The 72,089-nt window shown below is 43.0% G+C and overlaps 3 protein-coding genes across 3 annotated transcripts; 2 read left to right on the top strand and 1 right to left on the bottom strand.

Moving 5' to 3' along the window:
* Positions 1–21,848: 21,848 nt before the first annotated feature.
* Positions 21,849–30,082, bottom strand: ccdc157 (coiled-coil domain containing 157; the record flags this gene model as incomplete). The annotated part of the gene is made up of 8 exons (XM_080738529.1): positions 21,849–21,987; positions 22,485–22,629; positions 23,808–23,976; positions 26,508–26,684; positions 27,413–27,582; positions 28,561–29,119; positions 29,390–29,537; positions 29,835–30,082. The coding sequence occupies 8 exons, from the start codon at positions 30,080–30,082 to the stop codon at positions 21,849–21,851; spliced, it is 1,755 nt and encodes a 584-aa protein (XP_080594655.1).
* A 196-nt stretch (positions 30,083–30,278) lies between these two features.
* Positions 30,279–38,684, top strand: sf3a1 (splicing factor 3a, subunit 1). Its single transcript, XM_080739193.1, has 16 exons — positions 30,279–30,333; positions 30,449–30,529; positions 31,087–31,196; positions 32,335–32,542; positions 33,062–33,319; positions 33,418–33,492; positions 33,601–33,751; positions 33,871–34,073; positions 34,192–34,309; positions 34,835–35,142; positions 35,697–35,942; positions 36,548–36,755; positions 37,345–37,496; positions 37,900–38,001; positions 38,101–38,172; positions 38,264–38,684. The coding sequence occupies exons 2-16, from the start codon at positions 30,482–30,484 to the stop codon at positions 38,363–38,365; spliced, it is 2,361 nt and encodes a 786-aa protein (XP_080595319.1). The 5' UTR covers positions 30,279–30,333; positions 30,449–30,481; the 3' UTR covers positions 38,366–38,684.
* Positions 38,685–39,880: 1,196 nt separating this feature from the next.
* LOC308296143 (TBC1 domain family member 10A-like) lies at positions 39,881–57,847 on the top strand. The gene is made up of 9 exons (XM_080739297.1): positions 39,881–40,596; positions 43,629–43,728; positions 47,191–47,298; positions 48,198–48,304; positions 48,404–48,518; positions 49,830–49,895; positions 51,838–52,027; positions 52,973–53,127; positions 54,440–57,847. The coding sequence occupies exons 1-9, from the start codon at positions 40,412–40,414 to the stop codon at positions 55,688–55,690; spliced, it is 2,277 nt and encodes a 758-aa protein (XP_080595423.1). The 5' UTR covers positions 39,881–40,411; the 3' UTR covers positions 55,691–57,847.
* The last annotated feature ends 14,242 nt before the right edge of the window (positions 57,848–72,089 follow it).

Below are 72,089 nucleotides of genomic sequence, written 5' to 3'. Positions count from 1 at the left end.
AGAGACATAGCTGCTGACATCAGTATGACATCACACTGCTGACATCAGTATGACATCACACCGTACACAAATGACCCTTATATAAGACCGGCATTATCTACCGACAGATTAGATGCAAGCAGGGTCCGAGGCAGGTCATCATTGCCAGCATGACTCACACCATCTTTCCTAGACGATTTTGACATATTGTTACTAATCTGTCGGTTGATCAGGCCGGTCTTATATAAGGGTCATTTGTGTACGGTGTGATGTCATACTGATGTCAGCAGTGTGATGTCATACTGATGCGGAGATATGAGCAGGGCAAAGGTGTGACGTGTGACTGACCGACGGACGGCCGGTGGAGGTTTTGATACTAAACTGCGACCTGACGGTCGCAATAACCAATTCAAGTTAAATGCTGCACTTTGTCAAAAATGACATGACGTGTTGAATTTTTGTGGGACCCATAAAATATCCCTGGGACTCATCCGAAAGACCCTTCTTGGTTCCCGGGACTCATTACATTAAAAACCTACCAGTAAGACTCCCTAATCGGGAGATAAGCGACCAACGGTCGCTTATCTCCTGTCACACTGCTGACATCAGTATGACATCACACCGTACACAAATGACCCTTATATAAGACCGGCATTATCTACCGACAGATTAGTAACAAGATGTGAAAATCGTTGAAGGTTGAATCTCCAGATATGGAGATAACCAACACATCCCTCCATATATGGAGATAACCGACGAATCTCACTAAGTCTGACCTCACAAGCCCCATATTTGGACACGAACAACATATAACTCCATATATAGAGACATAGCTGCTGACATCAGTATGACATCACACTGCTGACATCAGTATGACATCACACCGTACACAAATGACCCTTATATAAGACCGGCATTATCTACCGACAGAGTAGATGCAAGCAGGATCTCGACTCTGACACAACTCATCGGCTCATAAGCTGGTTCTCCCTCCATATATGGAGATAACCGACGAATCTCACTAAGTCTGACCTCACAAGCCCCATATTTGGACACGAACAACATATAACTCCATATATAGAGACATAGCTGCTGACATCAGTATGACATCACACTGCTGACATCAGTATGACATCACACCGTACACAAATGACCCTGACGGCACACACCAAGCAGTGTGATGTCATACTGATGCGGAGATATGAGCAGGGCACAACCAACTGTTTACCATAGCAACCATTTTTTACCCTAGCAACCAACTGTTTACCATAGCAACCATGTTTTTTTTACCTTAGCAACCAACTGTGTACCATAGCAACCATGTTTTTTACCCTAGCAACCAACTGTTTACCCTAGCAACCAGCTGTTTACCATAGCAACCATGTTTTCTACCCTAGCAACCAACTGTTTAAACATATGGAGTTATATGTTGTTCGTGTCCAAATATGGGGCTTGTGAGGTCAGACTTAGTGAGATGTCATACTGATGTCAGCAGTGTGATGTCATACTGATGCGGAGATATGAGCAGGGCAAAGGTGTGACGTGTGACCGACCGACCGAGGTCATACTGATGTCAGCAGTGTGATGTCATACTGATGCGGAGATATGAGCAGGGCAAAGGTGTGACGTGTGACCGACCGAACGACGGACGGCCGTGGAGGTTTTGATACTAAACTGCGACCTACGGTCGCAATTAACATCACTGATGTTATGTTTACTGCCTCGGCAAGGGGATGTTTGTGATTGGTTGGCTTCAGCTGTCTGTTTGTGGTTGGATGTCCTTAGCTCATGTTTTCATTGGCTGAGCGGTACATGCTGTGGAAATTTTACATTGTCAACAGTCTTTTTCTTTTTTGGGGAGACTCCTTGCGTACCACCAGAGGGGGGTGGTACGCGTACCACAGTTTGAGAACCACTGATATAGAGGACCAAATGTAGGTCTGATCAGCCCACAGTGCATTCTGCATTGTGTGTTATTCATTGAAGAACGATATGGAAAATATAATAAACCACTACTCGTGAAGCTACGGTATAGTGTAACTTCTACTACTACAAGACACTACACTCATTAATCTTTACGTTTTGCAGTTGTGAAGCTGGATTAATAATTAGTTTTAAAAGCATGGCTTTCTTATGGGAATCACTATTGATATGACCGCTGATGTTTCTTTATGAGCTGCCTGCAATAGTAGGCTACACGTTAATTTTATCACAGACTCTTGTCCCTCCCTGTGAGCCGGCACTGCTGTGTGTCTTTACATGGAAACTGGTGACCCATCATGTGCGGTGACTCCAGGGGGTCGCTTTCCGAACCCGATGATCATTGTTCTGACACAAATAATGGCACAAATAAAAGTCACATTTCATGGATTGTCAGAAAGAAAGTTTAAAGTATAAAGATGTCAGCTAATGCGGGGCAATCGCTGTCTCCCACTGTCCCACATGTCAAGTGCCATGGTGAACCTCAAAACGAACACAGCTATGTAAGGTCACCATCTTAGGTGCTTCCATCTGCACGAGCACAACACAGAAATGTCAAACTAACTTGGCTTTTCTTTCGAGGCATTATGATTTTCTCTCTCTTCGCTCTCTCGTTGTTCCACTGAGGAGTCTGAGGACAGGCGTGCATGAGTCAAACACTTCACATTGTTGTTTGGTCGGCAGTGTGCGGTGCGCAAAAATAACTGATTTACAAGCTTACAACACTGTCCGATAGCATAGTATATAGGGGTTGACACTAAGGTCTCAGAGGCACTTGCCCGGTGGGCAAGTACAGGTCATGTTGTTCTTGCTCAAAGTTCAGGCCCACTTGCCCGAATTCGTCCATTATAAGATGATACAGTAGGTCAAATTTGAATTGCTGTTCAATTTAACACATCTTTTTTTTTTTTTACTTTCTGGGGGGTTGCGATAAAGAATAGGTATGGGTTCACACTTGTTGTTATTATATATTTTTAAGTGTAGCAACAGCACAAACAGCACAATTTAGTTAAACAGTGCTCTTATTTTACATTCCACAGAGAAGACAGCTCTGTCCACCTTCAGGCTTTTAGACGGATATCTTGTGTTCATAGACTGTTGTTGTCTTCCCTCTCAAATGAGCATTTGCCCAGTCGGGCAACCTGAAAGCAAACTCCACCTGCCTTAAGGCCACTTTTAACCAAACAGATTCGTGGCCGAATCGGCGGCGGAAAGCGTCTGTTGCCGAACGGGAGCTCATCGGTAGGTTTTCGGCAGCGGGTTGGGAACGCTATCGACGGAAAACTGGAAGACTGGACTTGCTCAGTTTTGTTGAGTCGCCCCTTGACGTCGGTGAATTGTAGCGAGTTGTAAATGGACCATTAGTTTGCTACTGCTGCAGCAAAACCAAGCCTAAATAAGCCAGAGACAATTTCCCGTTGCACATTTTAACTAAATCGCATATTCACAATCTCAACACTCAATTTCCTATACTAATCAACTCCAAGGCAACGCTAGTAATAGTGATGTGTGTTGTTTTGGTGTGAGGAGAAGAAAACACTGGACAGGAAGCATCTCCGCTTCTGCTCCCCGGTTGCCAGATTCTGTGAGTTAAACAAGCGACCAGGTCTATGAAAACAAAGCCTAAAGAAGCGTCCAGTTTCACCTATTGAGCTCTATTACATTAGCTATTTTCGAAAAGAATGTTGAAAGCAAGGCCAAATAAGCAACTACAATTCAGAAACATGCCCAAACAAAAGTAAGGGTCGATTCACACCGTTATAAGGAGCCTAAATAATTTCGGTTCGGCAGTGTCCAGACCCAAATATGGGTTTCCCCTCCCGGTTCGGGGGGGCGTCAACCGACTTTAGTCGGCTCCACGGTGCTGCCAAAATGTTGTGACCTCCCGACTTAATTTCGGTACTTAGCGGTGTCTTCTCATTCATTCAGCCCGGCTTCAAGTGCATATTCTCGGCTGTGAATCCAAGGAAACAGCGGTCGTTTGGGAGGGAGACACGCCGACTTCCAAATGATTGTGGACGCCGTGTATTGAGTGTTTCATAGCGAATACAGACAGCAGCTGGGTCTCGCTCTAAGTGATGGCAGGCAGGCGCGCGACACACACACACACACACACACACACACACACACACACACTCACACACACAGAGCTTTGGTCGCTACTCGCCGACCGTTTTAAAGAGAAAAGAAAAGCATAGACACAACTTTGCTAATGTTCCGTGTTGATAGGTTTTCCACGACGAGTTGTATCTGCGTGATGATATGCATGCAGCAAATGAGGCGGCCGCGGCACGTCTATATCTATGTGAGCTTGTAGATTAAATGTTGAGCGTTTTTGAGAGAGAGAGAAGAGACCTATGGAAGAGACCCCGTGTCCCCGTCACTGGTGCTGGCGTGCTGCTGCCTGCTGGAGCTGCCTGCTACTCAATGGACTTCCAGTCATTCAGCGTGCAGCGCGAGGGTCAGTCAGATATGTATCTGCCCTGCAACGCTCATGTATCGGCCACAAACGTCGTCATGCCATGGACCTCCAATATTTACAAGCGACTAGGCACTAGCCGTTAAGAAAGTATGGATGAACTCCCCCCGAACCTAAATAATTTCGGGTCGGGGAGCCCTCCCGAACCGAAATTAGTTAGGTTCCTTATTAGTGTGAAACGACCCTTACCCACAACTAGAAACATGATCAAAGTCGTTTGTAACGAGCCGATATGGCAACACAGTGCGCATGCGCAAAACTGTACAGTAATTACAGTCGGCTGGAAAATTCAATGTGCTTAGTTTTTTGCAGTTCTTTGCAGTCTGTGAACAGTTTGAACAAGTCTCCTGTAGTATTTTCAGTGTGGAGGCACCTTAACAGTTTTATTTACCTGCTTGGGGCAGGTGGGCAAGCCTCGGTGTCAATGCCTGGATTCCTTAACACGGATTCCTTAACACGGCCGTCATGTTTCAGGGCTATACATTTCCTGCCATTTTGAATATGCCGTCTTTCAGGTTATCCTGCCAGAAGTCTCCATAGACTTCCATGTAATTTATAGTGCACGGATAATGCACGCCCATGCACAAATCATGCACCATGTGTGTGCAGGATGTTCACAGCTTTCAAACAAAAAAATCAGATGGGAAATCCGTTCAGTCATTCATGAGAAACCAGCCATTATGTTTTACATGTTATGTAAACAAAGATGGCTACCCTGTTTGAAAGATGGGGTTGTATGGGGGTGAAACATGCAAAATCTCGATTGAAATAGTTTTTACTAGATTTAATGGGGTCCAAAAATAAATTTTCAAACTCGTCATAATAGTCTACTTGCCAGCCCATAGAGCCCCATTGTGAACCCGGACATATTGAGTACACCAATGTTTTATGTTACAAATTATGTGTATGGGTCCCCAGCATGTAGAAACTGCCGGATGCTAACTTGCATATGTTGAGAAATTTTCATAATTTCCATAATTCGATTTATTTAGCATAATCCCCATAATAATGGATAATATGTCAAAAACTGATTGGCCGATATGTCAAAAACTGATTGGCCGATTTGAACAATATTAGAGTGGTTTTGGGGGTTATTGAGGATGCTGAATCCATTTCCTAAATTCAAAATGGCCGTTTTAAACCGGAAATGGCCTTATACCAACTTAAAGTGGGGTGATTTTGATACTTTTTTGTTGATTTTCCAGTTGGTATATGGCCATTTCCGGTTTAAAACGTCCATTTTGAATTTAGAAAATGTCAGAAATGGATTCAGCATCCTCAATAACCCCCAAAACCACTCCAATATTGTTCAAATCGGCCAATCAGTTTTTGACATATTATCCATTATTATGGGGGATTATGCTAAATAAATCGAATTATGCAGGGGGGGAGTGTGTGTGTGTGCAGGCGGGCAGGCGGGTTCTGGCCCTGTTACAGATGTTGTCCAAAATCATGCAGATCGGTACACAGTATCTCTGTAGCCGTTAAATGGAACGGGTATTTACATTGATGCTCCTACATATTAGCATGCAAGCACCAGTTAAAGTTACTTTCCATCCCTCATATATTGTGTGCACAGTGCACATCCCATAATCCACACACTGCACATCATTTCGGAGCTCATATCTTTGAACGGGTAAGAGCTAGTAAATATGACTTGTCAAACTAGTCATATGCAGTAGATGAGTTAAAAGAACAGATCTGCCAAGCTAGCATCCTGTTAGATCTGTTCTGTTTAAGCATGCGCTGACGCATACTGTTATGCTACATTCAACTTTTGGGAGTAGGCTATGCATTATTTTATTGTTTTTATTTAGGTTATTTATTAATTTAGCTTCACATTTCCAACCTGATAAGGACATCCTTATGGACCCAAGGCCACAGAGAAATGGGGAGAGGGGAAAAACAAAAATGGAACTAAAAACTGAATTGATGCGTGTTCTCTCCAAGTTTGATGATAAATAAACAATGCTACGCAGATGCTTAAGATAACTCTCTCGACTTCTCTATGTGTTAATAAATAAAAATGTAATTAATGAATTAATGTTATAAATGTAATTACCTTAATTTTGATTCATTCTTATCTTTGCCCTCAACATAGGAGGAGAAGTTGCTTTAACACACGAACATGCCCCTGATTATGGAAAACATAACTACATGCTATCATCATTCACATTTATTCAACATTTAATAAATACATGTTTTTACAGGACAGTGTAACTTGAGGTTAATCAGGTTAATCAACCAGCACTTGTGCCATATAAATAGAAGCTTACAGCACAGAAAAAAACTAAGTAGATTTACTTATGTACTGTAATTATACTGTACTGTGTGTGTGTGTGTGTGTGTGTGTGTGTGTGTGTGTGTGTGTGTGTGTGTGTGTGTGTGTGTGTGTGTGTGTGTGTGTGTGTGTGTGTGTGTGTGTGTGTGTGTGTGTGTGTGTGTGTGTGTGTGTGTGTGTGTTGCAAAGACGTTCCTTGATTTTCATTCGCTGAGAAATCACAGGACACAGGGGTTCCTTGTTGTGCGTGCGGGCGCATGCGTGCATCTGCACTGCACTGTCCTGTCCCCTTTTGCAAATGAACATGATTGCCAACATGGCCCCCACCACTGTAACCCAGGATAATGTCACATATCGTTCCTGATAAAAAAAACGAATTTCATTCAATAACATGTAGGCCTACTACTCATAACACCAGCTTTAGCCTGTTTAACTGGTGAGGGCCCCAGCCCAGATTGACAGCTGTCTGCCTTCCCAGAATCTCTTAATTTGGGGTTAATTAGCCTAGGATCAAGACTATCAAGCTGTATTTTATAGATGAAATGTAAATGAAATATACCTATAATATTATTGATCCAAGGCGAGGGGTTTATGCTGGCATTATTGCATCATATTTATAAACTGTATATATTCCTGCTCCAGCTAGTAAGTTATACAGAAGACAGGACATCAATTATAGAAATATTAGGCCTTAATTGTGGAATATTCAATCGTGTTCTAAACATGTATGCCTATTTGTTACATTACTTAAGACAATTTCCTAAATATTTGACATTTTAACATTTAGGAAAATAATTGCCAATTTTACATCAAAGTGCCCAGTTGTCTGTCCCTCATCCATCCATCTCTCGAGACTGAGACACTACTCCATTCTCATCTTCTCATTTGATATAGATATTCTCAATGTAGGCTACTGTACACATTGATTCTGAATATTTACAACAATTAAAATAAACTAATTTGCTGAATGCGTTCCGCACGCGCGCACACACACACAAACACACAAGGACCGCCCCTCTCTCGTACACACACAGCGCCTTCTCTCCTTTCTCTCAGTAGGTCAGTACCAGTAATGAACCTTTTCTCAACTTTAAGAACATAACTTGTCTACTGTAGGCCTACTTTCTGATTCTGACATGCGGTGACATTGGACATACTGAACAGCGGAGCATCAGCGCTTCGCTCCGTTGTCAACAGTCTAGAAGCTAACGCTGTTAGCAGCATCAACAGCTAATCTGAAGGTTTCTGTAATTAACTGTTCTGCTGCTGTTGACGATCCTCACCGTCATTAAAACCGGTTACTACACGACGCCATTGACAGCGCTCACCGTCAATCTTACTGTATTTACAGTAAATGTATTAATACTTACTTAATGTCGCTCCGGTCGCGGCCGCATCGGTAATGTCCGCGATTTGTTTGAAATGCACGTTGGGCGTGCACGCGAAGTGAAGCTCCTCCATGTTAAGTCAATGGAGAGGCCCATAAAGAGACTTCATTTAATCCAAAAAAGACTTTTACAAGCAAAACAAAGCTCCAAAGACTGTGGCAACAGTGTGCCTGGCGGCCGCCATGACACACTGTCACATGACACATGTCATGTGACTAGATGACGTAATCGTTGATGTCATTCAACAGTCCGTGCGTGTACATGCATTCCAGGCAGGCCTTTCACAATAAGAGCGGGTGCTAATGGGCAGATCTGCGTGGCGTCAAAGAAAAGTTAACCCTTCATACCCTGCAGCACTAATTGTGTTAAAGTTTGTATAGGCTGCCAAATTCATCTCCAACGCAGGTAAATCGTCATCCTTGACGGCCGTACTTCATGTTATCAGCAGACCTTCCAACCTGTACACATTTTGCGTATTAAGCATGCATTTTAGGTCTCTGTATGCAAACTCCTCTAATGGCTACGCATTTTCGGGGGATGGTAACCGCAGAATGTGTTGTCTCAAAGTGGCCAACATTTTTGCTCCGTGCCGTGTAGTTCTCCCAGGCACCACATAAATTGTGTGTGAATGGGGTGCATGGCGCTGCGAAGCACTAGAACGGAAGCGATGCTCGTTTTGTTGGTAGAAGAAGAATTTAACCGAATGTCCGCGGACGGAGTTTGTTTTGTTTTGGTAATTGTTTTGGTAAGAAGAAGGTTTTGGTTTAGTTTCAGCATGCACGCATCTCACAGCGACGCGTTATCGCTCGGATTTCACATAGCGGCGATATTAATTTGATTAATTTATAAAGAAGATACTACGGAGAATGGCCGTGGTGCCAACGAGTCTAACAGGTAGGCTAATAATACACTTTTAACTCTTTGAGCGCCAGCGCCCTCTAGGGGCCAAAGAATGCCAGCGCATCTCTCATAGGCGAGCGCTTTAGCTTCCAGGACTTCAGCTTCCAGGACCTGACGTGCTCACGTTCATGCACGGCATGGAAATGTCCCGGATGAAGATGCTAACAGAATGGCTATTCCCATTTTGTCATCTAAAAGATCATTCTTGGGCGATTTCGCCGTAAATAAACCTCGCGCCGCTTTCCTAAAACACAAAAAAGAGATATAAGCCTTTAAAGATGCGGTCTTTCATTGGATTAGGCGGAGATTGGCGATTGCGTTCGCAAATTACGGCCGGCCGGGACGTTGTTAGCTTTCGGCTAGTAGCTACAAAAATCAAGCCAGGCTTCAGAAGGCCTCTTATCATTTTATTCATATAATTAAATAAAGCCGAACTACTCCGGGATCGGCACACTCGTGTACTCATCGGAAGCGGCGCCGAACATCGGGTGAACATTGGGGAGCTCAAAAATGTATTTTAAACCATTTTTAATGGAATATATCGTCGGACAGAGTAGAACGGCTAGCTGGCTAGCGGCTAGCGAGCCAGGACCACCCACGACTCTACAAGCAGCTCGGGGTAAGTGAATTAATAAAAAAAAGATTGTATTGGATTGAAATAAAGCTGAACTAGTTCGGGATCGGCATCAGATGAGTTAAAACGCTCCTCTGGTGTGAATTCACATGTCATAGCAGCCACGATGGTGAGAATTGGTGAAATCATTATCAATTGTGAATTACAATGTATGTTTCTGTTACAGGAGGAAAAATATAAACTCCTTTTTGAACTACTGAGGGAAAGCCAGGTAAGATTCTGACTTTCAGTTTTGAAGCCCTGCAGGTGCCCTGCAGATGTGACCTCTGTGCGTACCAGTAATCACTTTTCAATCAAATCATCTCTCTAGTCCTAGATCCACTGTTTAGAAGTGTGTGTGGGTATGCTGCCTTTTTGCATGAGGCCACGCACTCGCAAGTCCAAAAAGATGACTTTCAAAAATCGATCAATATTAAAAAAATAATAATAATAATAATAAAAGCTCAAGCTCGGAACACTTGTGCCACGTTTCGAGCTTGAGGATCTGCTACTTTTTTTTACTTTTGTGTGATCGATTGATTATTTTATTAGACAAAAAGTGGAGAACAGTACAAGTATAGTCAATACAATAGAACAGTTCCTTTTAGGCAGGGTGTACAGTTAAACACCCTGCCTAAAAGATACAAACCAAATAAGTCCTTTTATCGTCTTTTTTATGCTGGAAGTCGTTGGTATTCAATTCATGGACATAACAAATAGCAAGCAAAGAAAACATTAAATAATATTGCAGTTATAAAAAACACTATGTACAGGATAAGAGAAACTTGCCTGTCTATGGGAGAAGTGATAACCGTCTCTGGCCTCCTGAAAGGTAGTTTTGAAGGATCACACCTGGGTGGCAGTGTTGTAGAAGGAGAATTTACCCATATTTGTCTTATAGGTTTGTGTTATCAAATCATTGTATGCGCTCCCTCTGGTGTTGTGGGTGTCGCTAACCTTTTGGAGATGTTTGGTCAGATATGCGGGTACTGAGGGGATGGAGGGCAGATTTGCATTGACTATTTTGAAAGTCAATTCGGGGAAACATGGATCATGGGCCCCAGGTCGAGAAGTAGCCGAATCAGTTTGTTTTGGGAGGTTTGGAGCTTAGTCTTTATTGGCTTTTTGATGTTGGAGTACCATGAGGTGCAAGTGTAATCAAAGTGGGACTGAATGAGGGCCCCAGCAAGAGTCCTGAGGGCACTTTGACGAAAGTGGAAATTCTGCCCAGGAATTTGTTCTTTGATTAACTTTTTTGATCACCATTGTTGCCATGCTATCCCCAGACAGGTATTTGTCAAGAATACAGCCCAAATAGGTAATCTCTTCCTTGCTAGAGATTACTGTCATCAACTTTTGACCTCTATATCACTCAGAAAATGTCTGGTCCCAAAAAGAATGGATTCTGTTTTACCAAGTTGTAGAGCGTTTGTTATCAGTAAGCCAAGTATGAATTTTGGTGACTTCTGAGCTGAGAGCTTCCTCAACCTGCAATTTGTCCTCTCCTGAGATCAGGAGTGCTGAGTCATCAGCAAACAGGAACCTTTGGCAGTTACAGGCAGCATTCATGTCGTTAATGTGAAGGAGGAACAAGCGGACGAAATGGGTTTCCTCAGACGGGTGGCTGGTGTCTCCCTTAGGCCATGGTTACACAGAGCTGGATTTTTCATATATCCTGGTTTTTCAGATATCCACATAGAAAAATATCTAGGTCCACACGGAGCTGGATATTTCATATCCCGGTTTTTCAGATATCCACATAGAAAAATATCTAGGTCCACACGACAAAGATATCTAGGTCTAACAAGCACACACACCGTAAAGTCTTCAGAGATATCCGGGTATCATGACTACACGGATCCAGTGAAGCGGATATTTTTCAGTGTCTCCACTTATTTATCCGGATTGAAAAATATCCAGATTCACTGCCAAAATATCCAGCTTCGTGTGGCCAACAAGCCCCAACAGCACCAAAAAATGTCTAGATTCACAAATATCCAGCTCCGTGTAGCCTTAGCCTTAGAGATAGGGTGAGAAGTTCAGTCACCCGAGAGTGACTTGGAGTAGAACCGCTGCTCCTACACTTGGAAAGGAGTCAGCTTAGGTGGTTCGGGCATCTAGTACGGATGCCCCCCGAGCGCCTTCCTAGGAACGTCCTCGATGCGCGTCCCACTGGGAGGAGACCCCGTGGCAGACCAAAGACCAGATTTTACGAAAAACAAATAAAGTTAGAATATGTCGAAGTGTTGCCCAACAGCAACGATGTATCAAATATACTAACGTTACACTTTCCTCTCTTTCAGAAACGTGAGCTGTGGAGGGCTAACTGGGAGTTATCCTGGGACATGAAAAGATCAGAATTTCCAGGTCCAATAAAAATGGCTGAAATACCAGTGCAGTCCAAATTGGATGTAGTGGACATTAAAGATCGCACTGCAACGATCAACGGTTACCCATATGGCTCAGCGGAAGAGGTGGCCAATTTCAACTGGAGGAGTACCATTAAGCTGCCTGGTGGTGACAAAAGGATCTTGGATGATGCTCGAGCCATTGTCCAGGAACTAAAGGATCTTGGCGCTTTCGACATCTTGTCGGAAAAGAAAAAGAAATGACTGTAAACTGTAAATCCATTGCTCATATTTTACGTCAAAATTGTTTTTTGTGTTTTAAGATAAAAATGTTTTAAGTCAAAATTCACTGCTGTTTTTGTATATATAATTATTATTATTTACCCACTTGAACCCTAGCACCACTATTCTGGGGGTAACATTCACTTGCAATAGCCAGTCTACAAGCTTAACAAGTTGAGACGTTTGTATATCGGTTATTTCCGGCAAAGAAACTAGAGGGTTGGAGGGAGGGGAGCGGTGGACCAAGTAAGGATTCAGAGCCATCCCTGGTCAAGTTTACTTAGAGTAGTATAGACAAGAGGGTTAGGTGGTTAAAAACTGAAATCTCTTGCACATACACCTACAGAGACATGATTTTTATTTTTTTCATAAATGAATGCCCTACTCGATAATACTACAGTGGCACACAAAAGTATAAAAAGTTGCAGATCTGCAAGTTGAAAACGCAGCGAGAAGCGACAATTTTATTTTTAGTTTGTGGATCTGCTAAGTTTGCTAATATTAGGCTATAATATATCACTGTCAGGAAATGTCTGAGATGTTTTACAGTTTGATTTGGTTCTCTTATCAGTTGTCTTTCAGATAAACGGTTTATGTTCAGAATTGTTTCATTGTCTCCACCAGCCGAAGGCTGAGGGGAGAGTATGTTTTCCCCTCCGTCCGTCCGTCCGTCCGTGCGTCCGTCCGTCCGTCCGTGCGTCCTCGCAGTTTGTGAACACCTAATCTCAGTCGCCGTTGGCCCGGACGCTGCCAAAGTGAGCACACACACTCCCTGGATGCCAATCTAGAACCTCTGCCTTAAATATTTCAAATGGGCTTTTTCTAGCGCCACCTAGTGGCCGATGTTCGCAAGACACATTTCTGTGCACTACTCTTACAGATTTTGCCCAAAAATCCTACAAATCGGTAGGCAGTATCTCGACAGTCATGTGATCGACACGGATTTGTCCGATTTTTCATATTCCATCCTGATTGGCTAAGATTGGCTTCCAAAGTTTGTAGGATTGAGCCATTTGGAACAAAATGCCTCAAATCCCAAACGCAAAGTGCAATTATCATGAAATCGCGCACACACATTCCCACTAGGTCGAAGAAGAAATGCCACTTCAAATTTTTTAAATCAGCCTCATGGTGGCGCTATAACAGGCCGATTTGTGGTTTTACCTATAACTCCATCGATCAGTTTCAAACTTTGTAAGCGCATTCCCTAGAGGCCAAGGAAAAACCCTTTCCCTGCATTTTTCACATCAGCCTTTTATAGCGCCACCAGGAGGCCGACTTATGTAAAACACAATTTTTCCTATTATTCCTTGAGATTTTATCCGAAAATCATGCAAATCGGTACACAGTATCTCTATAGTCATGTGATCAAGTCCGATCCGTCTGATATTTCATATTCCATCCTAATTGGATAATATTGGCTTCCAAAGTTTGCAGGATTGCTCCATTTTTGAACAAAATGCCTCAAATCATCAACGCAGCTTGCAATTACCGTGAAATTTGCCACACATATTCCCACTATGTCAAGGAAAAAATGCTACCATTTTCACATTAGACTGTTATAGCGCCACCAGCAGGTAGACTTTAGCAAAATACATTTTTGGAACACAATGCTTCAAATCATGCATGCAGCATCCGATTGCCATGAAAGGTCTAAGGTGAAGAACATATGCCACCCTTTTTACATTGGCCTATTATACAGTAGCACCACCAGGACGCAAGGCCTGGTGGAGACCTGTGCTCGGAAGAGCACTGCTTCTAGTTATATTTGTTTCAACTCGAGGAGCATTTTGTACTGTTCATACAAAGATATGTTTGTGCAGACGGCAGAGGCATATTCACAAGCATTCAGCCATATTCTAAAATATGCAAGCACACATGTATTTAACTCATATTATGCCAGACTTTACATTATTTAATGGGCCTTGATGCCAGCCATTTTGTTTAATTTGGCTAAAGGGCCAACGTGCACGAGCGTGCACGGCCGGGCTATAAACATAGAATGGTTGGGTCGGCGATTTCTTTCTGTCTACATAGCAAAAAAAAAGTAAGACAATCCGATAAACGGTTATGGAGATATAGGCCAAAACGTTTATAATGTAATCTGGTGTAAAAGGAAAATAGAGGAAATATGTCATATTTTAAATACGTGCAAAATTGATATATCATATTCTATCAATACAAGTTTTCGCTCATTTCCTGTATATATACACCTATATAAGTGGGGAAAAAAAAGGTTATTTTTTTTTCATATTAAAAAAATACGTTTTAGACGTTTATGGCACTGGGGACCCTTATTAAAAAAGACGTTTTTGGCACTCAGAGAGTTAAGCTACATACAGCATCCTTGTATGTTTGACGTAAGCATAACTGTCGTTGTGTCACTCATGGGTCCTCCTAGGCTAGCCTGGTTAATAAACCAGACTGCACAACACCACCCCCTGTTGGTAGTGGTGGTGTTAGGAATTAGTATGAGCAACACCAGGCTACTCCTAGGCCACTGCGGCTGGCGTCGTCATGGCAAACGGACCAAAACAGGAAGTCTCTGGTGAGTGTGGTGCTGCGTCGAGACTTTTATTGGTGGAAAAGTACCTGGGATATTCCCAGTGATGATTCCATCAGTCAATGACAGGGGTGTCGCACCAAATTCTGGGCCCTGGGTGGGTACAAGGATTCACTATGGGCCCCCGCACAATTATTTTGTGCTTTAACTATTGAAAAATAGCAGATATACAAGCTCCAAGTGACGGGCTGCAAGCTTGTAGATCTGCTATTTTTTTTAATCAAGAACATTTGTGCATATTACAAATCCTAAGGTTTTTTGAAAAACCTGTTCTATGTCAGTGGTGCTCAAACCTTTTCATGTGAAGGACCCCCACAATTACTGTATATGTATTTGGCCACGGACCCCCATCTCAAAATATTTTGTTCTGGAGTGTGTTCGCTATAAAAATACATATATTCAAAGATTTGCATACATTTTCACGACTTTTCTAAAAATAGCAGATTTACAAGTTTGCAGCTCCGCCTTTGTGACGCCCCTGGACTGGTCAATGATGCCACACTGGCCAATGACCACATTGTCTTTGGACCTCGCTGTTGACAGTACTATGCACGCGTGCACACGTGCAAACATGCACATACCATCCATACATGAGAGACTGCTAAATTAACCAGATGTGGCAGTTCAATTTATTATGTCTTTTTTAAATAAGTGATCGTATGTGTGTTTTTTAATGAGTGTGTGTCTACAAATGTGTTTTAACCTAGGTCTTGACTACTGTTAACCATATCATACAGAAAACTGGCCTGTTGAATCAGGTCCATGTGCATGTGTGTTTGTACCGTGTGTAGTACAACTCGAATCTATAACTTTCCCACTATGCTTTCTGTTGCACCTCAGTGGCTCCTCCAGTGCCCACATGGGTGATAATGGCAACGCCAGATAGCCTAGTCTTTTTCAGTTGCGCTTCTCTGCCACTGCCATGCCACACAATTCTAACTTAATTACTTATAACTTCACTAGTTAGGGTTAGGGTTAGGGTAATTAAAATGTAAAGAAAAATATTTATGAACAATTCTGTCACATCTGTCACTTGAATTAAGGTGACTGATTGATTGACTGGCTTCTAAAGTAAGCAAACCACCCAATGCAATGTTTTGTTTTCAAGAGTCAGTAGCATTACAAATAACCCCAAAACATACCACTTCCATACAGAACGGGATGACCTTTTTCCCCACTATTTCCCATTTCAAGTACCATTTCAAGTACATATGCAACGCCAGTGCCGCTATTCCAAAGCCACCTCAGGTACATCTTTATTGGGGTGGGTAGATCATGTCAAGCTGGTCATTTTAAAAGTAGCCCTCACTTCAAAAAAGTGTGGGCACCCCTGATCTAGATCTATACATTCTATGTTCTAGATCTATACTTTCTATGTGCTTCAGTTCTATGTTTTTATGAATTCTGAATGAATGAATGATTTTATCTGGAGGGCCAAATTGTCATGTGAAGCTTGACCAATCCTCAATCCTGGAGGCACGGGACACACAAAGCCACTCCTTGGAAGCGGCTTTCACCGCTTCAAAAACCCTAGTAGGTGTGTGTGTCTCTATTATATGCATGTGTGTATGTGTATAATTACCGTCAGTACCGTCATATTCATTGCCTCTCTCTCCACAGTCATCGTCCTCACCACACGACTGCTAAGGACATCACGCCAGCATGATGAGGCGATAGAAAACAAGGACTCCAAAAGCTGAACCAAAGGAGTTCCTTAAACGTTTAAATTTTCAAGGACCCCCAGTTTGGTTTTCATTAGGCCCCGGATCCCCATAACTCTGAGCAGATGACTGCATGTTGCAGCGCCCAAATCAAGAAAATGTTTGGATATTCCCTGGCAGGCATGTGCACACATAGACATCAAAGGGGGCTTGAGCCCCTGCCCTTTTAACCGTTTGTTAAGTGCCCTCTCCAGACCATGAATGCAGTTTTTACTATGGTGAAAGAAGTGCAAATGCCCTCTCTCCATGCCATATCTAGAATTGCCCTCTCTATGTAGAAAACCATGCTAAGTTCAGTGTGGTTTCAAGCACCGAGCTCACAAGCTTGGAGGTCTGCTATTTTCGGTATTTTCACCAAAAGTGCCCTTCTAGAAATCTCTGCCCCTGCCTCTGTAACATTCTCTGCACGTCCCTGTTCCCAGTGCAACGAAAGTGATGGGTTCCATCAGACTTCTATGCACGATGACTGACACTGTAGAGACGACACTGCAGAGAACACTTCATACTGATAGGGTGGAGTTTTCTTGTTGCAGAACCCTGATTCGGATGTTATTGGCCTGCAGTTGCTGCTCCATATCTAAGAGCAAATGTCCTGTACCTGGTGAAGATACATATCATGATGTTAGTAAAGCTTATTTTACATTATATAGCAATTTAATATATGGTAACATGGAATTAGAGATGAACTTGAACTGTAGTAAGACAGTAAATGCACATTCAATTGAAGTGCACCGTTTAGAGAATAACATGTTAAAAAACAAAACAACAAAGAGGCACAGAACCCATGCACTATATGCTCTGAATACAACTTTCATATCGTCACTGGACAAAACCTCCTAACTCCATTTTTGTGGTCTTTGTGTTTTTGTGTGTTGGTTAAAATAATATAGAACCAATGTAAAGTAGTAAAAAGTGCTTTGGTTAAAACCTCCTAACTCCACTTGAGCTCATTTTCCCGAAAATGAACCTTTTGGACAGCAGAGATAATGCATCATAATTTCCTGATACTTTACGTGTGGATCTTAATAGCCAAGAAGTCTTCAAACGGGTCTGTGACTATGTGCTTTAGTTTGTCTCTCCATGGGCTAAGCGTGCAAACTGCTGGACCGATCAAATTGTGTGTTAGTAGATTGGCTATTTTCGATCAATTGTCAAAGAATGAAATATTCCTCAAGTGTTTCCTCATTTTCTTGGTACCCTCCTGGAACAGCCTCAAGGACCCCTGAGGTCCCCAGAACCAACTTTGAATACAACTGAGTTAAACAACACAAGTATCAATATCAAATGCTGAGAAAGCTGAACATTCTGTTCCATTCAAAGTAATTGCTCATAAACTTATGTCAGCCTCTTGCTTCATATTTACCAAAGGTGGCAATCCCTACAGTACTGTAGTTAAGGTAAAGAATAACAAGCTTTATGTACACAGACACAGGTAATACCAGTAGATTTAACATACTTTTAGCATCTCATATGGTCACGTGTACTGTACTGTCTGTACAATGAAGCTTAAACAAATCCATACTCTGTGGTTGTGTCTGGGGCAGTCTGTGGATGGAGCTCTGGGAAGGCCACCAGTAGTCTCTGCCTCTGGGTTAAATCCTGCATTTCTAGCTTTAGCTGGGACACAGTGTTCTGTAGTTCACGTTCACAACTCTCCAGTTTTAGCTTCTCCGCCTTGAACTCTGAGCACAGTTCCTAGGTAGTAAATGGCTGTCATTGAGAAAGAAAAATGTTTTTTATAGAAATATTACAAGCAATGGCATACTGTAACTGAAAGGGGGCAGCCATAGCTGAGCTGAATGGGGAAAGAGGCTGTCTGGGAATCATAAGGTCTCTGGTTTACCCACTGGTTCGCCTAGTCTATATGTTGAGGTACAGGTGCTGTATCAATAGCTAGGATGGCTAAATACAGAAGACAGATTTTACATACGGTACAGTATGTGTAAAATGGCTGTGGCAAAAAATATCCCGAAGGAGTGGAGACTAAATTATTATTATTTAGTACCCAAGAAGCATTTTGTATTTTGATTGTGGTCATGAGGCTGATGTTATGATGTAATGATGAAATGCAACAGGGTAGCATTGGCAGGATTAACATATTCTTATGCTAAATCTATAGTCAATGTACAAAGCTCACAACATGTCTCGATGCTACACCATTTTTGATTGAATAATTTAGTTTGCAAATAGTACAGTCTCTCTACGATTATAAGGGCTTGTTTCCATTGTTGTCCTGTGACCATCTATGACCAAGTAGAAATTGGCTTTCTCTGGTCCACATGGCTCAATGCTTTATCACAGCTTTTACAGTATATACATTTTTTTAAGAAACCAATGAAACATGGTTAGCTGTGATCTGTTTAACTTTAAATTATTATAATAGGTTTTATGCACGTATGCATGTATATCAGCAGCACGTGTGCTGCTGATTTACATGCATGTATATCGGACTCTCAGCACAGAGATTCCATAATAGAATAGGCTGTTTATCAGTCAATTTCCCAAAAAACTTGGACAAAGTGAACCTGGGTGTAAAACAAACTTTGAGCGCTTTCATTGTGCCAAAATGTAGGCCATTTGTGGGCCACGCTGTGGGACCCGTAATCCGGAACAAAGCAACATGTTGGAGCTTAGCTCCTTCCAGAAGCACCGCTCAAAAATCACTTGTTTGTGTAACAATAACCAGTAAGACGCCTGTTTAAGCCCATATATGGAGATCCCTGCTCTTGAGTATCTGACATCACTGTGATATCACCTGTCATGTCACAGTGATGTGTCAGGTGTTACCCGGACGGACGGACGTCTACGGACAAGCTGTGACAGTTCTGATAGTAAACTGTGACCTACGGTCATAATTACTTATTTTGATGACGTCACCACACAATGACATCATGAAATCATCATCACAAACATTAACTGTCCTTTAAAATTACTTGTCCTAAGTACAAATGGTATTTACCGAGATATCAACTTACAACATCCTCTTGTTAAATTCTTATTAGTACTTATTTGCGTTGGTGAGTTAAATGTTTCATTGGGTAGTACATCCGAATGGAAGACCAAATGAATTCTTCTTTGGTGCTGTGGCAGTTGGACATGAGGTCTACTGCTTTGGAGGGAACCGGGACAACAAGAAGTATGAACAGACTGAAGTGCACATCTTCAATACAGTGTCTCTGCACTGGACAATGTTGCCTCCAGTGCCAGATGGAAGAGGGGAAGAGGGTCTCCATAAGATTCCCGCCATGTGCTGGTGCCGCTCACCCATGCTGATTGAACATTCCATCTACATTTATGGGGAAGAGAAATATAAAGGAAACTACAGCAAGCTTGAACATTCCATCTACATTTATGGGGAAGAGAAATATAAAGGAAACTACGGCAAGCTTTATGCATTTGATGTTGACACCCACAGATGGTTTGAGCCGAGGGTTTCTGGGAATGTTCCAGGACTTAGGTACTACCACGATCACTCAACCTGTGTCTTGGGAAAGGACATATATATCCATGGAGGATATTGGAACAAATTGAGTTTAGAATACAATAATGACATCCACAAGCTGGACACAACCACAATGGTCTGGACTTTAATCAACACCAGAGGAACGCCACCTCCTCCTTCCTCAGGTCACTCTGCCACCATCATCGGGACAAAGATGTTTGTATTTGGGGGCAGCAACCTCCTAAAGAAAAGGTTCTACAACAACATTAGTGTGTTTGACACAGAGACCAACAGCTGGCTGAGTACTCCCTCTGCACAGCTTGCAGACGGACGCAGGAATCGCAGGAATCATTCAGCCTTTGCCTACAATGGAGAGCTGTACATATGTAGTGGCCAATCCTGGGTCAACTTCAATGATCTGTGGAAATTCAATCCAAGTACCTTCTCCTGGAAGGAGGTGAAAACAAAAGGAAACGGCCTGTGTGGGCATAGTATATGCTGTTGCATGGTGGGAGATAATATCTTCCTCTTTGGAGGATACAAAATATTCCACCTCTACCGTAAAGTGCCCGACGACAACATTGAGCAACGTGTATTCACTGATAAACTGCTGAAATTAGATTTGAGACCAAGTCTGAAGACATTATGCAAGCTAGCAGTTATTCAGTACAATCTGGAACAATCAGAACTCCCACACAACACCAGGTGGGAACTGGCAAAACTGAAAGTGTCTGCAGGAGAACAACAGACAGGTGTGGGGGGGGTTTCAGAAGGATCACAGGGTGGGAAAATCCTGTTTTGGCGACGTAGGTCACGTAGCGATAAGGCGAAGTGTACTAACAGGGGCAAATGTACTGACGGGGTCTCCTACCGTACTGATAGGGCGACATGCAAATTTCCATTCATGCTTTTCTGCCGTGCCGTTAAGGCGACATGCAATTTCCATTCAGGCTTGGGACGGCAGTAAGATGTCCATAGTAATCGTGTGCAGTGCGCAAAAATAACTAATCCTGTTAGATCTGTTCTTGTTAAGCATGCGCCACCGCATTTAAAGTTATGGCTCACACGCATATGCCTATGCTAGATTCAACATTTGGGACTTGGGAGTAGGCCTATGCATTATTCTATTGTTTTTATTTAGGTTATTTATTAATTTAGCTTCACATTTCCAACCTGATAAGGATAGGAAATATATTTATGGGCCCGTTGCTTGTAAAGAAAGAAAGAGACAGAGAGAGATTATTTGATGTGGAAACGGTGACGCATTAGGCTATGTTTTTATTTGGCCCCACGTTCTTGGACTATTTATTGTTAAATGAATCAAGTAGGCTTAATAGCCTATATATATTTTATTTGTGAGAGAGAGAGAGAGAGAGAGAGAGTCGTCCATTGCTAATTGCTGCCTGAAGGCTGTTAGTACACTTGTATTTCTCCTTATCGCTACGTCACCTTATCGCTACGTCGCCTTAACGCTACGTCGCCTTAACGCTACGTCGCCTTAACGCTACGTCGCCAAAACGGGACATGCCCCACAGGGTACGGCTCTGCTAAATCTGCTGTGTCAGGCACAGGGGAGCTGGCAAACGAGATTTCAGTTGGAAACCCATTTTGGGTAAATATCCCTTTATATTTTGTTAACTACATTTAGTTTGGCTGAATAAACAATATACTCTGTAGTAAAAATGTCGTAAAAATGTATTTCTATATAAATCATAATACAAAAGCAGTAGGCCTATACATTTGTGCACGTTCAAGCCACTCAGGATTCTACTCTGTATACTGCTGCCAATTCTATTCAAATGTATACTTCATAGTATGAAATACCGTTGTGCAATAGAGAATAATTACTAGCTAATAAATAGCCTTTTATGTTCATTTCTTCTTCTGGCTGATGCCTCTGGAGCGGTTCAGGGATGCCTGTCGTGCTTTGGCGTAGGTTTGAACAGCACTAGTCCCCAGGTTGAGATGGAGGGTTTGATGGTGCATCATCGCGGACGGGGAAGAGGCCGTACTGCATAGAGAGGAGTTAGCGGTGGACACTCGATGCCATGGCCCAATAGATTCAGGATCACTTTGTCTTCTTCCGGCTCCCCTTCTTGTTACACCATACTTCAGCTTTACTGCACTACTGCTCTGCCTGTGGTACAGAGAAAACAAGGTGAAATATAGTAGGCATACAGTGTATTTATTTTATCATCAGGTTGACACGTTTTTAGATGTGATCTTTCATCAAAAAGTCACCAAATGAATGTCCGTTGACGTACAATTGACTGCATTGTGTTTGTGAGGTGTGATCCTGCTGTTCCTCTGTCAGGGAATGGTTCCATTTCTGCTCATGTGAAATCTCCTGTGTATGAAATGTGTATATGAAATAAATCATGTTATTGTTCTCACTTATGTTTCACCGTCTACCATGTTCAAAACTCAAACTGTTTTGTATGTGGTTCCAATAGACCCTTATCACAACATCAGACATTTTAACGGGTAAAGTAGTTGATTATCATCTACCATACCTTGGTGATATCATGTTGGCCTTGTTCTCTTAGTTTCACAAGGCTATTGTGCAGGGTGGAGTTTTCTTGTTGCAGAACCCTGATTCGAATGTTATTGGCCTGCAGTTGCTGCTCCATATCTAAGAGCAAATGGCCTGTACCTGGTGAAGATACATATCATGATGTTAGTAAAGCTTATTTTACATTATATAGCAATTTAATATATGGTAACATGGAATTAGAGATGAACTTGAACAGTAGTAAGACAGTATATGCACATTCAATTGAAGTGCACCGTTTAGAGAATAACATGTTAAAAAACAAAACAAAGAAGAGGCATTGAACTCATGCTCTAAATACAACTTTCATATACTGTATGTATATACTTTTTGAACGGTGGTAAACCGCTCCATAGAGTGGCTGTGTGTGTGTCTGTTAGCCATAGCAATGTGTTTTCCTCAGCGTTTTGCCACAGCAATATGTGTGTGTGTGTGTGTGTGTGTAGCCATATTACATCACATTACATCACCAGTTACATCCTAGACCTATCTGTAGCCACTTTTCCTCAGCGTTTTGCCATAGCAATGTGTTTTCCTCAGCGTTTTGCCATAGCAATATGTGTGTGTGTAGCCATATTACATCACCAATTACATCCTAGACCTATATCCTAGTCTTTTTCCTCAGCGTTTTGCCATAGCAATGTGTGTGTGTGTAGCCTGTATTACATCACCAATTACCAATTGAAGACGTTATGCAAGCACGACCACCGCTCACTTCACATTGGGTGTGATTTTTAAAATACAGTATATCAGTTCTCCATGTGACATGGATGAATTACGGTGTGGATCTTAATAGCCAAGAGGTCTTCAAACAGGTCTGTAAAGACTGTATGTGCTTTAGTTTGTCTGTCCAGGGCTAAACTTTCAAACTGCTGGACCGATCACACATATTGTAGATCAGCTATTTTCGATCAATAGACAAAGAATAAAATATTCCTCAAGTGTTTCCTCATTTTCCTGGTACCCTCCTGGAACAGCCTCAAGGACCCCTGAGGTCCCCAGAACCAACTTTGAATACAACTGAGTTAAACAACACAAGTATCAATATCAAATGCTGAGAAAGCTGAACATTCTGTTCCATTCAAAGTAATTGCTCATAAACTCATGTCAGCCTCTTGCTTCATATTTACCAAAGGTGGCAATCCCTACAGTACTGTAGTTAAGGTAAAGAATAACAAGCTTTATGTACACAGACACAGGTAATACCAGTAGATTTAACATAATTTTAGCATCTCATATGGTCATGTGTACTGTACAATGAAGCTTAAACAAATCCATACTCTGTGGTTGTGTCTGGGGCAGTGGATGGAGCTCTGGGAAGGCCACCAGTAGTCTCTGCCTCTGGGTTAAATCCTGCATTTCTAGCTTTAGCTGGGACACAGTGTTCTGTAGTTCACGTTCACAACTCTCCAGTTTTAGCTTCTCCGCCTTGAACTCTGAGCACAGTTCCTAGGGGCAAAAGTAGTAAATGGCTGTCATTGAGAAAGAATAATGTTTTTTTATAGAAACATTACAAGCAATGGCATACTGTAACTGAATGGGGGCAGCCATAGCTGAGCTGAATGGGGAAAGAGGCTGTCTGGGAATCATAAGGTCTCTGGTTTACCCACTGGTTCGCCTATCTATATGTTGAGGTACAGGTGCTGTATCAATAGCTAGGATGGCTAAATACAGAAGACAGATTTTACATACGGTACAGTATGTGTAAAATGGCCGTGGCAAAAAATATCCCAAAGGAGTGGAGACTAAATTATTATTATTTAGTACCCAAGAAGCATTTTGTATTTTGATTGTGGTCCTGAGGCTGATGTTATGATGTAATGATGAAATGCAACAGGGTAGCATTGGCAGGATTAACATATTCTTATGCTAAATCTCTAGTCAATGTATACACAAGCTCACAACATGTCTCGATGCTACACCATTTTTTGAATTTATTAACAGTTTGCAAATAGTACAGTCTCTCTACGATTATAAGGGCTTGTTTCCATTGTTGTCCTGTGATCATCATATGACCAAGTAGAAATTGGCTTTCTTTAGTCCACATGGCTCAATGCTTTATCACAGTGAAGAACATCCTTAAGGTTATAGTGGCTTTTACAGTAGGCCTATATACATTTACTAATCCATAACCATAAATAACAACTTTGTGCAAAATACATTTGTTTTCCACATGGCTATACAGGAAGAATGTACCGTAAATCAGGGGGCGGGGGCGGGGTGGGGGGGGGGGGGGATACTTTTTTAAGAAACCAATAAAACATGGTTAGCTGTGATCTTTGACCAGTCTGTCTATTTGTTTGAAAATAAAAGTGTTTAACTTTAAATTATTATAATAATAGGTTTTGTGCACGTATGCATTTCATGCTGCTGATTCTATATATTTTCACAATTGTATCCTATGCATAGTTAGGCTATTCTTTGATAATTTTACAATGACCTACTTTTCTTCTGTGCACTTTAACTTAAGCCGATTATATTGTACTAGAAGCTGGGCCGCCCTTCGGGCGGCCCAGCGTCTAGTCGGCGACCTGGCCAACTCGGAACAATGTAAATAGGGAATGAATGCCCCGCCCTTTAATGCAAACCCCATTATACCTGTTTTCATAGGACCCGTTTTGACCATTTGTCTGCCTGTGTCCATTTTTGCCCATATATGGAGATATCTGTATCTGTCTGTCGGTGTCCATTTTATGTCCATATATGGAGATCACTGCAGTTATAGTTCTGGGTCCATTTTATGCCCATATATGCCCATATATGGAGATATCTGTCTATCTGCATCCATTTTATGCCCATATATGGAGATCTCTGTATCTGTCTGTCTGTGTCCCTTTTATGCCCGTATATGGAGATCTTTGTGATTCTGCATCCATTGTATGCCCATATATGCCATATATGGAGATATCTGTTTATCTGCGTCCATTTTATGCCCATATATGAGATTTCTGTCGCTTTTTCAAACAATCGTGGGTCGGGTCGGGTTGAGGCCGAGCACTGCACTACCTGCTGCGGTGGGGAACGCACGTGCCGAATTTGAAATAGGGAATGAATGCCCCACCCTTTAATGCAAACCCCATGAATGCCCCACCCTTTAATGCAAACCCCAATATACCTGTTGTCATAGGACCCGTTTTGACCATCTGTTTGTCTTTGTCCACTTATGCCCATATATGAAGATCTCTGCACACACAGTACCGGTTGCGGAAAACTCTGATGTCAGACTTTATGCCCATATCTGGAGAACGCGCGTGCCGGTGGGAAGAAGGGTTCTCGAGATACGCGGATTACATACATACATACACATTCACAGAGATTTTGTTGACTCATGTGGCGTACGTGATGTCAGAGCCTTTTATGAAGTGATGTCACAATGACTCAGCGCTTGCGCCGATTTCCTCCGGAACAGCCTGATGTCAACAATCAGCTCCGCATAAGGAGATTCCGAACGTTTCGCGCCGGTTTCGGAAAACCGCGAGTCGGGTCGGGTCGAGGCCCGGCACTGCACTCCGCGCGGCGGCGGGGAACGCGCGTGCCGAATCTGAAGCCGGTGGGACGAACGGTTCTCGAGATACGCGGATTACAAACAAACAAACAGACAGACAGACAGACAGACAGAGATTTGTCGCATTTATAGATAGATTAAAGGAGCTATAGTCAACTTTTTCTGGAAAAACATGCTAAAATAAAAATGTTTCGAAAATATTTTATAAAAACAATAAGCTTCATGTACTGTATATATGTGTGTTTCCTATTCAAAAATGACCACAAAAAGCGTAAAATAATGATAAAATAATTATTTTGGCCATTGTCAGACCCGACACTTTGTTTACATTCTAGTCTATAGACTAGGATGTAAACAAAGTGTCGGCCCTACAATGAAAAAGTTGACTATAGCTCCTTTAATGTATGTAATAAATAAAGTTATAAATAAAGTAATAAATAAAGTTTTGTTTAATTGAAGTAGTCATATACTGTACCTGTTGTCGGTTCAACTGTGCCTGAAGATTCTCCTTCTGCTCAGAGATAGCCTTCAGATTAACCTGTAGGTTGGTCTGCATTTCCTCGCTCTCTGCCAACTCCCTCTGCAAATCTTCACACTCTTGGTCAAGAGCATCCACTCTCTCTAACATAGACTTCTGTTTGGCCTGCATGGACTGGACACAGATGGAATGTAATTGCTGTATTATTATTTTTGTATCTGCATATCACCTTGTCTTTAACCACTTTCAACCTAGTGTCCTAAGTTCACAATGTGAGCTTGTAGATGTTACATCATTGTACAACAAAGTATAAAATAGGGCAGGGGTTTTCAAAGTGGGTGACGGGGCACCCTGGGGTGCCGTGACGGCAGTCCAGGGGTGCCGCGAGATCATTTGATAATATTTGGAATTTATTTGGACACTTGAACAGATATTTTGTATCATTTTACTTGAAGTACAAAGTTATTTTCAGTCAGTTCTAACCAAAATGGCTATTATCTCAACGTTTTCCTTGCAACATAATCACTAAAATATCGTCACTGTCGGGCAGAAACCTCGTATCTCCAAGTTTCAAATGTGTACTGTCGCACAAAACTAGTGAAAACAGCCGATCTACAAGCACACAACGCCATCGCGAGGCGTTGTGTGCTTGTAGATCTGCTGTTTTCACTAGTTTAGTACATTTTATAGATGATAAATACAAAACAAACTGTTTTGGACATACACCCGTTTCCACCCGATATGCTATAAATATAAGGTGCTGGGAGTGAAAATTATAACGTAAGGGTGCCTCGGATTAAACAAATATTTATGGGGTGCCCTGAGACAAAAAAGTTTGGGAACCCCTGAAATAGGGCATGAATTGTTATGGCACTATTTTTTAAGAGACTTAATTGACTGACCTCTAGTTGACGACAAACGCTTTTGTACTTGGCACTTTCTTTGTCAAGAAGGAGTTGAATTTCAGAGAGTTGTGTCTTCAACATCTCTGTCCTTTCCTCTAGTTTGCGGCGGGCCTCTTCTTCTATCCGTAAGGTCTCCACTTTCTTCTGCAGATCTATATTCTCATTCTCTACCATGAAGTACACAATTCCAGGTTAATGCTGTGTCTATGTTTATGAAGTATCAGGCTATATACAATAGAGTATTATTATTGGGATTTAAGTATTACAGTACAACTCCTCAACAGGGGAAGAGCATGGTTAGTCCTTACCAAGTGCATGTAATGTTTCATGTTGTAAAGCTAGCTCCTTTTCCAGTCTGGAGTTGCTTTCCTCCAAAGACAATGTTCCTGTGACATCAAAAATATATAGCCTAATATTATAATAGTTAGTAATTGTAATAGTAAAATAAATAACAATAAATACCAGTGTTAGTTTAGCTCTGAAAGTGTACAAATGAACCCTCACGGTTCAAAGTACACTTTCAGAGTTAAGATTGAAGAAACGTCTATTGTTACGTCTCATATCTCTTACACACAGATTACAATTATTTGGTTTCAGCTCCTCATCATTGTGTAAATATATGTTTATATTGTGTTCAAAATCTTCAAATATAATGTGTCAAATATGATGTGTCAGGTAACAGGTTAGGTGCCTGCGTGTGGGGTGTGTTTAAGTAATATACTGTAGTTGGTGTGGGCACTATTATGTCCTGCCTTAATAAATGGTATGTTTACGTGAGGTTGTATGAACATTTTCCTCTATTTGTGTGTGTGTGTGTGTGTGTGTGTGTGTGTGTGTGTGTGTGTGTGTGTGTGTGTGTGTGTGTGTGTGTGTGTGTGTGTGTGTGTGTGTGTGTGTGTGTGTGTGTGTGTGTGTGCGCGTGCTTGCGTGCGTGTGTGTGTGTAGGAATCAGACAGGCAACATGCCTTTGGTGTCTATTGTTCTAAACCTAGTTGCCTGGTGGAAAATAGCCTAGCTGTCCTGCTGGTCCTCGCCTTGAGGCTACAGTCCAGCTTACCAGGTAGAAAAAACTGTCCTTGATCGAGGGGACTGGGATCCTCCATAACTCTTGATTAACACTGACTGTACACATGATGAAACATCACCTTGTTTCAACTGCTCCCGTTCCTCTTGAAACCTCCTCTCTGTTTCTTTCAAGGCTCTGTGTGCCTCCTGCAGTGTGTTCTCCAGCTGGTGCATGCTTGCGCTGCGCTTTGCCGTCTCCTGCTTCAATTCCTTCTCTGCTCTCTCCAGCCGAGACTTGAACCCTTCTCGCTGTCTCTCAGCTGCCGCTAGTCCATCTCTTAAAGGCGTCACTGTCCCCCTCACCTCTTGTAGATGCTTTCCCAGGCGGCCCATGTCTCTGCGCTGCTCTTTGGCCCACTGTGCCATATCGCCTGCCGTCAGGTGGCCCAGTTCCAACGTGTCCTCCACAGCCATTAAGAGAGGCTGCAGGGACGAGGGGAGACCTTCGCTCCGACACAGGTCCACCAAAGCATCCCCAGTCTGCCTCAGAACAGACTGCACCCGATCACAGGCGTCACAGGGGACAAGGGAGGATTCCACCGTTTGGCAGCTCACACTACGGGTATCACTGGAGATGATGAGAGAGGGGCTGCATGGGACTGTGGAACTTGGACAGGGGGACGTAAAAGCGACACGATGCTGTGGCACAAATGACAAGGAACTTGTTGAAGACAATAAGGACGGGCAAGGTGTGTCAATATCAATCCTTGAGCTCATAGCTGAAGGTGCGGTTGTTCTTTCTTCACAAACAATTCTCTTTGTTTTGATGTTGTTTCGATTATCCGTGCAGGTCCCCTGATAGAGAAAATAAAATACCACAATTGAGAATGTTCATAAGACTTTGGGCTGACATTTCAAATTCAACTATATTTTTTTATAATCTCTACTTGAGGAAATTGGTAGGACTACCTTTAGGTCAACGAGCTGAACTAAATTGCTCCAATATTGTCTGACAACAAGACCAACTGAGACGCATCCTTTTTGCTGGGTGAGCTCTCTCCTCTGTCCCCTGAGCTGCTCGGCATAAACACTGAAACTTTGCAGAAGAAGCAATAGCCTTGTTCAAAGCAAATGAAAGGGAAAGGAAAGTTTTAGTCATTAAACATGGTTTAAAGTATGCCCTAAAACAGTGGTTCTCAACTTTTCAGGCTGCGGCCCCCAAAATAATCATATTTTAACTGGGGGAAAAACAATGTTGCACGTTAAATTAATCATCTGCCCCCCCCCCCCCCCCCCCTACTCACAGACACACACAATAATTTGGGGACCCCCCTGGGAGTCCCGACCCACAGGTTGAGAACCACTGCCCTAAAATATAAGGATTTGGTTCCACACATAAACATACTGTAATTACCTGTCAATAACCAGCTCCAACAAGACACTGTGGGAATGCTGGTTGAATTCATCCTCCCCGTCAGCAAAGTCATACTGTTCTAGCAGAGACACCAGGTCGAGATTACAGGAGAGTTTGTCTGGGAACTTCCAGGAGGGACAGCGGACGGGTCCAGTCCTGGAGAACACGTCGAGAACAGCGCCTTGGAGGTCAATGAGATCTCTTCTCAGACTTTCAACACAATCCTGACGCCCTAAAAACTGACTCATTTTTTGTTTTAGTTTGTTTGTTGTCTGACGGTCTGACCTTCAGATCAGATGCACCGCGTGCTAATCTGATGATGTGTTGTTATGATGAACAGAACACATAACACAGGGAAGCCAGCTGTTGATACTGCGTCTCCAAAGCAACCATCCAGGAAGAACTCCAACTACCATGATCCTTAGCGGCCAGCAGCACCCGGAAGTACTATACCTCCATTGTAAGGAGGAATCGAGGTTGACGAAACCTCGACGAATAAGTAAGTTCTATAAATGAGCAGGTTTAGACATTTGGCTGTCACGAAATAGTTTATACACCAACAGTAGGAATCAACTTGTAGTTCGTATTCATTTACTACTCTGCATTTTTCATAGACGATCCCAAGATTTCCGAAAAGCTCAGCCATCATGCCGCCTGGGCCCGTCCAGATTGTTCAGCCGGAGCCAAACAGCAAGGTAATAATGTTAACTAACCTAACCTTAACCTACAAGGAAAGTACACTAATGGTCAGCTTCCAGCATTGGGGTCAGTAACGGGACATATATTAGCAGTGACAGTGTCAGTGACCATGTACATAACCTGCAGAATGAAAGAACAAGAAGAAAAAAGAAAAACATAGCCATTTAGCGATTAGCTCATTCCTTCCACTAATGTGAAAGCACTTAGCAGTGGTGGAAAAAGTACTACGTTGTTTTACTTTGTTAAAAGTGTCAATACTGCTATGTAGAAATAATCTGGAATGCAAGCCTGGAATGCAACATTTACTGGCTTGACCAAAAGTAAAAGTACTCATTGTGCAGAATGTCCCATTTCACGTTCAAAATGTATTAAAAAAAATATATATGTCTCTTTAAGGTTAAAGATTTGTTTTCGCTACAATTTGTGGTGCGGTAAACTCTAGGACGAGGAGCTTCAATACAACGTTGCTCCGATCACGCTATTCTTGGAGAATTCAGTTCACTGCTTTAAATGTTTCAAATGCATCTTTTAATGAACGTATTAATGTCAACAGGCCGATGAACCAGCCGAGGAAACACCAGCTACCAAACCCATTGTTGGTATCATTTATCCACCTCCTGAGGTCCGAAATATTGTTGACAAGACTGCCAGCTTCGTTGCCAGGTTCGTTTCTGTATATTAATTGTTTAAAATCTTCGTGGTTTTCTTTGGCAGTTGACATCCTTATTAGTTGCACAGGGTTCCCACGGTCATGAAATTCCTGGAAATATTTTGAAATTAGAAAAATATTTATCCAGTACTGGAAAAGTTTTGGAATTGATCAAGGGTCCTGGAAGGTCCTGGAAAAATAGCTATGCATTGTCTTTGGTTATTGATTTTGTTAATACCTCTGAAATGACCAATTAAACATTGGCCAAATTGTCAAATATTAGAGGCAGAAAAAAAAATAGCAGATCTACGCCTCGCGAGGCGTTGTGAGCATGTAGATCTGCTATTTTCACAATAAAACAATGTTCTACAAAATGTGTCAACTCTTACGCCATGGCTACACGGAGCTGGATTTTTCAGATATCCTGGTTTTTCAGATATCCACATAAAAAAATATCTAGGTCCACACGGAGCTGGATATTTCATATATCCCGTTTTTCCAGATATCCACATCAAATATCTAGGTCCACACGACAAAGATATCTACGTCTATCAAGCACACACACAGTAAAGTCTTCAGAGATATCCGGGTTCCCTGTCTACACGGATCCAGTGAATCGGATATTTTTTCAATCTCTCCACTTATTTATCCGGTTTAAAAAATATCCAGCTTAGCGGCCGAAATATCCAGCTTCGTGTGGCTGCAAGCCCCAACAGCACCAAAAAATGTCTAGATTCAGAAATATCCAGCTTCGTGTAGCCTGCACCTTAGTGCTCTCCAGGGTGCCGGGGTCCCCAGTTCAAATGTGATTTTGGGGGTCACGGCCTGAAAAGGTTGAGAACCACTGGCATACACTACCTGTCTTAGGGCACTGCGCATAGGAGTACGTGACTCGTTATTGAGCTGAATCATTGTTATATAGTCCTGGAAATTGGGTTAAATATTCTGGAAAAGTTTTGGAAAGGTTTTGGAAATAAATTGGTAAAATGTGTGGGAACCCTGGTTGCATTACCCTCCTTTTGTTTATCTCAGCTCCTACTTACAATCTATCCCACAAACCAGTTTCTCGATGATCTTTCAAGCAAGCAACACGTCAACAAGGAACAATATCTGACGACGTTTAAAGGATTAACACCTTTTCCTTTTTTATAGGAATGGCCCTGAGTTTGAGGCTAGGATTCGTCAGAATGAAATCAACAATCCGAAATTTAACTTCCTCAACCCCAACGACCCGTACCATGCCTACTACCGTCACAAGGTCAACGAGTTTAAAGAGGGAAAGGGACAGGAGCCGTCTCATGCTGTGCCCAAGGTCATGCAGCAACAGGCCCTGCAGCAATCCCAACAGCTCCCTCAAAAGGTATAACATCAGAAAATAGTACTGTCTGTCATTAGGGCTGTCACAATTATTACATAATCGTCTAATCGTGATTATTTGACATAATCGTGATTATTTTTCATAATCGTCATAATCGTTTCCATGTTGAAAAACGTTCATATATTTAAAAAAAGATTCAAAAATAGTGGAAATAGCAGCTCTACAAGCTCACAACGCGTTGCATTGCGACGCGTTGTGAGCTTGTAGATCGGCTATTTCCACTATCAAAGTTCTTTTTTAATTATAAAGTTGTCAAATATGTCAGTAATTTCTTTGTATATTTAGTGTCATATCTACCATGTGCAACGTCAAAGCCTAAAAGCCAAACAGAAATGTCAACGACAAAAACACAATTAAATCGTTAATCGCGGTTATTTGAGTGACAACTAATCGTCATGTAAAATGTCATAATCGTGACAGCCCCAGTCTGTCATTGTGGTAGTTGGTTGTTGTGTGATGTCATCTGCAGTTCACAAAAGCGATTTCTCTCGTTGCCTATAGGTGCAGTCTCAGGTGATCCATGAGACTGTGATCCCCAAAGAGCCACCGCCGGAGTTTGAGTTCATCGCTGATCCTCCATCTATCTCGGCATTTGACCTCGATGTCGTCAAACTCACTGCCCAGTTTGTTGCTCGCAACGGCCGGCAGTTTCTAACTCAGCTCATGCAGAAGGAACAGAGGAACTACCAGTTTGACTTCCTGCGGCCCCAGCACAGCCTCTTCAACTACTTCACCAAGCTGGTGGAGCAGTACACCAAGGTGGCCATCCCAATATCTATTACATTCTGTAGGTAGATGGGTTGTGAACTTTAATAATTATGGTCTCACTCATTTGGATTTTACCTGCTACATTGTAGATCCTGATCCCTCCCAAAGGCCTGCTGATGAAGCTGAAGAGAGAATCTGAAAATCCAAGGGAGGTGATGGACCAGGTAATCGTCGTCTTTTCATAAAGAATGTGTTCAGTGAGTTTGTGTGGGTTAATGTTAATTGACTTTTTAATTGCCCATGTTAATTGTACACGTTAACGGTGCTACCAGGTGAGGTACCGTGTCGAGTGGGCCAAGTTTCAGGAGCGTGAAAGGAAGAAGGAGGAAGAGGAGAGGGAGAAGGAACGTGTGGCATACGCCCAAATTGATTGGCATGACTTTGTAGTGGTGGAGACGGTGGACTTCCAACCCAATGAGCAAGGTAGGTGCATTTATGTGAAATGGACACAGAAAGCTAAACCGTACCATCTCTCTTTCCACAGCGATACGTAATAAAATACATATACATATGATAATCGTTGTTGGTTGGTGTTTCTACAGGTCACTTCCCGCCGCCAACCACACCAGAGGAGCTTGGTGCCCGCATCCTAATCCAAGAGCGCTATGAGAAGTTTGGAGAGAGCGAGGAGGTGGAAATGGAGGTTGAAAGTGAGGATGAGGATGATGAGCGGGAAGAGACCAGGACTGAAGGCCAACCCCCTCAGCCCTCGGACCAGGACACACAGGTGCAAGACATGGATGAGGTGAGTAGACGATGGATTTCTTCAAGTTTGCCTAACATCCAGATTTAGCAATAGCAACATTATTATCGGTTGCTCTTTTAATATAACAAGACGACTCAATCATGATTGCTTTGCCCAGGGATCGGATGAAGAGGATGAGGGCATAAAGGCTCCTTTGCCACCAGACAACCCCATGCCACCCCCATTGCCCCCAACTCCAGACCAGGTTATCATTCGTAAAGACTACGATCCCAAAGGTAACCACCAGGAAGGAACCCTAATGGCATCTCCAGAGTAACAAACGTGTGCTAGTAGGGCTGTCACAATAATTACATAATCGTGTAATCGCCGTTATTTGACATAATCGCAATTATTTTGTCATAATCGTCATAATCGTTTACATGTGGAAAATTTAGACGTGTTCAAAAATAGTAGAAATAGCAGATCTACAAGCTCACAACGCGTCATGATGCGGCGCGTTGTGAGCTTGTAGATCGGCTATTTCCACTATCAAGGTTCTTTTTCAAGTATAAAGTTGTCAAATATGTAAGTAATGTCTTTGTATATTTAGGTTATGTGTCATATCTGCCATGTGCAACTTCAAAGCCTACAAGCCAAACAGGAATGTAATTGTCAATGACAGAAACACAATTAAATCGTTAATCGCAATTATTTGAGTGACAATTAATCGTCATGTAAAATGTCATAATCGTGACAGCCCTATGAACTAGTTGTAGAGTGTATTGCCGCACTTTCCTGAAATGCGTCTTGATTCCCCACAGCCTCCAAGCCTCAGCCTTCAGTCGGCACTCCAGAAGAGTACCTGGTCTCACCCATCACTGGTGAGAAGATCCCTGCCAGTAAGATGCAGGAGCACATGCGCATTGGCCTGCTGGATCCCCGCTGGCTGGAACAAAGGGACCGTAGCATCAGAGAGAGGCAGATCGAGGATGAAGTTTATGCCCCCGGCCTGGATATCGAAAGCAGCCTGAAACAGCTGGCGGAGAGGCGTACTGATATCTTCGGTGTAGAGGAGACGGCCATCGGTAAGAAGATTGGAGAAGAGGAGATACAGAAGCCAGAGGAGAAGGTGAGTGCAGCGATCAATAGTTAATTCTTTATTCAGGCCATGGGGTGAGGTAATGATATTTGTAATTTATAATAGGGCTGGGCAATTAACCGAAAACATATCGAAACTGATATAATAACCGACTTTATCTTGCTTATGTAGTTTAACCGAATACTCGACCAGTTAACCCTGTGTTATTACAAGTGAAAATAGCCAATCTAAAAGCTCACAACGCATCGGGAGCTCTATGAGCTTGTTGCTCTGCTATTTTCAATCGTTCATTGCTTGTAATCGAGGCAAAAGTTTGAAATAATCATGTGATGGATTTGAAGTCCTATCGCCCATTCAGAACGGGTACACTATATTGTGTATCATTATTTTATGCTTTAACTATTGAAAAATAGCAGATATACAAGCTCACAGCGCGGCACCAAGTGCCGCGCTGCGAGCTTGTAGATCTGCTATTTTTGATAAATCGTGAAAATTAGAATTTTGACCCGATTCTATGTGTCTTTTGAATTCTTCAATAATTCTAGGCCTAAATGGGTTAAGTTGGTATGAACCTCTCTCTTCAGGTGACCTGGGACGGCCACTCTGGCAGCATGGCCCGTACCCAGCAGGCAGCGCAGGCCAACATCACCTTGCAGGAGCAGATTGAGGCCATCCACAAAGCCAAGGGCCTGGTGGGGGAGGACGACGCAAGGGAGAAGATTGGCCCAAGCAAGCCCAGTGAAATTCGCCCCCCACCACCCATGTCATCCTCAGGACCCATCCTGCCTAAACCTAGTCCTTCTATGACTATGCCACGCCCACCTCACTCTGTAAGTTACTATCCTTAAAGGACCATACCGGTGGTCTGGTATGTTATGTTCACTGACATTATACTTTAGTTTCTTTGGCCAGGATTGTCCCGTTTTCAGGCTGTGTCCTGACAAATATCTCTAACATTATATGTCCTGCTTTTCAACAATCAATACAAAATTGTCTATTTTTGCCAGAATTTTAATAATGGTTGTTTTCAGTGGTTGCATTGACGTGTATCATGTCTTTTCATGTAAATATGGCCATTTAACTTAATCAGAAAACATGAACAAATGCATTGCTTGTCTGAATTCAACGCTGAGGCTAATGTTTGTCAATCAGTCTTTGCCTGTATGCAACACACATGTGCGCATTCATGGATAGCCGTGCAAGTGCATGACAGACGTGCACATTGCTTTAAGGGTCTCTGTTTTAGGGGCTGTTTTAATATTTGGTCACCCTACATTAGAATTATTTCCAAGAGCATAATGGTATTTTGCTGGTTGCAGTTAATTTGAGTATGGTATGAAAATCAACTCCCAAATTAAATTCAAATGTCCATAACTGTATTTAGTCAACAGCAACTGCGTGTCATCTCTAACCCCTTCATGTGCTCTGTCAACAGATGCCACCTCCAGTGCGGACCACTCTCCTGTCTGCTGTGCCCGTCCTCCCAAGGCCACCGATGGCACCTGTGGTGCGCTTGGCCCCCGGACAGGTCCTAGCAGGCATGCCTCCCATGATGCATGCTCCCCGCATCAACGTGGTACCCATGCCTCCAAATGCTGCACACCTCATGGCCCCCAGACCACCACCTATGGTGGTCCCAGCTGGTGAGAAGACAGTTCATTATACAGTATTATTACCCGGCTTGTTTGAATGCTTGATTCTGTTTAGTCAATCGCTGAAATCAGAGGTCTGATATTCCCCGATAACAGACCGCTCCGCTCTATAACAGACTAATCAAAGACTCAGAACACCTGCTGCAGTCAGGCTGCACTGCGTGAACCTTTATGCTGTAGCCAACATGTCAGCCATGTAAGCATACACACAGTGTCATTTACAACTAAACGTTGCTCTCAAGAATGTTTTAAAAATATTTTAAGCGAGAAAAAGACGACGTAGTTTCAGAAATTGATTCTATCTAATCAGCAGTTCCTTGTTTTCCAAGGCGACCTTGTCGCGCTGGGGGGACGCCCAGCGCAACACTTGTGGAACACTTCCAGCCGTCTGTAAACAGGGAAATACTTTGTTTTGTTTTTAGTTTTTAGTCAAATTATTAATTTTATTTAGTAGCCGGGTAATAAGCGGGATAATAGCGCCTTGGGGAGTTATCAGGCTGTCGGTCTGTTATATATCGTCATTCACCGCGGAGCCATTCATTACTCACGGTCATTTTCATTTAAATCCCCCACCCCCCAGCGTTTGTCCCAGCTCCTCCAGTCCCACAACCACCAGCTGCTCCTGCGCCTCCTTCCCATCCACCCCCGCCTCACGACGATGAGCCGGCCAACAAGAAGATGAAGACGGAGGACAACCTGATGCCAGAAGAAGAGTTCCTACGTAGAAACAAGGTTCGTCATAGCATTTCCATAAGTCAAAATGGCTGCTTCCAGGGTTCAGCCAATCCTTGCTTTTTAGGGCAGTGGTTCTGAACTTTTTATTTTATTTTGTGGACTTTCAGTTTGATATGCATTAGTCCACTGAGTTGATATGATTATTTATCTCTGGAACCCAAGCTACACTGTAAAATCATCTGTTAATTTAACTCTTGTGTACAAAAGTAATCAAATGGTTACATACCGGTAACTTAGATTTGTACACTCTGGCCTGTTGGTATCTTTTGTGTGTGGACCCCTTGTAAGCCTCTGGCGATCCACAGACTTCATGTTGAGAACTGCTGCTTTAGTTCATTCTGTTGATGTGTTGATGCTCAAATGGCCAACGTTTTTGTGTGTGACGTTGTTTTATCTCTAGGGTCCTGTGGCGGTTAAAGTGCAGGTCCCCAACATGCAGGATAAGACAGAATGGAAGCTGAGTGGACAAGTACTCAATTTCACTGTCCCACTTACAGATCAGGTATGCACCTGTTTGTTGTTCTAATACTCGCCTGCATCTGTTAAATCTAACCAAGTGCACGGTTACTTATTGATATTCAAATGTTCCACTTCTCAATAGGTGTCTGTAATCAAAGTCAAAATCCACGAGGCCACCGGTATGCCAGCAGGAAAACAGAAGTTGCAGTATGAGGTATTCATTTTTTTGGAACGTGTGCTTTATTTCACATGTGATGATTGTGGACAAACGAAGGCATTAATATGAATACTTTTCCTCATTTTAGGGCATTTTCATCAAAGATTCCAACTCCCTGGCTTATTATAATATGAGCAATGGTTCGGTCATTCACTTGGCACTGAAAGAGAGGGGTGGAAGAAAGAAGTGAGCCATTCATCAAGAAAAACGTTTCTCTCCAGAAATGTTACTCTGCAATACATTTTTACATGTGCGTGTTTCATTTATTGCCCTAACCATTTTATGTTAAGTATATTTCTCAGTAATGTTAAAGATGTTATTGTCTAAATTGAATGTACAGTATACAACATTTTGAGCAAAGCAATTTTGGTAACAACACAATATTCTCAAAATAACTCTTGTAATGTCAAAATTGAGAAACTGTATAAGCTGTATAAGCCGAGAGCCTTGGTTGTAGGTATTCTTGTTGTCCAGTACTGATGCAAGAGTATGTAGAAATCCAGAATGATTGTCCATCTAATAAAGGAACGCTAGACTATGAATTAACACGTTTTGTTTCTTAATCATGTGTAAGGGCATATTGACTAGATAGGATTAATTGTTTCTGTCAACTATAGAGAAACGAAGCCATGTCGTCATTTGTGCGTAATGACGCCCTCTAGGGGGTTCATGCTGGTATTGTTTTGTATTCAAATCGCCATTGGGAAATTTGCGATTGCCGCATATAAGGACTGTGTTAAAAAAATAAACACACCGTGTGCGCGTTTCTGTCAGCGGGGGGGTTCTGCATAGTTTATGATATTCATTCATATCTGATATAGCCTGATGTCAGAGAAAATGTAATCAACACTGTCCTAAATGTTGGAAACTACAGAGAGACACTCGTGTCTGGGACAGACTGTCGCTGAGAGCATGTCCGCGCACATGGTGTGTTTATATTTTTAACACAGTTCTTATATGCGGTGATCGCAAATTCCTCAATGGCGATTTGAATACAAAACAATACCAGCATGAACCCCGTAGAGGGCGACATTTCACGCCATTTCACGGAAGTGACATCACACTTCGCTGCTGAATTGAATCCAGTGCTGCATTCCCCCGGCTCTACCACACGAAGGCAACATATCTACAGTGATATTGAAGGAAAATATGAACGTGTGTACTGTGTTGGATCATTGAGCTATGGTGTAGATACGTTGCCTCCTTGTGGCCCGTTAGGATAACCAATCCCAAGTTAGATGAGTAGTACACTACTGTTTAAACGTCTCGACAGTGAGGTTACGACGGAATTGGTGACCTGTCTATCTCTGTCGCTGTAGTCTGTTCATTTATGACACAGTAAGTTGTAAATGATTAAAATATAAGACTTGGTCCTTTGACCTTTTTAGCAAGACATGATAAACTCGTGTCAAATTAAACCAATTCAACTAACTTTGACACAGGTGTGTACGCATGTTAAATTATTTTGTGCAAGCCTCCTACGACTGTAGTTGTATTTAAATACTAAATATAACGTTAAGTTTCTACATTCTTCTTATTACTTTCGTGTTTCACCAGTTTTCACCCTTGCGAGAGCTGAGCTGAGCCTGCCCTGACAACCAAACTGTCTTTCCCGGCGAATAAGCGACATCTGGAGTCGCCGTATTCGACGGGTCGCCACCTTCTGTATAACCCCCACATCTGCCAGCAGGCAGCCCATGGATGTATTAAAAAGGTCCAGCCCGTCTCGGAATGACGGAATCAGGCTAGGAGCGTTAGCTTTGTAAACTTTTGTTGGCAGGGAATGGGATTATGTCTGGACTGCTTGGTCTTGTTAACTAGTTGATTATGTAGCGTTTAGCTTGCTGACAGCCCAGACGACATAATACTGGACCGTTTTGACAAGATTAGCTGACGATACGTTAGCTAGCTAGCTAACGTTAACTCCCTATGACTTTAGCAGCGAAGTTAGCCCAGCTAGCTAGCAGACCAGCCCTGCTGCGTGTCGTACCTCCTTTATTTGGCAAACTGTCACACTGTTATCTTTCGCGTTATGTCTAATAGGTTGTAAGCTGTACGCTAAATGTAGTTGGCCCGGTCAAGGTGTCAGTCAGGACGTTTGGCGTCGAAGAAAAATAACAAAAACATGGCAATGTGGTGCGAGTCGACGTCGCAGACCGAGAAATAGTTGTTGACTTTCAGCTGTCAACAGCGAGCTAGCAGACAGTCAGTCAGGCTAACCAAGATATAAGATACCATGGCCAAAATAGAGAACGGCCGCCGTGATTCGGTGGACACCAGGAGCATCAGGACTATAAGCAGCAGTCACATGGATGATGAGAGTTCCCTGGGATCCGACTCTGAGATAAACGGGTTCACCAGTGACAGACACACCGACAAATACGGATTCATCGGCGGGGCTCAGCAGTACTCAGAAGAATCGTAAGTTCACTACCACAACTCTGCAAAGCAGTGATTGATTGCCTGTGTGTAGCTATATACCAGTGGTTCTCAAACTTTTTCATGTAGAGGTTTCCCAAAAATGGACACTTATTAGCCCGCGGACCCCCAGTTGAAAAGATATGCTCAGGGACCCTCATAAGAGATTTTGTTTTTACAGCTCTAGTAGTGATTTTCAACCATTTTAATTTAAGGGACCCCCAATTTGACATTCATTAGGCAACGGACCCCCATTTAATGGCATTTCTATCCCCAATTTATATTGTAGAAGCAATGTTAATTTAACTCTTTGAGAGTGTACAAATGAAACCAAACTTAGGGTCCATTTGGTTGCATTTGTACACTCTAGTGAGTTACATACCCAATCCCATAAGGGTCCATTTGGTTCCTAACAATCATTTAGCTGGGGACCCCTGGAACTCCCTCAAGGACCCCCGGGGGGTCCCCAAACCCCACTTTGAGAACCAATGCTATGCGTGTGCGAGATGCATTACCTCAGAGTTCTGAAAGCCAACTTGTGTCACCTCCCTGTATCTCCACTGACTGTCCTTCGTGTCTCCTAAAAGCTGCGTGGCACATTGCTTATTGTTTATGCTCGTGTTTGACCTTTCATGATAACAAGCATATAAAAGGCTGTAAACACCTTCCATTAAACCGTATTTCTTATGTTACCCAGGTTGTAAACGTGTTTCTGAATCCAGTGCATTGCTGTCAAATTAGCCCCTATCACAGTATTGATAAAACGTGTGACCAATGGCCCTGTATCAGGGCTACTGTATAAAATGTAATTCTGATGCACTTTAACATAAACATGTTGGATATTCATACTTTTGAAATAAACAAAAATATACCAGTAAGACTCCCTAATCGGGAGATAAGCGACCGTTGGTCGCTTATCTCCATAAATAGAGCAAAAATGTGTTTTTCCAAAATCTTCCTGATCCATGTTGTTGACATGAGTGTAGACATACTGTGTAGTGATTTTCGTGATTTTAGGGCAAAATCTGAATCGGCCTCATGGTGGCGCTAGAGGGCCATGTGAGAAATGAGGGGTGGGGTCTCCTCGCCGCCAAGGCGGACGAATAGGTACCGGCCCCGGCTCTCCCGGTCGCTCCTAGCCCGAGTTACGGCATTTTATGTGAGCTGCAGTGGCAGGGGGTCCTCCACTGGGGGCGCCACCACTTTTGCATCCGTTCTGGAGCACCAGGAGTGGGTGGTCCCCGGGAATGCCCCGTGAGCAGCCCCGTTGGGGTGGTCATTTGGTCATTTTTGCACATTTGGTAATTTTTTACACCTGGGGGTCCCCCAGGGACCTGGGGGTCCCCGAAACTCCGGGGGTCCTTGGAGGTTGTAGTTTGGCAGGCAAGGAGTGTGTGTGCAAAATCTGGCATGGATCGGGGCAACGGTTGCAGAGATATGAGCAGGGCAAAAGTGTGACGTGTGACGTGTGACAGAGGGAGTGACGGAGGCGCCACCACTTTTGCATCCGTTCTGGAGCACCAGGAGTGGGTGGTCCCCGGGAATGCCCCGTGAGCAGCCCCGTTGGGGTGGTCATTTGGTCATTTTTGCACATTTGGTAATTTTTTACACCTGGGGGTCCCCCAGGGACCTGGGGGTCCCCGAAACTCCGGGGGTCCTTGGAGGTTGTAGTTTGGCAGGCAAGGAGTGTGTGTGCAAAATCTGGCATGGATCGGGGCAACGGTTGCAGAGATATGAGCAGGGCAAAAGTGTGACGTGTGACGTGTGACAGAGGGAGTGACGGAGGGAGTGACGGAGGGAGTGACGGAGGGACAGCCGGTGGAGGTTTGGATAGTGTGCAAGTAACTGCGACCTACGGTCGCAATAATCTTTCCTTTTGACATGGCTGTCATATTATGTAAATATTATAAATTCCTCTTTAGTCTCTGCAAAAAATTGACGAAGCAAAGAAAACCAAAAACAAACAAGTTGCATTGTCACAATCATATTCATTCATTGCTTCAAAGGCAACTTACAGTAAGACTGAAGAAGAAAGCTTCCCTTTCTTCTAACTTGCTCTCAGGCCCTGCAGCCTACAGTGCAATGCTGAAAGAGTGGAAGAAATGACTGAAAATTGTGCCAAGCACTGGCTGGCTGGGTGCTTCCTGTTTTCTGGAGTTTTGGCAGGCTTCAGGCCACTGCGTTGGTGCCACTCAACTGGAGAGCCTCTTGTGGTTTTATAGGTAGACACAAACCCAGGGCTTCCTTTCAGCTTGTGTGGCAATTGTAAATTACCAAAAGCCATCATTCTTTAAGCTTATGCAAAGCTGGAGCTAGATTCTTAGTGCACAAGACAGATCCATAATGTAGACTGCCTCATTTAGAAGAAAGAGGGTTGTCCCGACTCCCAAGTAAAAGAAAATGCTCACTTTGAAGACGTCTCATACTCTACAATTACAGGCTTTTGCTGATCATATAATTATATAGCTTAGTTGAGAAATGGGCTTCAGTTGTAATATAGGTTAGGCTACCCTTACATTTTCTTTTCCTGTTTGAGACAAGTTGGCATTCAGGGCTTTTTCGTGGATCTGTTTAACATTAATCGTAACAACAAACTTAAATTCATGGCATGGGCCCATCCCGACTATACGTAGCTCTTTGAATTGAGATTTGTTTAGTTTGTGATCAAAGCAAACCTATCATTGAGCCCTGTTGTTGTTGTTTTGTTTTAGATTGAGAACAAGTCTTTGCAGTTAATTTTAAACCACAGTATATGTGTCAGCCTTATACACAAGCCAATGCTAAAACGCTGCATTTCTCAATAACACTTCTTGTCCTGTCATGCACACATTCAAGTAGGTGGGGCACCGCACGACAGCCCTAGTGTGGCTTAATTTCTGAGCAGAGATGACAGTTCAACAGAGTGATGGTCAAATAAATGTATGAATGGTTTGTGTAATTACCCCCCCTCCTCCCACTGAATAAACAACATAAGTGTTCTTTTGTTTGGTGTACAGTATTCTCAAATGGAATTGGCCTCTGTATTGTCTCTCCAGGGCTCAGGACGTTCCTCCCGCAGTACTGAGGCAGAGGGAGGTGAAATGGCTGGACATGCTCAGCCACTGGGACAAGTGGATGATCAAAAGACACAGCAAGGTGTGAGCAAAATATCGACTCATCAGTCGCACGGCCCGGGGATTTTATTTTTGTACCTTGGGTGGTACTTGATTGTGGATAATAGTGGAGCATTTGGAGACGTTTTCTGATAGTAATCAACCCTGTTTACTGGTGTCTTGATAGTATTGTGTTTATGAATCATTCATAGCACAACCAATCCTAACTAATAATAGAGCCCAAAGTGCCCACAGTGTTTGTACAAGGTTTAGTGCGTGTGTGTGTGGAGTGTTTGAATCCATGCTCGTCTAGCTGGTTCTTGTGCAAATGGATCTCAGCTAAACATTGAACACCGACTTCATCTCATTTCCATGAGTCAGCAGCACCAGGGCATGACATGACCCATTCCATTATCTCAAGTCACCCCACACATACAAATTGTCAGTCTTAGTGTCTGGGTGTGGCTGCACCAACACACATTAGAGCTCCGAGGCTTAATACGGGATGTTGGTGTGCAGTCTGTTCTCACAGCAGGCATATTTATATGCCTGTTTTTAAGTTAATGTAAGATTGTATGCATGCAGTTATACAATAATGCTAAAAAGATAACACAAAAAGCCCAGAGGGGTGGTCCTATGTATTCAATTCATCAAAACGTATAATAAAGACAATACTTTACCAGTAAGACACCTCGGGGCGACAAAGGGCGAGGTCGCGCCATGTCTTGGCCATCTGGCCAAATGGATTTGGTTCACCTGGCATCACAGGGATCTCCATATATGGCAATAAAAGGGATTTGGTTCCCCTGGGTCAATCAGCAAAAAAGACAAGCGTTACCCAGACAGACAGACTCTCCCTTTTATGCCCATATATGGAGATCCCTGTGATGATCCCCGGGGAACAAATCCCTTGGGTCCACAGATCCCCTGGGATGACAGGGGAACCAAATCCTGAGATCCCTGATGTCCACATTACTGTGACTCTGTCCCTTTTATGCCCATATATCGACATCCCTGATGTCCACATCACTGTGACTCTGTGCCACACTGTACAGATGGCCAAGACAGTGATGTGTCAGGGCAGGGAACCACAGTGTCAGGCGTTACCCGTCCAACGTCCGTATACGACCTATGGTCGCAACAAGAAATGATCAAGAAATATTACCCCCTCTGTTTTTAATATTGATCTTTTATGGCAAAGGGTAGGGAGTCGCACTTTTGATGGCTGGCATTCCACATTTTGGTGGGATAATAGTAGAATTCATTCCTCCCCATGTTTGTGCCCAATCTGGGGGGAAATGAGATCAGTGTAGCTACCTTTGGTGTTGTGCCTGTGGGCATTTCGCTTGACAGGTTGATGTACTCTGTCCTCCATATGTCTGTGTGGACAGATGGCGGCAAGGCGGCAATGGCATCACAAGATGCAGCCATGAAACTTTGCATGTGTGTAGTTCAAAGATGGCTGTGGTCGATGTCAATTTTAACATGTTACAGATTGACCAAGAGAGGATGGTTAGGCATATTGAATACATCTGGTCGTCGAGCTCACCTTTTAAACAAATTCACTTCTCTTGTGTCATGTGTTCCATTGCACCGGATTGGCTGATGTGATCCCATCGCCAGATGGTCTCTAGTTTCCAAGGGAGCTCACACTCCCCTTAAAGTTATAGGAGTACAGGAAAGAAAATAATATAACATTTAATTGAACTTTTCTTTGAACCTTTTCAAGCCACTAAGCATTTTTGAGGTTTTCAGCTGCCTATCGTCACTGTCGTTCAGAAACCTTGTAACTCAAGTTTCAAATGTGTAAATTCTTTCGTAAAGCAAAGCCCTACTTCATCATACAAGACTGTTGCACAAAACTAGTAAAAATCGCAGATCTACAACCACACAACACCTCGCGGTGCAAGGCAATGTGTGCTTGTAGATTGCTATTTTGAAATGATAAATACAAAACAAACTGTTTTGACAAGGTTTCCACTCGACAATGACCATATGCTGTTGAAGTGGCTTTTTTCACCTCTGTGCCTGCTGTGTTAGTACTAGGGCTCCGTTCTTGCATGACATGGCACAGCCAGGATGACGTGATCTCCTTGTGGAAGAGTGCCAGTATTATGTCAGAGAAAACAAACTAGAAGAGAAGGGGCGGAATGCGAGGTTATTATACTGTAAGTGCGATTCCTCCAGGCCGCAGTTTTCAGGCGGTGTGTTCAAGTAACCTTGTGAAAGCTGGGTTTCCGTGGTAGCAGGGTGGTGCTCTATCCCAGTAGTTCAGGGCGTGGGCATTGATGAGGTCAGAGTTCCTCTTTTATGCCAGAGCCTTACAAAAGGGGAGATTTTTGCAGGTCTTTCAGTCGGACCGAGTGTATCAAAAAAGAAACTTGGTTAAGATGGAGACGACCTCCCGTGGGTCCGTCCGTCTGCAGGTTAGCATTTCACCAGGTTAGCATTCACCAGCGTTAGTTTTACTGAGGTTAGGGTTACGGTTAGCTTTAGGTTTATCTCCGTCCCCCCGACTTTCGTCACCTCCGCGCAGCCAATCACAAGCTTCCGCTGCCCTAACCCTGTTGCCTTTTTGATACTCTCGGACTGAAAGACCTGCAAAATACACTCTCCCATAACAAAAGTGCTGCAGGGAAAATCTATTCTACAGCAATAATTTCACGGATATGGTTATGATGTATAGTTGCACTGCGGTCTAAAGCAGGGGAATATGATAAGGCTGGTGTTGATGCAGTCACACAAGTGATCAGAACCAGAGGCTTTATTCGCCAAGTAGAAGATGTACAAGGAGTTTCTCTGGCTGCACATGTCAACATAAATAACAATAAATAAAATAATATAAATATTCAATTTGCTTGTGGTTAAAGGGTGAGTTAAGATGACTGCATTGCATTACAGTTGTCTTTTTGGTGTAGATAAGGCTTTTATTACGTAGGCTATACAGTAGGCCTGACCTCAATTAGTCGAATGGTTGACTAATCGATCAAGGGAGTATGACTTAGACAGCCCAAATGAAATTATCCTTTTTTGCATGATTCAACTGAGCGCAATCTCGGTTCCAATTTGAATAATGCATTTTAAATTTTTATTTGTACTTAATTTGGGTCATTATTCGACTACCAGTCGACTAGGCAACATTTGGCCAATCAGTCAGGTACGGCCACACTTTACAGGCCTACAAACATCAAGAGAATCGAACAACAAAATAAACATCTAAAACAGAACACAGTGATTGACAAGTCATTGCTAGTTTAACATTTACAAATTTCATAGGCATTTAGCTGGTGCTTGAGTACAATACTAGAGTATGCTTTATGGTTCTCGAACTTTGATAGTTACTCATAGTAATGAATACAAGGGTCTACAGAAAGTCATAGACAAATCCTTTATAATAATCATTATGGAAGAGAAGTCATTGGTAAAGAACCAGAGGATGTAGAAAATATGTTTTACTACAGTTTTGAACTCATTGAGCTTGTGTGTTTGTCATTCGGTGTCCCAGGTGAGACTGCGTTGCCAGAAAGGCATCCCTCCTGCCCTGCGCGGCCGTGCCTGGCTCTACCTCTCCGGGGGCAAGGTGAAGAGGGAGCAGAACCAAGGGAAGTTTCAGGTCCGTAAAGCAAACAACTGACATTCTCACTTCCCCTTTACAGCACTGTTTGTGTACTCTGTCTGTTTTGCTCTCTACATTTCAGTTAGTGAAAGTCATTGTGGCCATGCAGGGTATTCTGAAGAATATTGTGGTCAGATGGGGATTTTTATTTTAACCGTGGTAGATATTCATTATGCCATTATCACGGCAGTGTTAACACTGTTTCTTATGCAGTCATTTGCTTTTGATTTCACTTTGTACTAAGAAATAAAGTGAAACTGGTTTTGCTTTGTCATCCCCAATGATTTCCTAGGAAATCCCCACCACACATTTTCAACTTTGCTGCTACCTCCTTTGAGCACCTAGTTTGCCTCTGTTTTCGATTTTCCTACGATATCGATTCTTAACAGAATTTCTGAAGAAAGTCGTTTTCCCCCTTGGTTTATATCAAAGTGACTTCACTTACACGCAACACGTAATTTATAGGGCTGTCACAATTATTACATAATCGTCTAATCGTGATTATTTGACATATTCGTGATTATTTTTCATAATCGTCATAATCGTTTCCATGTCAAAAATAGTGGAAATAGCAGATCTACAAGCTCACAACGCGTCACATCGCGACGCTTTGTGAGCTTGTAGATCGACTATTTCCACTATCAATGTTATTTTTTAAGTATAAAGTTGTCAAATATGTCAGTAATTTCTTTGTATATTTAGCTTATGTGTCATATCTACCACGTGTAACTTCAAAGCCTAAAAGCCTAACAGAAATGTAATTGTCAACGACAAAAACACAATTAAATCGTTAATGGCAATTATTTGAGAGAAAATTAATCGTCATGTAAAATGTCATAATCGTGACAGCCCTAGTAATTTATGGCTCACACGGTCTTCTCCGTTTGTTTTCTCAGGAGCTAGATAACCAGGCAGGAGACCCCAAGTGGGTGGATGTGATAGAGAAGGACCTGCACCGTCAGTTTCCTTTCCACGAGATGTTTGTGTCACGAGGAGGCCACGGGTCAGTTGTGCTCTGTCTTTATCCCACACAGAGTTTATCGCAAAGTCCTGTGTGACATCATTCATTTTGTTTTGTGTGTGCGCTTTTCCCCACACACAGGCAGCAGGACCTGTTTCGTGTTCTTAAGGCCTACACTCTGTTCAGACCAGAGGAGGGCTACTGCCAGGCTCAGGCTCCCATTGCTGCTGTGCTGCTCATGCACATGCCTGCTGAGGTACGATCCTCAACCCCTTTTCATTTCAAGGGCACCCAGTTTGATATGCATTAACCCATTTAGGCCTAGAATTATTGAATGCTTTAACCAGTGAAAAATAGCAGATATACAAGCTCACAGCGTGGCACCGAGTGCCACGCTGCAAGCTTCTAGATCTGCTATTTTTGAAAAAGTCGTGAAAATATTAGCAAATCTTTGAATATATGTATTTTCAAAGCGAACGTTTGTAACTCAAATTTTGCTTCTGGGGGGTCCCTGGAACTAAATATTTTGAGATGCGCGTCCGTGGCCAAATAAATATCAGTTTGGGGGTCCTTCACATGAAAACGTTTGAGAACCACTGACATAGTAGTCTCTCAAGAACAGACTAACTGAGCTCCAGTTAAGTGAAAAGGACCTTTTCTTTGACGATGGCTGTCCAGATTGCTGACATAGAAACATGGGTTTTTCAAAAAACCTTCGAAGGATTCAAAAGACACTTATAGAATCGTGTCAAAATTCTAATTTCTAAATTCTAAATAAACAGGCAGCCCCCGGTACAAATGTTGTGCAATGTGTGATCCCATCTCGGGGATCAATCGTGTAATGAAAACCACAACGATATTTATTATGACAGCCGATTTCAAGAAAGACACTCGTATAGTGTGAAATACTTTAAAGGAGTAGTTCACCCCCAAATTGACTTTTTTCTATTGTTTACTCATGCCATGGAGACTCGAGTTCAATAATTTCTTTTGTATTTGTCGCATTCCTAAGACAATAACTTGATTACAATAAATGTACCCCATTGATTCCGGATGGGGACCCGAATGCATTTGGTTCCCCATCCGGAATCAATGGGGGTAAATCTAATATAATTAGTTTTTTGTGTTTTACAATCCGATGAGTCCCCGACCACTTCCATATTCTACAATGTGTTCCTGCCTTAAATCAGTAGTTGTATATCTGATATTTTTGAATAGCCATAGAAAGTCTAAAATTACATTGCATTCCTGGCTTTAATGGTTTAAGCTGTTCTTAGTAGGTGCTATGATATTGTAGACATTTTCAAAACTTGATACACATATTTCTTATTTACGGTTATGGTTTGTTTCATATTGGCCTCCATGTCATTTTAACATTTCAAGTGAAGATGTAGTCATCATGTAAAATGAGATTCACTGTTGGAGCATACAGTATAACATACCTATCTTTCCCTCTGCTGTTTAAACCAAATTTAAATTCCCATTGTTGCAAGAAAGAAATGTCCCATTAAAGGAATTTTTCTGCTATGTTTTACTGACATCATGTGTGTTTTTTTCCCCCCCTCAGGATGCCTTCTGGGGTCTGGTCCAGATTTGTGAGAAATATCTTCCTGGATACTATAGTCCTGGCCTGGTAAGATTGAAACACTTGTACTACACGCATATGGGATAGCTTTGGCAGTTGCTATTGTCAATATCACTAGATCATTTGGATAAATACACTGTATGTATGCAAACCCATAATGCTGTGATAATAGATTCGCTCATTTTAAAGTGATACTATACAGGTTTGCGAGATTGGCACAGTAGAGGCTGTGAGCTGTACTTCCTTTCAATCAGCTTTCAATCCATGTCCCATCTCCTTCCTCTGTCGCAATAGTGCAACTAAACACAACTTCATTGAGAGAACACAGAAAATATTTTACAGCAAACTATAAGCTCCCATTGAATCGGTGAGAAGGGAGTTTTTTGCCTTGAGAAACCCAGTCAGTACTTCCTCTATGCCGAGTTCACAGTACTACAAGATTTTGGCCCCAATGATCTCGCAAACGGGAGGGAGCGTTGATGAGGTGGTGACCACGGCAGATAATGTTGTGAAGGAGGAGGGCGCACAACTCCTAGCCACGATGCAAAAATGCATTTAAAAAGAAATCAGGTAACCAACATTTAATCGTAGTGGTCCAGGCACCTAGGCTGTTAAACCGGCCTGACTGTCATGGGTTCGAGTCCCGATCCCGAGTTCCCGACGACCTCTGCTGCTTGTCAGCCCCCCCCAATCACTCTCCTCATTTCCTGTCAACCTACAGTACTGTATACCTATCAATAAAGGCAAAAAAGTCCCCCAAAAATATCTTCGTTAAAAAAAAACTCATCTGACTGCTAGTCAGGTGAGACGGATATTATTGGGCATGAATTGCCTTTTGAAGCTCTTTTGTCCAAACATTGGACTGCAAGTCTGCTGGTTGTGCAGAGTTTGTAGAACGTTTTTTTTTTTTTTTTTTTTCAATCAGGCTGTGTAGAATCAGAGCCTCTGATGAAGGCACTTGGCCCGTAAGCGTTGAGTTTATTGGTGTGTGCCAATAAAGTACTTTGAGATGTGCTACCTTTCGGTGATTTTGATTCTTGTTTTTGATATGTAAACATGAATGACAATAAGCAATCAAATATAGGATGAAATGACTTTAAAATATAGTACAAAGAAATGAATATTGCAGGTCTGCATATTGCGTCTGTATGTTGCATGATCCTTGTGAAATCTCTTGCCGGTGTGTGATACCCTGTCGATGATGAGTCGTGCATTCTGGAAACCACAGCGACTTAAGACACCCGATTTCAAGACAGTAGTGTGTGAACGGCACAGTGATCTGATGACCATCTGACAATGCTGTGTGTGCGAGGCATAAGGCGGTTACCTTAACCCAGGGGTCAGCAACCCAGAATGTTGAAAGAGCCATATTGGACCAAAAAACCCCATACAAATCTGTCTGAAGCCGCAAAAAATTATAAATACCTTATATATCGTCGTTGTCGGGTGGAAACCTTGTATGTCCAAAACTTTGTTTTGTATTTATCATTAAAAAAATGAACTAAACTAGTGAAAACAGCCGATCTACAAGCACACAACGCCTCGCACCGCGAGGCGTTGTGTGCTTGTAGATCTGCTGTTTTCACTACTTTTGTGCGTCAGTCTTGTATGATGAAGCAGGGCTTTACTTTGCGAAAAAAAAACATACACATTTGAAACTTGGAGATACAAGATTTCTGACCGACAGTGACGATAAAAAAATCGTTAAAACAAAAAACTTTTTTTTTTTGAAAAAGCTCCAGGGAGCCACTAGGGTGGTGCTAAAGAGCCGCATGCGGCTCTAGAGCCACGGGTTGCTGACCCCCGCCTTAACCTCACCCATGTCCCTAAACCTAATCAATAAGCTCTGATTGGCAGAGCTACTACTGATTGGCTAACCTACTGGGTGTATTTAACTGCCAGGAGATGGAATTTGTCGTGTACAAGCTAGAACTTAATTAAACGTTTCTTCCTGTCTTTAGTATTAAGATTTTCCCACTTTCCCTTTTAGGAAGCTATACAGTTGGATGGAGAGATCCTGTTTGCCCTGCTGCGGCGCATCTCCCCGCTATCCTACCGCCATCTGGAGAAGCACAAGATAGACCCCATTCTCTACATGACAGAGTGGTTCATGTGTGCCTTCTCTAGAACCCTGCCCTGGGCCTCTGTGCTGCGCGTCTGGGACATGTTCCTCTGCGATGGTAAGAAGAAGGAAACCATATCTGCTGCTGCAACTTGGCAGTTTTCTGAAGTTAAGGTGACTTGTTGAATTATGTGGTGCACTGTCAGCTGACCGGAAAGTGCATCAAACACATGATAGAAATGTCCTGGCTGTTCAAGGTTTCTTTATTGTTACATCTTGTGTATGGGTACCTAAGTGTTCTATCTTTCTTCTTCTCTGCCTTCGTTCAGTTTCTTGTTTCTGGACATAAGCAAGAAACTGCCAGAAAATGTTTGAAAACATTCAAAGGAACTTAAAGCTACAATCTGGAACTTATTTTAATAAAGAAAACATTATTTGTATCTAATCTATATATGATAGAGTATGTAAATACTATAACTAGTACCTCTGCAGTGGTTGGAGGTGGTCTCCTCCATACTCTTATAATGAGAAATGTAGACCTGGTGTCAGGTAGGACACCTACTGGTTGACAAAATCATTCAGTAATTTGAAACCTCTTTATGGTACTTCAGACATTGTTGCAATTACATCTCTCTAATGGGAGAAAGAGACACTTAATGATTGTAACTTTACATTTTAAAATCAACACATATTTGCTAAATTAAAATCACATCTAGTGTGAAGAGAGCAGTGCTATTTATGAGTTAATTTCATATAAGTGTCCAGAGAAGCTTGGCCAAAGTGACCCTGGGTGTACAACAAACTTTGGGCGCTTTGTGCAAAGATATAGGCCAGATGTCGGCCTGGGCGTACAACAAACTTTGGACAAATGGACAAAGCAAGAAGGAGCTTAGTTCCTTCCAGGAACATCGCTCAAAAATCACTTTCCCAATTTCAAGTTCAGTGACCCAAGTTCTGCACAGCTATATTCTCACTCAGTGTTCAAGTCTAGTAATGGCAAATGGTTCATTGTATTCTCAGACTAACACTGATTTTGCTGTGTACTGTACTCCCCATCACCTAGGAGTGAAGATAATCTTCCGTGTGGGTCTGGTGCTGCTGAAGTCGATGCTGGGGACTCGTGAGAAGCTTAAGGCATGCCAGGGCCAGTATGAAACTATGGAGCTACTCAGGGCCATAGAGCCACGATACATGCAAGAAGGCTTCATGGTTCGAGAGGTAAGAAAAGCTGTTGTGATACGCAATACAAGAGGCTGAAAAGGCTATTTTGGCTGAAAACTATTTGTGTGTATTGGAAAAATAAATATATATATATAGTAATTCACAGTGGAATTGGTTCTCTCTTAGTCTCGCGTAGCCAGACAACTATTCCACAATCTCCGAATGCTATATAGAGTCTGGAACGGCAGCACCCGAACGGCGAGTATCGGAAGTAGCCACTGCTGCACTGAACTGTAGTCCCATTGGAAACATAACAGAAACACAATAGCTCAGACAAAGTCATTCGAGCGGCCTATTCTTGTTATGGGTGTATAGTTTCAGAAAACGTTTGAAAACATCATGGAGGTAACACCAATAACAGCAGAGAAAGACGAAATAACGCCCCCAGAAATGTTGAAAGGAGACAACGATTCCAGTAGGACATGTTATTGCTACTGCACCAAGGGAGCGGTTGCGTCACATCCGCTTTATCTCACACACATCGTTTCTATTTCCGTTTGCTAGACTGTATGCCGGGAGCATTTGCCCAAATCGCGGAGGCAACAGTCTGGCCTCGCGAGACTAGTTCTCTCTTAACCAATTCTGGCCTCTTGAAACTGATCGACTGCCTCCTTTGGTTCCTTTATCTTATGATGTAATCAATAGAGCCTCATGGCCCCTAATGATGGACATTGTGTTTCCCCCTAGAACAATAGCTATTCAGACATCCAGAGAGCGGCGGAATAGAGGAGGGTCTTGGAGTGTAAGTTAAAGTGATACAGAGTCAAACTGAGCAGAATGGTGGCTGGACAGCGTCTGGTTCCTGTCCAAGGCTTTGTATAAAGTGTCTGTCCAGACTGACAATAGACTCCCTTATTGGGAAGGCAATTCCTACTGGGAGGGACCATGTATCTACACCAGCCCCGGGCCTTTGGCATTTACTGACCAAGTTCAGATTAGGAGCAAAATTGAAAGGTTACTGAAAGTTTCTTTTCCAGAAAGGGCTGTTCATCTTGGAAACGTTTTCATATGTGAGATCCACCAGGAAGCCTTCTACTAGTTTCCATTTGTCATTAATTCAAATGGACATGGTGCTCTGTGACATGTTGTTAGTTCTGTGAAGATAGTATGATTTCATCCTCAGTGCATTGAACTTTAGGAGTTGGAAATTTTAGGAGAAAATGTAGCACTTGTCCTACATGTTTAAGTAGTTACAGCGATGATCACAACTTCCTCAAGCATCCATTTAACACTGCTAGTTAAAATGGAAGTGGTCAGTGGATACAGGGTTTATCCATCTATCTAGTAATGCGCTCTCCTCCTGGTGTAGATTCTGGAGGTACCAGTGTCTGCCCGAGACGTCGAGAGGGAGCATTACCACCAACTGAAGAAGTGGAAGAAGAACCGGGGCGAGCTGAACTTCAAATCTCCTCCCAGACTCCACGGTGCCAGGGTTATCATGCTGGCTGAGCCGATTCGCCGCCAGGACCTGAGGCAGAACCCCACCATCGTGGTGGAGGCCCCCTCGCTGCCTCCACTTCCCTCCAAGAAGGGGGACAAGACCAAGGAGGAGAAGAGCAAGAAGAGAAGGAGCATAAAGAAATCTGCTAAACCTATTGAGGAGATCCCCAATCCTTACCCACTTTCTATTGACCCTCAGCAGCTGCCTAGAGATTCATCAGTTCAGCCTCCAGCTGCCCATGAGGTTCCTCAGCCTCCTCCCCAACCCCAGCCTCTTCCCCAACTCCAGCCTCTTCCCCAACCCCAGTCCCTTCCACCTCCCCAGTCTGAGCCCCTTCCCCAACCCTTGTCACAGCCTCAACCCCCCCTGACCCAGGCTCAACCGCAGTCCAAGCCACTGCCTCAGCTTCCCCTGTCCCAGCCTCAAACGCAGTCCCAGCCACTGCCTCAGCTTCCCCTGTCCCAGCCTCAAACGCAGTCCCAGCCACTGCCTCAGCTTCCCCTGTCCCAGCCTCAAACGCAGTCCCAGCCACTGCCTCAGCTTCCCCCGTCCCAGCCTCAACCGCAGTCCCAGCCACTGCCTCAGCCCCCCATCTCCCAGCCTCAACCACAGCCCCCTCTCTCCCAGCCACAGCCTGAACCCCCCCAGACCCAGCTACAGCCTCAACCCGCACCATCTCAACCTCAACCCCCTAAGCCTCAGGCACAGCTTCCACCCCCCGAGACCCAGACCCAGCCTGAACCTCAACCCCCACAGTCCCAGCCGCAGCTTCCAACCCCCCAGACCCAGCCACAGCCTGAACCTCAACCCCCACAGTCCCAGCCACAGATTCCAACCCCCGAATCCCAGCCACAGCTTCCAACCCCCCAGACCCAGCCAAAGCCTGAGTTCCCCCAGTCTCAACCTCAGACCCCCGAGTCCCAGCCTCAATCCCAGTCCCAGCCTCAATCCCAGTCAGAGTCCCAGCCTCAACCCCAGTCCCAGCCACAGCCTGTGCCGCAAACAGACTCGCCTCCTCAGGAGCAACCACCCCCTAAAGACCTGTCTCTTGTGAAAGAGTCTCCCCTCCAGAAATCCACACAGAGCCTCAGCAGCACAGAGCAGGACACGTACCTGTAAGTCCCTCTAGGGGCAGAGTGTGGAACTGTACGTTTGAAACAAAGCACCAGCACAAACTCCCAGTAACCAGCCTATCATGCCAAGGTCTCTGGTGGACAAGTTTTCACAACCCAGTATGTGACAATTGGATGATATTACTCTGTGTGTTGTTTTTCAGACACCATTTTCGCCTAAACACTTTGGGTATACACTAACTAAAGTAAAGCATCAGTGCTACGCGTTTAACCTACTTTGGATGCTGACACCATTTGTGTGTAATGCTGTTAGTTTTTCTTGAAGCTTTATTCACACCATAAGTCTTAGTATTCAATATGCAATGGAGACATGTTACTGAGTCATTGGGAGTGATGTCAGTCTTCTTTTGGACATATTTAATAGTTTAGGTTAATACTTTTTTTAAAGGGGAGCTTATGGAGCAGTAATGCCACATAGACAGTCGTCTTATTTTTCTAAATGTCTGCTTGTGTCTAATGCAGTGCATTCAGCTATTTAATGTCTAGCAGGGCATTTCTGCTTTCAATGCTGCTACAAATGCTTTCTGTCAAATTTCAATTTTAAAACTACTCCACTCACAATGTCTTAACTTGTTATTGTAGTAAAGCTGTTTTAACCCACTAGAGGGCAGCCTTGCCTACCCTCTACTTCCTAGGCAGTCTTCTCAGAAAGAAATCTTAACAGTTGGCTATTGTTCCATTTGATGTCAGTTATCTTAGAATAAATGGAATGTGAACTTCATTCTAAACTTCCCCCAGCAGATAAAACTTTTATATCAGGCATTCAATAGTTTGTATAGTTGAATGAAACGTTGTGCTTCCTGGATTAGTTGGCCTGAAAATGTAATTGATCCTAAATGATGTATAGTGCCATGATGTCTTGCACTACACTTGTTCCTCGTCAGTTATGTTTAGTATTTATTTACCAGACAGTATAAAACATGATGACTTTGTGTTTTGTCATGCCTTGCATATATTGTATGCAGTCATCAACACCCCATGGGATAAATGGGACTGACTATTAAGTCGTTTAGATGGACAACATCCCAAAGTCCTTCAAACTCCAGTCCTCTGATGCCAGGTGCTTCCATCCACATTAATCGCAGAAATAACTTGCTTTCAGTGTGGCAAATGTAAAGGAGAAAGAGTAGGCATTCCTCACTTGTCACTATCTGACACATTCCGGCCTTCTTAAAAGCGAATCTGTCTGTGAAGCCGATTCGTTGCCAAATGCAAATCCGTTCTGTGTGTGTATTTGGGCACAGAATTACTTTGACATCTCTGGAAGTAGGTGAATGCTAGCAGACAGCCTGACGGGTGCTGACCTTGCTCAAACATCGAGTTGGGAGCCAAGTCTTTTGTGGTGTTTATAATATTTTTGCTAGGATTCCCAAAGCCAACATCGGTCAGTGTCATTTTAATGATTCATGACCACTGTATGAACCATGCATACATTTGTACAAACTTGAGGGGACTTCATTGTTGAAGCTTTTGGGGGATGTGTTTGGGCCTTTCCATTCATTTCATTCGTTTTGTATCCAGCAAGGCTCGATGGCACACTGAAGCTTCTTTGCTTTCAGAAAATGATGGACAATCTTTTGACCCCAGTCCATTCAAGGGTGTTATATGGACGTCAGGGAACTGAACATTTACAAGTCAGTTGCATAATTATGTTATTTCATTATGGCAAATAATCAGGAGGGATATTGACCTATGCGCACAAGCTTTATGTAAGTGTGTTTGTGTATATCATTCCACTAAACGCTACTGCTGCCTAGTGCATGTACAGGGCACTTAACATAAATGGCAATAATGTGTGATTGATGATACATTTGCATTGTCTTTTTTTTTTACTAGCATACTTTTTTAGTTGCTTGTTTCACAGACCTCCAGTCTTGCCAATATTCTACTTTAATTTAATGCTCAGTGTGCTCAGTGTGTACAGTAGATATGACATGTAAAATAACACATTTCTTTTGTAATGACATTTATTTTCCAAAAAAAAAAAAAAAACACATTTTTATTGACCACTTACTTGAACTGCAGATGGAACATTTCTAAATCATTCTCATTGTAACACTAGGGGTAAAAGTGCAACTCTGTTCCTTGGGAATACATGGACTCTTTCTTGGTAAAACCTTTTTGCAGTTCTATTTTTTAAAAATTTGGATTAAGATTGGTCATTACTTTTTTTCAGATAACATACAGTAAACACGGTAGCTAGAGAGACCACAAATAACTGTCGGGAAAGGAAATAATCCACAGATGTTGGTTTGCCTTGTATAAATAAAGATTTGATCAAAACGTGTACTTTAGAATCCATCTTTGTTAGTCTTGACTAATGCACATCTAATCCATGATAATGATATTACTCCAAAAAACAAAGACATGAATATGAATAATTGATATCACTAATTTAGATGATCATGACACCCAGCTGCCTTCACATTCTGGCTTTCTATTGAATTGTCCATGGTTAGTACCCATGTCCAACAGTAGATGGCGAGATTGAGCCGTCCCCTACTTCAGTGTTTCTCAACCACTGTGCCTGGGCTGGGGACCTTTGGTGTGCCCCTGAGAAGGGTCAAGTGTGCCCCTTGAAACTGCTTGAAAGCCAGTATTGTATTTATCATTTTAAAACTGACCCTAAAACAGCCGATCTACAAGCACACATTTGCAGATCGGCTGTTTTCACTACTGTTGTGCGGCAGCATTGTATGATGAAGCAGGGCTTTACTTTGTGAAGAAACGAGGTTTCTTCCCGACAGTGACGATATTTACACCCCCGTATTATGTTCGTGTGCCCATGGATTCTTGGGACATGAAAAGTGTGCCCATGCAGAAAAAAGGTTGAGAAACACCTTGGTGGGAAGAAGAAATCAAACCTCGGTTCGAAGTGAAGCGGTGAATTTGAAGGAGCATAATAATATAAGGAGCAGCCAATGGAGGAAGAGAGTTGGACAGACAGTGTTGATAAACGGGGCAAGTCCCAGTTGGGCGAACAGACTGTAAAGCAAGCGATCTTCATCCCATTCATGCGTTTATCGTGCGCTTGCCCAGGCCTTATGGCCTGGGCATAAATATAATGATTGCATTCACCACGGCTTCGTAACTCCTCCCTGGCCCGCTCTTCGCGGGCACTCGCGCGAAGAGCGGGACCAAGGTCCGCTGGCCTTCGCGCCACTTGCAATGTCATGGACAATAATTACAGTCTGTTCGCCCAACTGGGACACCGCCCAACTGGGATTTTCCCGATAAATGTAGTTGCAAGTGTAGTTGCCTATTTATTGTCTGGAGAGCCAAATTGTCATGTGAAGCTTGACTAATCCTCAATTCTTCATTCTGGACTGGACAGGCACGGGACAGACAAACCCAAGCTTTAGAAGTGGCTCTCACTGCTTCAAAAAAATCTAAAAGTAAAACGCTCATGACCTCTGTCCTTTTAGCCCCAATCTCTCCTGTTGTGAACATTTCTCTTAATATACATCCATGGTGTGTGACCTCATGTAGCCTTGCCATAAATGGTCCATCTGCTGTCTAAACTAATTACGGGTTGCTTTCTTTTGTTTTTCTTAATTTAGTGCTTGAATTGACAAATGCCTATTTTTTCACCACCTGGAGGTGTGAGTTAATTGGAGTGGACTGGACACCACATCCTGCCTTGGGCCTAATGAGTTCAAATGGGTACCTTGGTGACCTCAGTAAGTCTTGTAACTTATTTTAAGTGGTGCAATTGGCCTCAGGTCACAAGTGACCGCAAGGTTTATTGTTTAGGACTTTAGAAAGAAAAGGTAGTCACTTAATGACTTGCTAAATGCTATGTAATTAATTTTGGTCTTTGCAGGCAATGTTTTTACTGCATGACCAGGTAGCATTATTACATGGAGATAGTATTGTAATAGATACATCTATTTGATCCCAGGTGTGGTATTAAAGCAAGAAAATAGAACAGGTGCAGTATGCAAGTAAGAGTAGAGGAATATAACTAAAAACAAATAAAGATGAAAGTGCAGAACTGACAAAGAATATAATTAAAAATGAAATGTTAAAAAGAAAATCTTATTTTAGTATTTTGTCTGGAACAGTGTTTCTCAAAGTGGATTCCATAGACTTTGTGGGTTCCTTTAGGGGGGGTCTGAATGGTGTCTGTAACTCTGACAGTGTACAAATGGAACCAAATGGACCCGTTAGGGTCCATTTGGTTCCATTTGTATACTGTCAGAGTTAAGAGGAGACCTTGAAATGTAAAGTGACCAGTGAGAATCACTGGTCTAGAACATGTTTCATCTACTGTACAACCATGCAGGTAGACACAACTTTTTCTTTTCATATTTAGTAGGCCACCGTTAATCACATGAACTCGTCGATGTCAACTCACGCTCCACCAGGGCCGTTATGGACCATTATGGGGTGTGATGTTTTGCCCGCACGAGGCACAGCAACAGTTAATGGTTCGAGGTCCCGCTAAGAATGCATGCACCGTCACGCTCTCCTTCTCCCCGCACTGGACACCTGGCCCTCTTTCATTGCCACCGTGTCATTTACATCTCAAAGGGAGCCACCAAGAAGGCTCCCTCTGTGCTCTCTTCCTTACTCGAGAGATGATCTGATTTATCTCTCCATCAACGGAAATATACGCCCTACAGAGCACCATGCAGTGTGCACCCCTCCTTTTCTCGTCTCCTCCTCGACTAATAGAGAGACGGGGGTGCTGGAAAAAAGAGAGACTTGTGATCGCCCGTGTGATCCCCGACCCAACGGACCCCCCCCTGTCACAAGTGGTTGATTCATGGGATGCGGGTGACTTTCCCTCTGCTCCCAGGCTCAATGTGTTGTGTGCGATGGGGGGGGGGGGGGGGGGAGGTGGATAGTGCAAAAAAGCAAAGGGCGCCTATGTTTCAGAGGTATCCGATTCCCACGTTTGATGGAGCATGACAGGTTGGCTCAGGTCAAATTAAAAGGTTTCGCGGTAATGAATCTGAGGGCAGACCTTGTAATCGTCTGCGCAGGTGAGCTTTTCATGGCAGGCGAGCAAACGAAAGAAAAAGGGTTATTTATTGCACCAGGGGAAAACATTAGTTTTGTGGGTGTCAAGTCAGGCGTGGGGGGGATCCCTGTGTCCAATCTGGGGATGATAATTGAATCATCACTCTGTTTTCTCTCAGATGTGGGAGTTTTTGTCTTTCACTGTCAAAGGGGAGCGCCACATTTATGTGTTTTCCTCTCATGACCATATGCAAGACATTAGTCTTAACTCACAGAGTCAGATCTTTGACAGCAAAGATAATTTTATATCATATTCTCCATTGCGTACAGTGTTATTTCACGTAAAATGTGAATTGCCAGTGTCATTTATTGCAGTCTCCATAAGCACATCGACTTCTGAGTGGAAGCAGGTCAGCTTCATGTCTCCCCCAGACAGTGTGCGTAAATATGCTCTATGCTCTGGTTCGTGTAAGCTATTTTCACCCGTGCCACATAGAGACTACTGTTTAATAATGTTATTATTATGTCTGCCAATGTTTTCAGTCCAATGCTGAGCTGTGCCTGAAGGGTCAACTGCACACACAGAGGTTTTTCAGGACACTGGAACTACCTTTTTGGCACCTGTTGCATGTTTCCATAGCACCATAATTGTGCTCCCCATATATGGCCCACGGTTGTGGCTAGTAGGTGTACTTAGCAGCCGGTAAATTTAACTCTGAATAACAAGCAGGAATCCCATGGGTGCATTACCAAAAGTACAAAATTAGTCTACAATGTTGTAAATACAGTTGGTCCCAGTGGACAGTCGGCACTGCAGCGGCAGAGTAAAACAATTTGGTTGTGTGCTCAACTCAGCTTGCCACTCAGTAGTGTATATCAGGGGTCTTCAACGTTTTCAGGCCAAGGACCCCTTAGTTGAGAGAGAGATGAAGCAGGGACCCCCACAACCTTTTCATAGATTTCATGTAGTTTCATTGTTTGACAGCACAATCGTCAGTGTATTTTGGATCCATGTCAGTTTGTGTTTTCAGATATTTAACCACCTGAACCGTCAATACAAGTTGAGCTTTCACTCTGTACTTAGTCTGCTCTTTTCCCCTTCTACACCAAAGCTATTTGGTTAAAGGAGAAAAAGTTTCTATCACACAAAGATTTGGAGGACCCCTTGTAGTAACTCTGAGGATCCCCTAGGGGTCCCGGACCCCCTGTTGAAGACCCCCGGTTTATATCATTTTAAGAAATGAGGCCGTGCTGTGTCAAGCTGGGGTTTCGCACCAAATTCTGGGCCCTGGGTACAAGGATTCACTGCGGGCCCCCCATGAATGTTCTTCATAGCGGGAGGGGGTTTAACCCATTTAGACTGGGAACGCATTATTACGCATTATTTTGTGCTCTAACTATTGAACAATAGCAGATACACAAGCTCACAAGCTTCTAGATCTGCTATTTTTTGGAAATTTGTCTTTGAAAATGTTCAAATCCTTCTAAGGTTTTTTTGTCAGTCGTGCTCAAACCTTGTCATATGTATATATGTATTTGGCCATGGACCCCCATCTCAAAATATTTAGTTCCAGGGACACCCCAGAAGCAAACTTTGAGTTACAAATGTTCGCATCGAAAATACAGTACATCTATTCAAAGATTTGCACACATTTTCACGACTTTTCAAAAATAGCAGATCTACAAGCTTGCAGTGCTGCGCTGTGAGCTTGTATATCTGCTGTTTTTCAGTAGCTAAATGTATGAAATAATTAAGGCCCCTCCACCTTGGGCCCTAGTAACTCAGTCCCACTTTTCTCCCCCCTCGCGACGCCCCTGGTGTGAAGTGAGAGTTTAAGGATGTGGGTGAGAAGCAAAAAGGCAAGTGAGGCATAGCTAATGGCCTCCTAATCGTCAAGGTTGCTGTCGAGCCTAGAGGATATTCAGCCGAAAGAGGTGGGGCGTGTGGAGGGGGTAAAATGGGGGTTAGCGCTGCACACCTGCGTGCCCCTTCTTCTAGGTTGTCATACTCCTGGAGGAGGTGCCGAGGCATTTCGTTTAATCTCAAGCAGTTGTCCCCTACACCCCATCCTTTTCCGACCCCTTAACCCACCGGCATCCCTGAGCTCAGTGAGCGCCAGAGGCGTGTGCCATTATGACTGTGAAGGCTTGTCAAGTAAATGAACCGCGAGCACAAACGCCTGCATTCTCCTGACACCTGTGAACTCTGTCAAAGAGTCATTGACTTCTCCCGCGGCCTCGGTTTATCCACTTAACTTGGATTGTGATATTTCCATTCCGATTGGCTGACATATTTCCCAGATGAGAAGATATGAAGTAATTGTTCCCCGATTTCCAGGTTATTCACGGCCGGTTTCTCACTATACCCCTATCTCACCGTCCCCTGTTTCTCACTACCCCTATTTCTAAAAGGCTTACCGCTCCTATGCTCAGTTTTATTAGATCAGGGGTCTTCACCAGGGGTTCCGGGACCCCTAGGGGGTCCTCAGAGTTACTACAGGGGGTCCTCCAAATCTTTGTGTCGTAGAAACTGTTTCTCCTTTTTTGAACACTAGAGAACTAGTGTTCTTTAGTGAGAACTTTAGCCAAAAATAGCCGATCTACAAGCTCACAACGCCTCGCGCTGCGAGGCGTTGTGAGCTTGTAGATCGGCTATTTTCGGCAAATAGCTTTGGTGTAGAAGGGGAAAAGAGCAGACTAAGTACAGAGTGAAAGCTCAAGTTTATTAAGTATTGACGGTTCAGGTGGTTAAATATCTGAAAACACAAACTGACATGAATCCAAAATACACTGACGATTGTGCTGTCAAACAACGAAACTATATGAAATCTATGAAAAGGTTGTGGTCCTTGAAAACATTGAAGACCCCTGTTTTAGATGGTGGTGACAGTCGGTAATTAAAGGGGAGAGGTAAAGAATTAGCTGCTAAACGGCTCTCCCTGGGTGTTTGTTTACTTGTGTATGTGCCTGTAGAGGTTCCTGGCCAGTGGGTGATGAGTTACACACACAGATGGTGGGCATCAGCGGGCCGACTGGAGGCAGATTAGCCAACCTCCCGAGTCTGAGCAACCCCCAGACCCCCAGCCTCATACTCCCACTCCCACCCAGGGGCGTCACAAGGGGTAGGAAAGTGGGACTGAGTTACAAGGGCCCAAGGAGGTGGAGGGGCCCTAGTAACTTGAGCTATTGAAAAATAGCAGATATACAAGCTCACAGCGCGGCACCGAGTGCCGCGCTGCGAGCTTGTAGATCTGCTATTTTTGAAAAGTCGTGAAAATGTGTGCAAATCTTTGAATATGTATTTTTTTAAGCGAACATTTGTGACTCAAATTTTGCTTCCGGGGGTGTCCCTGGAACTAAATATTTTGAGATGGGGGGTCCGTGGTCAAATACATATAATTTTGGGGGTCCTTCACATGAATAAGTTTGAGCCTCACTGACATAGGAAACACTTTTCTTGCACACATTTTCACAATTTTTCAAAAATAGCAGATCTACAAGCTCGCAGCGCGGCACTCGGTGCCGCGCTGTGAGCTTGTATATCTGCTATTTTTCAATAGTTAACATGGGGAGCTTGTATTATCTGCTATTTTTCAATAGTTAACATGGGGGGCCCGCAGTGAATCATTGTACCCAGGGCCCAGAATTTGGTGTGAAGCCCCTGCTCCCACCCATCCCCAGAGGAGAGCCTGTCTGTAACTCTACTCGCTTTGGCAAAGCTCATGTGTTGATGGAGACTGACCATGGGCTTATCTCGTCTCATTTGGCCATCGCTGGGACTAGCAGGCTGGGGGGGGCTCCCCCCAGAGAGAGGGGGTGGGTCGTGCATGTGTGTGTGTGGGGGGGGGGGGGGGGGGGATTGTCTGTTTGAAACAGCCTTCTTTTTGAAGAAGCCTGGCTATATTTTGTTGGCATGGCATAGGTTTTCATTTAAAGGAAGGGAATTCTCTCATCAAAATACGATTGTAACTACATACTAAGGCTGGGCGATATTAGGAAAACCTTTGATATTCGATAACGTTGTTGAATACCTCGATATCGATATTACTTATGATATTAGTAAAAAACAATTGCATTATATCGTTTTTAATGTTTTTCTGCTCTAGGTCCACTGCCTGCCTAACCCAGATAATAAATAGCATATCCATGCATGCACACTGCACAGTACACAGAATGAAATGCCTTATTTCCATTTTCCAACAATGGTTTGATTGAAATAACCACACTGGTTAGAGATGGACTGCATAGTGTTCTATTCATTAATTTGACACATACGCCAATATTCCAATCATTCCAAGCCGTCTTCGTCGATATGTATACCCCTGCATGTTGATACCTCGATATCGATATATTTTCGATATATTGCCCAGCCTTACTACTGCCTTTGTATTTGATGTTATGCTTTTGAAACTGATATTATCCTAGATAAAGTACTATGTTCTATCCGTCTGTCTTTCAATGTTACAGACCTGCCAACCCGTACGCATTATTTTGCGTACTTTGCACGCATTTTAAGTGTCAATACGCAGGTACGCTATTTCCCCTCATTGCTACGCAACTTTGGGGGATCTGCAGCGCACGCATCTGCAGCACACTATTGAAGTGAAACATTTTTGGTCCCTGCCGTGTAGTTCCTCCCAGGCACCACTTGAATGGTGTGTGAATGGGGCGCATGGCGCTGGGGAGCACTAGAACAGAAGGTATGCTCTTTTTTTGTCGTCAGAAGAAGAATTTAACCGGATGGAAAGCGGTTTGTTTTGGTTTCATGCATAGAGTTATAATAAGAATGTCAGCATGTAGTCAGCTGCTGTCGCCGCTCGGTTTGTACATATATCGGCGATATTAATCAGATTAATTTAGATAAACGGAGAATGGCCGTGTTGTGCGAGTCGTCGGAGTCGATGCAGTTGCACAGGGACAATTCGCCCCCCACAATGCTGCCTGTAGTATAACAGGTAATATATAAACGTACAATAATATTACACTATTAAATTGCGGTCGCCACCGCTACAGCTTGTTCTGTATGAAGCCCGTGTTATACTGTACTTCGTCATACGACGGTGTTGCACGCGAGCAAAGTCGGAAAACTTGTGACGCAGGTCGTAGTACAGTAAACTGGAACATACATTGACCATGATTGGGCTTTAGAGTAAATATCCATCTCTAAAGCTATCTCTAAATGAGTATGAATGAATGAATTAGGAGGACTATATGTATTGTCAAAAACATTAAAGGTGAACAAGTTATTTATCACCTGTGAATATATGAAGACATTAATGGTTTGTTAACAATGAGTAGCCTGTATCCTCTATGAATGAATATACAGACTAGACGGTATGTGATCTATACACAATGTAGGCCTATATATCAATTAATGAATGCACTAGAAACCTACATGAGTTGAATACTTCCAACTTCATGCAAATCATGCACAGAAAGGTGGTTTTATTTAGGCTGCTCAATTAACAATGTTTAACAAAGACACAGGTAAATATTTAAAGGTAAATAGCCTACCTGACAATGTAAAGCTATTTTGCTATTTGAATAACATGATTATGTTGATGTATGTTCATTCATTAAGTCACTGGTGAGACTGTTTTACTAGTCTATTGTTAACTAACTCTGAGCAAGTGCAGTTAGTATATTTTATTAAAGATTTGTCAACAATATTGCCAAAGCAACATTACTGTATTGCCTGGTAATACTAGCCTACTTTTTCTCCAGACCAAATGGCATTTTTATTTAAAAGGTTGTTCTAACATCTTGCCCCACCCAAAAAGGTGCATGGAACCCCCCAAAATATACGCTGTTTTGTGCGGGAAAACAACAAAAATTGCACCGCGGGCGCTGCGCGGGCGCTGCGGGCGTGAGTACTCAAAAAAATTTGCCAGGGTTGGCAGGTCTGATGTTATATGAGATACTTAAAGTGTGGTTCCTGTGGAAATAAGCCTCGGCTTTCTAGGATCTCCTTTTAGTTGACCTTGTACCAGTGATTTGTACTGTCATGAAACTGTACTTTTTTCTATTGCAAACTTCTAATAAATTCTTCAATCAATCAAACATACAGTACATTTTGGTATATGAATGCCATGCTCTCTGAGTGCTTTTCACTAGAATGCCCTTGTTTAATACGTTATGCCTTGTAAGGGGAACATAAGAAAATCTGCGAAGTAAATCGTTTCTTCACCAATGTGTTTCTAAAGGTGTGTAATAATATGTACTAAAAGGTTGAAATTCAACTCCCGGGGGAAACCTCATTAAAAAAAAAACGATTTGTGTTTGTGTCCCATTAACTTTACTATAAAGGAAAAACTACAAAAAATAAATCTACTTCAAGTAACATGTGAGGGGTCAAACTAGGGCTTTTTCATGATGCTGAATCCATTGCAAGCATTTGTTTTGCACGAAAAACATTCCATGGGTGACAAATGGCCCCCACAAAACGGTGAAAAGTGATGATTCATCACTAAACCATCGTTTTGTGGGTCCGATTTTAGCCCAAGGAATGTTTTTCGTGCAAAACAAATGCTTGCAATGGATTCAGCATCATGAAAAACCCCTAGTTTGACCCCTCACATGCTACTTAAAGCATATTTATTTTTTGTATTTTTATCCTGTATAGTAAATGAATGGGACACAAACACAAATCAGTTTTTTTATGAGGTTTCCCCCGGGAGTTGAATTTCAACCTTTTAGTACATATTATTACACACCTTTAGAAACACATTGGTGAAGACATTTCTTGGTAACGATTTACTTCGCAGATTGGTCAAATATCTTATAAAATCCCCTTACTATTGGTACTTAATCAACGAATAATAACCCTTTACTGTTTCCCGCCTGAATGCCACGTGAACCACCTCAATGGGGCTACAAATGTAATCCCCTCTTCCTCTGCACAGAACAAAAAAAAAACTAAAAACGCTTACAGTGCAGAAATTGGCATCGATCATCATTTTATCCACGGTGCACTGGACAGGAAGTGTAGTTCAAACAGCCCCGGGGTCAAGGGTCAGCCAGATGCATTATGGATGGGTGCAGCAGGAGGGGGGAACTGGGCAGCCAGTTGGGTGAGCGTTTGGGGGGCTGTTTATTTTATAAACAGTGGGAGCAGATTAGTAGTGGAGCCATGGCTCCCCCCAACCATATGGGGAGGATGTCCTCTGCCTGTGTTGGGAGGCACTTAAACCATTGTGCTGGTGGATTGAGGCCACACAGCACACAGTCACTGGTATTATTTCTGATTGCCCCGTAATGGCAAGCTGATGTTCTTGCCAATGGACGTATTTAGCCCATTCGGAACGGGGTACACATTGTAGTGTATTATTATTTTATGCTTAAACTATTAAAAAAGTAGCAGATCTACAAGCTCACAGCGCGGCACCGAGTGCCGCGCTGCGAGCTTGTACATCTGCTATTTTTGAATAATCGTGAACGTTTGAATTTTGACCCGATTCTATAAGTGTCTTTTGAATCCTTCCTAAGGTTTTTTGAAAGACCTATGTTTCTATATGTCAGCAATCTGGCTAGCCGTCGTCAAAGAAAAGGTCCTTCTCACTTAACTGGAGCTCAGTTAGTCTGTTCTTGAGAGACTTTGTCAGTGGTTCTCAAACTTTTTCATGTCAAGGACCCCCAAAATGATATGTATTTGGCCACGGACCCGTATCTCAAAATATTTAGTTCCAGGGACCCCCCCAGAAGCAAAATTTCAGTTACAAACATTCGCTTTAAAAATACATATATTCAAAGAGGATGCACACAATTTTCACAACTTTTCAAAAATAGCAGATCTACAAGCTCGCAGCGCGGCACTCGGTGCTGCGCTGTGAGCTTGTATATCTGCTATTTTTTTATAGTTAAAGCATCCAATAATAGGCCTAAATAGGTTAGACCCATTGATGACTGTACTTCCATTGTAGCTTAATAGAGCACTGAATGATTGCAAGAAGAAACACGGTTGTGCTTATTTTGAGTCATTAGTGGTGTTGGCACACGCGGGCCCTCGCAGGCTAAGCTGGGAGGTAAAAAACAGGAAGTGGATGACCCCCGCGACCCCAGCGCCAGTCTAATGAATCCTGCTTGGAGATGTTTGTGTGAGGCTCATCTCCTGAAGACTCATGGCCCCTTCCTGCCATTGTTTGGGCTTTTTGTGAGATTCGGTAGCGGTAAAGACTCTTTGATGACTCAAGCTGTCAACAACTCGGCCGACGGTTGTCTCTCTCTTGGCGTCAGGATTCATGCTCAAAACTCTTCTCAAAAAGTCTTTGGACCACTTTGACTCCATACCACAATCAGCATGAAAGCATATTTATTGTTATTTATTAACAGCTTAGATATTATAATGCATGGTGTTGGTGGATGATGTTCTTTTGTCACTGTGGTGGCAGCCTATATTTGGTTGCTTTCCATGGGCATTATGCAGAAGAAAAGTTTTGACCAAGTGCATATTTTTAGTGAAGCACATACATGCACTCTCTGTTTCTGGCATGCATCTAAAACGTGTCTGGTGGAATCACAAGCATTATCTTGAGCAGTGGTTCTCAATCTTTTCATGCTGTGACCCCCAGAATAATCATATTTTAAATGTGCTGGTTGAGAACCACTGGTCTAGAGTAGCTGCCATCAGATGTGACTGACTGAGCCTAATTTCACCGGGCGTGGTAACACTTTCATGGATCTCATACATTGGGGGCAAAAGGTGTCAATCCTGGTGGCCAGAATCAACCTACTGATGACGGATGGGCTTAGATGTATCCCCAGGCCCACCTGTAGATCCCCCCCCCTGTCTGACTTTCTAGACAGGCAGTTAATCTGTTAACTGTGCCATGTCACTGTAGTGCTGACAGGCCTAATAATGTTATAATTCTCTGAATGGGGACTGTGTGTGTGTGTGTGTGTGTGTGTGTGTGCGTGTGTGTGTGTGTGTGTGTGTGTGTGTGTGTGTGTGTGTGTGTGTGTGTGTGTGAGAGAGCGTGCGTGCGTGCGTGCGTGCGTGCGTATGCGTGTCTGATCAACAGGCTGATCTGCACCCAGATGCACTCCATAACAAGGCACTCACACACAGAGAAACTCTAGAGAGATGCCCCCTCAGCCAGCTGGTCCATGAACTCTGAACACAGGCCCTAAACAGAGAATACACCGTGGCAGAATACCTGAGCAAGGTGACCAAACCAAAACAAAGAAAAATCTTGACTAGGTACAGACTCAGTGAGCACAGTCTTGCGATCGAGAAAGGACGTCATATAGGCACACCTGGCTCCCTTGAGAAAACTTTGCACCCACTGCACACAAAACTAGAAGCAGTGCTCTTCCGAGCACAGGTCTCCACCAGGCCGTGCGTCCTGGTGGTGCTAGTGTATTATAGGCCAATGTAAAAAGGGTGGCATGTGTTCTTCACCTTAGATCTTTCATGGCAATCGGACGCTGCATGCATGATTTGAAGCATTGTTCCAAAAATATGTTTTGCTAAAGTCTAACTGCTGGTGGCGCTATAACAAGCCAATGTGAAAAAGGTAGCATTTGTTCCTTGACCTAGTGGGAATATGTGTGGCAAATTTCACGGTAATCGCAGCATTTTGTTCAAAAACGGAGCAATCCTGCAAACTTTGGAAGCTAATATTAGCCAATCAGGATGGAATGTGAAATATCAGACGGATCGGACTTCATCACATGACTATAGAGATACTGTGTACCGATTTGCATGATTTTTGGATAAAATCTCAAGGAGTAATATCCAAAAATGTGTTTTACATAAGTCAGCCCAAAGGTGGCGCTATAAAAGGCTGATGTGAAAAATGCAGGGCAAAGGTTTATCCTTAGCCTCTAGGGAGTGCGCTTACAAAGTTTGAAACTGATCGGTGGAGTTATAGGTAAAACCACAAATCGGGCTGTTATAGCGCCACCATGAGGCTGATTAAAAAACATTAAGTGGCATTTCTTCCTCGGCCTAGTGGGAACGTGTGTGCGCGATTTCATGATAATTGCACTTTGCGTTTGTGATTTGAGGCATTTTGTTCAAAACGGCTCAATCCCACAAACTTTGGAAGCCAATCTTAGCCAATCAGGATGGAATATGCAAAATCGGACAGATCCGTGTCGATCACATGACTGTCGAGATATTGCCTACCGATTTGTAGGATTTTTGGACAAAATCTGTAAGAGTAGTGCACAGAAATGTGTTTAGCAAACATCGGCCACTAGTTGGCGCTAGAAAAGGCCCATTTGAAAAAATTAGGGCAGAGGTTCTAGATTGGCATCCAGGGAATGTGTGTGCTCACTTTGGCAGTGACCGGGCCAACGGCGACTGAGATTTGGCGCTCACAAACTGTGAGGACGCACGGACGCACGCACGGACGGACGCACGGACGGACACACGGACGGAAGGGAAAACATACTCTCCCTCAGCCTTCGGCTGGTGGAGACAACTAGAAGCAGTGCTCTTCCGAGCACAGGTCTCCACCAGGCCGTGCGTCCTGGTGGTGCTACTGTATAAGGCCAATGTAAAAAGGGTGGCATATGTTCTTCACCTTAGATCTTTCATGGCAATCGGACGCTGCATGCATGATTTCAAGCATTGTGTTCCAAAAATGTGTTTTGCTAAAGTCTACCTGCTGGTGGCGCTATAACAGGACAATGTTAAAAAGGTAGCATTTGTTCCTTGACCTAGTGGGAATATGTGTGGCAAATGTCACGGTAATCGCAAGCTGCGTTGATGATTTGAGGCATTTTGTTCAAAAACGGAGCAATCCTGCAAACTTTGGAAGCTAATATTAGCCAATCAGGATGGAATGTGAAATATCAGACGGATCGGACTTGATCACATGACTATAGAGATACTGTGTACCGATTTGCATGATTTTTGGATAAAATCTCAAGGAGTAATATCCAAAAATGTGTTTTACATAAGTCGGCCCAAAGGTGGCGCTATAAAAGGCTGATGTGAAAAATGCAGGGCAAAGGTTTATCCTTAGCCTCTAGGGAGTGCGCTTACAAAGTTTGAAACTGATCGGTGGAGTTATAGGTAAAACCACAAATCGGGCTGTTATAGCGCCACCATGAGGCTGATTAAAAAAATTAAGTGGCATTTCTTCCTCGGCCTAGTGGGAACGCGATTTCATGATAATTGCACTTTGCGTTTGTGATTTGAGGCATTTTGTTCAAAACGGCTCAATCCCACAAACTTTGGAAGCCAATCTTAGCCAACCAGGATGGAATATGCAAAATCGGACAGATCCGTGTCGATCACATGACTGTCGAGATATTGCCTACCGATTTGTAGGATTTTTGGACAAAATCTGTAAGAGTAGTGCACAGAAATGTGTTTAGCAAACATCGGCCACTAGTTGGCGCTAGAAAAGGCCCATTTGAAAAAATTAGGGCAGAGGTTCTAGATTGGCATCCAGGGAATGTGTGTGCTCACT

The sequence above is a fragment of the Nannobrachium achirus genome (genome assembly GCF_963921795.1).
Source record: "Nannobrachium achirus genome assembly, chromosome: 12".
In the NCBI taxonomy this organism is placed as follows: domain Eukaryota; kingdom Metazoa; phylum Chordata; class Actinopteri; order Myctophiformes; family Myctophidae; genus Nannobrachium; species Nannobrachium achirus.
Note: the sequence above shows the minus strand (reverse complement) of the source record. Positions and strands in the feature narration are given on the sequence as shown.

What these genes read in the sequence shown, in the direction of transcription:
- sf3a1 (XM_080739193.1), top strand. Translation starts at nt 30,482, where the DNA reads ATGCCGCCTGGGCCCGTCCAGATTGTTCAGCCGGAGCCAAACAGCAAG. An exon ending in ACTGCCAGCTTCGTTGCCAG is followed by an intron (nt 31,197 to 32,334) that starts GTTCGTTTCTGT and finishes CCTTTTTTATAG; the next exon opens with GAATGGCCCTGAGTTTGAGG. An exon ending in CAAGGGAGGTGATGGACCAG is followed by an intron (nt 33,493 to 33,600) that starts GTAATCGTCGTC and finishes CGGTGCTACCAG; the next exon opens with GTGAGGTACCGTGTCGAGTG.
- LOC308296143 (XM_080739297.1), top strand. Translation starts at nt 40,412, where the DNA reads ATGGCCAAAATAGAGAACGGCCGCCGTGATTCGGTGGACACCAGGAGC. An exon ending in TGATCAAAAGACACAGCAAG is followed by an intron (nt 43,729 to 47,190) that starts GTGTGAGCAAAA and finishes TCGGTGTCCCAG; the next exon opens with GTGAGACTGCGTTGCCAGAA. An exon ending in GTGTCACGAGGAGGCCACGG is followed by an intron (nt 48,305 to 48,403) that starts GTCAGTTGTGCT and finishes CCCCACACACAG; the next exon opens with GCAGCAGGACCTGTTTCGTG.